The sequence below is a fragment of the Lycium ferocissimum genome, chromosome 5, assembly GCF_029784015.1.
Source record: "Lycium ferocissimum isolate CSIRO_LF1 chromosome 5, AGI_CSIRO_Lferr_CH_V1, whole genome shotgun sequence".
NCBI lineage: Eukaryota > Viridiplantae > Streptophyta > Magnoliopsida > Solanales > Solanaceae > Lycium > Lycium ferocissimum.
This window is the reverse complement of record NC_081346.1, coordinates 73,487,940-73,560,028: the sequence shown is the minus strand read 5'-3', so window position 1 is coordinate 73,560,028 and position 72,089 is coordinate 73,487,940. Positions and strand designations below refer to the sequence as shown.

The 72,089-nt window shown below is 33.7% G+C and overlaps 5 protein-coding genes and 1 pseudogene across 5 annotated transcripts; 3 read left to right on the top strand and 3 right to left on the bottom strand.

Annotated features, from left to right (window-relative positions):
* The first annotated feature begins 239 nt into the window (after positions 1 to 239).
* Positions 240 to 1,026, top strand: LOC132057401 (heterodimeric geranylgeranyl pyrophosphate synthase small subunit, chloroplastic). Its single transcript, XM_059449994.1, has one exon. It carries the CDS (start codon positions 310 to 312, stop codon positions 928 to 930), a length of 621 nt encoding a protein of 206 aa, XP_059305977.1. The 5' UTR covers positions 240 to 309; the 3' UTR covers positions 931 to 1,026.
* Positions 1,027 to 1,385: 359 nt separating this feature from the next.
* LOC132058019 (cytochrome P450 76A2-like) lies at positions 1,386 to 2,528 on the bottom strand (annotated as a pseudogene).
* Positions 2,529 to 6,616: 4,088 nt separating this feature from the next.
* On the bottom strand, positions 6,617 to 8,765 carry LOC132057400 (cytochrome P450 76A2-like). The gene is made up of 2 exons (XM_059449993.1): positions 7,827 to 8,765; positions 6,617 to 7,370 (listed from the first exon to the last, which is right to left on the bottom strand). Exons 1-2 carry the CDS (start codon positions 8,733 to 8,735, stop codon positions 6,759 to 6,761), a joined length of 1,521 nt encoding a protein of 506 aa, XP_059305976.1. The 5' UTR covers positions 8,736 to 8,765; the 3' UTR covers positions 6,617 to 6,758.
* A 14,472-nt stretch (positions 8,766 to 23,237) lies between these two features.
* LOC132057398 (cytochrome P450 76A1-like) lies at positions 23,238 to 25,959 on the top strand. Its single transcript, XM_059449991.1, has 2 exons — positions 23,238 to 24,225; positions 25,203 to 25,959. Exons 1-2 carry the CDS (start codon positions 23,296 to 23,298, stop codon positions 25,806 to 25,808), a joined length of 1,536 nt encoding a protein of 511 aa, XP_059305974.1. The 5' UTR covers positions 23,238 to 23,295; the 3' UTR covers positions 25,809 to 25,959.
* A 4,650-nt stretch (positions 25,960 to 30,609) lies between these two features.
* LOC132057396 (cytochrome P450 76A1) lies at positions 30,610 to 33,423 on the top strand. Its single transcript, XM_059449990.1, has 2 exons — positions 30,610 to 31,635; positions 32,635 to 33,423. The coding sequence occupies exons 1-2, from the start codon at positions 30,700 to 30,702 to the stop codon at positions 33,238 to 33,240; spliced, it is 1,542 nt and encodes a 513-aa protein (XP_059305973.1). The 5' UTR covers positions 30,610 to 30,699; the 3' UTR covers positions 33,241 to 33,423.
* Positions 33,424 to 41,095: 7,672 nt separating this feature from the next.
* LOC132057399 (iridoid oxidase) lies at positions 41,096 to 47,437 on the bottom strand. Its single transcript, XM_059449992.1, has 5 exons — positions 47,268 to 47,437; positions 45,710 to 46,039; positions 44,581 to 44,913; positions 43,672 to 43,943; positions 41,096 to 41,905 (listed from the first exon to the last, which is right to left on the bottom strand). Exons 2-5 carry the CDS (start codon positions 46,008 to 46,010, stop codon positions 41,291 to 41,293), a joined length of 1,521 nt encoding a protein of 506 aa, XP_059305975.1. The 5' UTR covers positions 46,011 to 46,039; positions 47,268 to 47,437; the 3' UTR covers positions 41,096 to 41,290.
* Positions 47,438 to 72,089: the final 24,652 nt, after the last annotated feature.

The following is a 72,089-nucleotide window of genomic DNA, read 5'->3' as shown; positions in this document are numbered from 1 at the left end:
TGACCCAAATTCTCAAGCAACGGTAAAATGCAACAGTAAGTAGGTCAAGCTAACTGAATACATCATGTTTTGCAAGACTCTGAAGTTTGGTTTTGTGTAAGATGCCATCTAAATGAATTTCAATTGTATATGATATTATGACAATTTCTAACTGTAATAGTTTTTTGGGTTGATCCTCTGATTGAGTTGAGATTTGCTGGTCTATCGATGCTTACATTTGACACACTATATATCTTAATCCCATATTTGACCTGGATCTGTTTCTATTAGGTTCATGCTGCTTCGTTGATTCATGATGATTTGCCCTGCATGGATGACGACCCAACTCGACGAGGCCTTCCTGCAAACCACACAGTTTTTGGTGTAGATATGGCAATTTTAGCCGGGGATGCCTTGTTCCCTCTTGGTTTTCAGCATATTGTGTCTCACACTCCAACCAATCTCGTTCCCGAGGATCGAGTCCTCAAGATCATTACAGAGATTGCTCGAGCTGTGGGATCCACTGGTATGGCTGCTGGTCAGTTCCTTGACCTTGAAGGTGGACCAAATGCTGTTGATTTCGTTCAAGAAAAAAAATACGGTGAAATGGGCGCGTGCTCTGCCGTTTGTGGAGGTCTCTTGGCTGGTGCTTCGGATGAGGAAATCCAACATCTGAGAAGATATGGTCAAGCTGTTGGTATCTTATATCGGGTTGTTGACGATGTATTGGAAGCAAAGGAGAAGGAAACAACCGAGGGGAAGAAAAAGAAAGGCAAAAGTTATGTCAGCGTTTATGGCGTTGAGAAGGCTATGAAAGTTGCTGAGGATCTTAGGGCGCAGGCTAAGAGAGAGTTAGATGGTCTGGAGAAGTACGGCGATAAAGTCATGCCGCTTTATAGTTTTGTAGATTATGCTGCAGATAGAGGTTTTAGTATTGACGACCAAGTCTAGATCATTTTAGCATTGTCTTATGTTTTCATCATGATAACTGACCAGAACTTATGTTGTATGGAGTAATATTATTAATGAAGCTGTAATTGCTAATAATCTCAGCTAAATAGAAGTCAAGCTTACATTGTCTTAGTACACTCATACATTTTCCTTTTTTTTTCCGCATATGTATACATCATTTGACCAAAACCAACGAGTTCAGTTGAACCCACAGAACCCCCCTTAGATCCGCCTCTGCGTATGCAAAGATGGCAACAATGCTGTGGTCACTAATAGGGGATGCAATGTCATCAACTAATACCGCTTATAACATCTTATATAAAAGAGCAGACAAAAACAGTCATGTTTGTTATGCATTATTTCTAATGCCTCCTAATACTATCAATATTCAATTTATCACCTCTTTGATAGTTCGACCACTATAACAAAACTATTCGACTGTATGGTTAGTGTTATTAGTGTATCTTTGTCCTTTCTTTTGTTTTTTGTTCGGTGTTTGGTATCAGTTTTGGAACCCGAATAATTCCTTCTGCCGCACCAAATGGTAAAAACTCAAAACATTGTCCCTTGAAATCAGTCTTCGAGTTAAGGAACCTCTTGGGCTTGAAATCCAAAGGGTCGTCCCAATATTCAGGATCTCTTCCAATTGCCCAAACGTTAACGAAATAACGAGTACTTGCGTGTCTTCTGGTATGTCATACCCCATGAACTTAGTGTCGTGCATCGCTCTTCTTGGCACTAAGAAAGGAAGAGGAGGATGTAATCTTAGTGCTTCTTTAACCACAGCTTGCATATAAGGCACATTGTCAATGTCACTTTCTTCTAACTTCTTGTTTTGTCCTACAATTTGAAAGATCTCTGCTTTTACTCTTGACATTGTTTCAGGGTGGCATAGGAGCTCTGTCAACGTCTATTCCTCGCTGCTGCTAGTCGTCTCTGATCCGGCTAAAAACATATCCTGCATTTCATTTCTAGTCAAGACTCATCTCAAGTAAAAATTAAGTACCATGTACACTAACATTCTTGATTTCAATATGAACAGTAGGAGGAGTTGCAACAAGCTTTGTAAGACTTACCAATATGAATATGTTGATCTGATTTTCTGATAACTTAGCTGGTTCATCTTTTCCAGTACCCTCAAATTCAAGCAACACATTCAAAAAATCCTCCTTTTTTTCTCCACCATCCTCGTGCTTCTTCATCCGTTCCTTGACAAACGTAGAGGCGATCTCCAGAGCTTTTCCCATGTCGCGATGCATCTTCTTCTTTAAGCCATGTAAATCAAACCTCCTAAAACACAGAAAAATGTCTGGGATATTAGGATAGCCAGACCACTCCATGATCCTCATCATGGCATTGAAGAACTCGGAGGCCTCTTTCGATCCTGGATGAACTAAATCACGCGACAACATCAAGTTCCCTAGCATATTAAACGTTCGAGAGGAACACGAAACGTGTTACCTCAATCCAAAGATTGGCAAACCAGGTGGTCCTGGAGGTAACTTGTAAGAACAAGATTTTCTTTTGGAGAATACTATGATTAGAGTTGGTACTATGACGATTGTAGATCAAATAACATAGTTCCACTCCCACTCCATTTCCTCAGTTTTTTTGGTGTGTTGCTTCTCAGTTTCTGTTATTTTGCAGAATATCATTATAAGATACCATTATTTATATATGTTGGAAATAAGAGTTCCGTGCAGTGGCGGAGCCAGGGTTTTTATTAAGGGGGTTAAGAAATATAAAGAAGTAAACACACGAAGAAGTCAAGGGGATTCAACGTCTACTCTCTCTCTCTCTCTCTATATATATATAAAGTTAATTTTAACCTTGTATATACAGTGTAATTTTTCACTGAAGGGGGTTCAGATGAACTCCCTAGGCCCTTAGCGGCTCCGCCCCTGGTTCCGTCCACTCATAAGGGCTGCTCTAAAAGCCTACGAGGATAAAAAACAAGTATTTTTGTAATTACTGTTTATGTTGCTCGGACTCTTAAGAAATGTTGTTGTCCCCGTGTCAAATCCTCCAAAAACGCACTACTTTTAAAGGATCCGATAGGCACCTATCGACATATTTAAAGACTTCGAGCAACATAGACTTCTCTTAACCCTATTTTCTCTTATATAAGTACATGTATAATGTATGATTAGGATGTACGAGAGATGGAACTCTCATTCCACGCTCTCTCTCGAATAGACTGTGATATAGGTGGTTGCTCTGATATAATGTAATAACCGCCACCAACTAGTGACTTCGATCGTGAATTGTCCCAGTATTCCGCTACAAGAATACTTGTAAGTTCTCCATTTAATTTTCATGCGATGGATTTGATTTATACTTCATCCATTTCAGTTTATGAGACAATATTTACTTATCAGTCAGTTCCAAAAAGAATTTCAGATTTTGTATTTGGAGAATTTAATTTTACTTCCCTTTTTACTCGTAATGAGAAGCTTTGTAACTACACAAATATTATGATATATTTAAGACCATAAGTTTTAAACGTCTTTGTTTCTTTTTTTAACAATTAAATCGACCAGCGTCACATAAATTAGAATGAATGTAATTACAATGTATTGAACTTGTTGCCATTTATCAACTTCGAGATATTAGTTGATTATAATAATATTATTTTTGAGGATTAGCAGCGTAGTTAAACAGAAAACAAAGGTGTATAATATTGTAATCTCCTGAATTTTGTGCAACTTTGAATTTCTTCAATAGTTTTTCAACTGTAATAGCAGCAATGTTTAAGATATTTAAAAATAAAACTTGATCTGGCCACGTTAGTCCGAGAATATTGGCTCACATTACTAAGTCATTATCAGTTAATTAATGGTTTCTCTTTTCTCAGATAATTAGCATGACACTTTTCCTGATTTTGGCTTATAAAATAGGTGCAAATAATAGAGAAAATAATAAAAATGCTCCTTATATTTGCATTTTTTTGCACGGAGATCTTTAAATTTTGCCCTTCATATTTGTGGTCTTTAAATTTTGCCCTTTGCTTTGAGCGAATACATGAAATTAAAAGTTGAGCATAAAATAAAAAAATAATTTAATGCATATAATCTTTAAGAAAAATTATGCTGCCCTCAATTTTTAAACTTTGCCTTTATAAGGCAAACTTTTTTTTTTTGGTTGAAATATTTTATTCCATCCAAAAAACTTTACGGACAAAGCAGTAAAATTCCTACTCACTAACTTGTATAAGTCAAACTAGTTAAAAAAACAGAAAATCAACTACAAGCTAGGGATATTAATATTGTAATCTCCAGATGTGAATATGTTGTGCAATCTCTGCAACTTTGAATTTTTCAATAGTTCCTTTTCTCAATGCCACTTTAGTAATGGAGCGGTGGCAATTTGTTTGTGTGAGATATTTAAAAAATAAAATCCTTTTGTGATGATCGAAGATAACACGCCAAAGTGTGAATTTGTTAGTCCATAATACTTTTCCATGTGAAGTATATATGCTTGAAAAAATACATATATATGCTTCACATTATTAAGGCATAAGTATCAGTTAATTAATGTTTTTCTTCTTTAATGGGCAAACTTTTTTTTCATAAACTTATGAAGGAATTATCAAAGTTAGCATGACACATAAGTATTTAAGCATAACTTTGCTAATTTCTCGATGGGGGCATGAAATTTAAACTTTGCCTTGCGAATTTTTTTTATAAAATGTGGGGGTTCGCAAAACCTGTGGGATTTAGAGGGCAAAATTTAAAGATAATATGAAAAAATTTAAAAGCTCAAAAGAAGGGCAATTCTTATATTTAACGGTAGCTATAAATTAGTCCATTAAATTTATTACCGAGCTGTTTTAGCCCATTAGACTTGCCTTGGTAATCGTCAAATATTTAACAAATTTTAATTTTTACATTTAGAGGGAATTGTGAAAAAAATGATTTAACATTAATGCATCTTTTATTACAAAATGATAATTGCACAAAACGAACCCTCTATCCCATGCTAAAACGGAAAATTAAAAATTAAAATATAAAAAATATATCCAAAACCCAATCAAAAGCAATTTGAGGAAGACATCAAATATGGAAATTAGGTCCTGTCAGCCCACTTAATAAGAGAAATAAGCTCTACTTAATCCTTCTTTTATAAGGATTACAAGTCCTACTTTCCCCATGATTAGGATTTTTAATGAAACCTATAGATACCGCTCTCCAACAAAGTTTCACAAAGTCCTTTTTCTACTCTTTTTTTCTCTAAAAGTTAAAAGATTATTTCATCCATGGCAGTATTTTCTTTCTACAAAAGGGTTAAGGAGATGTTGCTTAATAAGAATAAGAAGAAAAGGGTGTTTATAAGTGCCAAGAAGTTACAAAAAGAATGCACGAATGCATTTTTTATTGTGTACGTGAGCGAAAAGAGGTTGAAATTCAAGGTTCCAAAAGAATATTTGTCTTCTTCTTTTTTCGAGGAATTCGTCGATGTATTTCAAGAAGACATCATAATTCTAGACGTGACGAATTTGGAATTCGTTGTGAGGAGTTGCACTGTCGATGATTTTAAACTTGTCCTTCATTTCAGCAAGATTCAACTCTACCCTTAGAGTTTCACTAGTGTATTTTAGAAAAGAAATATGACATGAGGATACTTGTGACAGATTGAGATTGTATTGTTAAAATTTTATTCTTCAAATATTGGGCTATTGTCCAATTACTTGTCGTCAATAACATTCTAGCCTTAATTCCAACAATTCAATGTGAAGATGTGTTGTTTGTCGCTAATTTACAGCTTGTTTGGATGATTCTTACGTATTATTTCATAATGTATTATATTGCCGTATTATTTTGATAAATATAACGTTTGGATCAACTGTATCATTTCCCGTCGTCTCATAATACTGTACATCAGGAATCTAAAGAATAAGCTTACAATATTACAAAGAAAAAATAGTACAGTCAAACCTCTCTATAATGGCAGCGTTGTTATGCATGTATACTGGCATTCGGTGTTTGGATCTCATTTAGCTGTTATAAATAAAAGTACGCCAAAAAGTTATTTCTCTGTACATTTTATGTTATAAACGAAAACAAAATACTTGTTAATTTTAAAATCTCAAACGATTTTCATATTTCATTAATTAAAAATTGAAGTGGCTAATAAATCCATAACTAGTTATACCGTACCGATAAAAAATTAAAATCTAATGAACATATGCATTTAAAATTCATTGAAAATTTAAATATTTCAAGTTTGACGTAAGAATTCTACAATTGTAGGCTATTTCATAAAATCCAGTCTCTTATTGATAATATAATGCTTGAATTGACGAAGATTCTTGTCTAAACTTTCATCAAAAAGGAATTCAATAGCTTTTTCCCTTGATGATTACCATAAATATTTTAAAATTTATTTTTATAGATAATATATTTCTTACAAAATATTATTATACAATATATTTGAGTATGGCGGTTATAGAGAGGTAATTTTACAAAGAGTGTACCGCATAATGAATGCCAATGCTGTTATAGGTAAAATGTTGTTATAGAGAAGTAAAATATAAATAAAAAATCGGTTCCGGAGAAAATCAAGCCGTTATAGTGAAATACTGTTATAACGAATGATAATTATAGAGAGGTTTGACTGTACGAGGTTGAGAGGTAAAGGGCAAATAAAACTATTAAATAATCAGTAAGGGCAAAATGAGATTCTGAGCTTAAAGCAATCAATATTCAAACTTTAAGCTTAAGAACAAATATCTCAGCTTTTTATTACAAGAAAATTCACAAGAAACTCAAATCTTATGTTCTGTGTGGCTTCATGTCACAGTATCAAGGACAACCTTAACGCTATTCGATTTAACTTGATGTTTTTCTAGGTACTGCAGTCAAAGGATTGAATTTCCTCACTGTCATTCCCATCCTCTCCTTCATGTCCATTGATTTAGGAGTGACATTATTAGGAAGTTCCCAATCAAATTCATGAAGCAACGAGCCTAAAACAAAGTGTAACATTCGATTACCTAAAGGAAGTCCTACGCACATCCTTCTGCCGGCACCAAATGGTAAAAACTCAAAACATTGTCCCTTGAAATCAGTCTTCGAGTTAAGGAACCTCTCGGGCTTGAAATTCAAAGGGTCATCCCAATATTCAGGATCTCTTCCAATTGCCCATACATTTACGAACACTTGAGTGTCTTCTGGTATGTCATATCCCATGAACTTAGTGTCGTGCATCGCTCTTCTTGGCACTAAGAAAGGAAGGGGAGGATGTAATCTTAGTACTTCTTTAACTACAGCTTGCAGGTAAGGCAGATTGTCAATGTCATTTTCTTCTAACTTCTTCTTCTGTCCTACAACTTCAAAGATCTCTGCTTTTACTCTTGCCATTGCTTCAGGGTGACGTAGGAGCTCTGTCAACGTCCATTCCACACTGTTGCTAGTCGTCTCTGATCCCGCTAAAAACATTTCCTGCATTTCATTTCTAATCAAGATTTACCTCAAGTAACAAAAAAGTACTATGTTCATTAGCGTTCTTGATTTCAATTCGAAGAATAGATGATATCAATGCAGACTTAGCTTGTTTGAGACTGAAGCATAGTTGTTGTAACAAAGAAGTAATATGTATATTAGCATTCTTGATTTCTATATGATTAGTAGGTGATATCAATGACTTGGCTTGTTGTAACAAAAAAGTACTATGCACATTAGCATTCTTGATTTCAATATGAACAATAGGTGATATCAATGCAAACTTAACTTGTTTGAGACTGAGGCATAATTGTTATAGCTATATGAACAATAGGTGATACCAATGCAGACTTAGCTAGTTTGGGACTGAGGATTAGTTGTTTTGTTGTTTACATTAGCACTCTTTGATTTCAATATGAACAATAGGAAGAATTTAACAAGCTTTTTAAGACTTACCAATATGAATATGTTGATTTGATGTTCTGATAACTTAGCTGGTTCATCTTTTCCACTACCCTCAAATTCAAGCAACACATTCAAAAAATCTTCCTTTTTTTCTCCACCATCCTCGCGCTCCTTCATCCGTTCCTTGACAAACGTAGAGGCGATCTCCAGAGTTTTTCCCATTTCTCTATGCACCTTCTTCCTTAAGCCTTGTAAATCGAACCTCCTAAGACATGGGAAAATGTCCGAGATATTAGGATTGCTTGACAACTCCATGATCCTCATCATAGCATTGAAGAACTCAGATGCCTTCCGCGATCCTGGATGAACTAAATCACGCGATAGCATCAAATTCCCTAGCATATTAAAGGTCGAAAGGAACACGAAACGTGTTATCTCAATCCCACTTCCCTTGATTTCCTTAGCATCCACTTCTTTCTCAATCCAATGAATCATATCATCCACACATTTTCGCCTTATGTGCACCGTTTCATTGATCCGTTTGTGGACGAACATTTCAACGGTGCATATCCGCCTTAGCACGCGCCAATACGTGCCATACTGGGCTAAAGCTAAGGAGCCCAGGTTGTAGTCATGCACCAACATGGTGTCGATGATTTTGCGTTCCGCGAAGGCAAAATCATGATTCTTGAAGAACTCAGCAGCTGTCTTGGCGGATAAAATTGACATGGTCTTGATAGAGCCAATTTTGAACCATACAATAGGACCATATTTGTGTTTAAACCCTGCAATTGTTTCATATGGCAATGTTCCAAGATCAAAAATGTTGCCAAAAATTGGCAAACCAGGTGGTCCTGGAGGCAACTTGTAAGAACAAGAACTTCTTTTGGAGAATACTATGATTAGAGTTGGTACTATGATGATTGTAGACCAAACGACATAGTTCCACTCCCACTCCATTTCCTCAGATGTTCAAGTTTTTGTGTGTGTTGCTTCTCTGTTTCTGTTATTTATAGATGTTGGAAATAAGAGTCCGTTCACTCATAAGGGGTGTTCTAAAAAGCCTACAAGGGTAAAACAGTACTTTTAATACTTACTATCTATGTTGCTCGGACTTTTTAAAAATATTGTCATACCCGTGTCGGATCCTCAAAAACATACTACTTTTGGAGGATCCGACATACACCTTTCGACATATTTGAAGAGTTCGAGCAACATAGACTTCTCTTGACCCTAATTTCTCTTATATATAGAAGTACATGTTTAATGTATGATTAGGATATACGAGAGACATTATATAAGTACATGTGTAATGTATGATTAAGATATACGAGAGACAAAACTCTCATTCCACGCTCTCTCTCGACCACAAAACACTAGAGTTTAGACAGTGATATAGGTGGTTGCTCCGATATAATGCACTAACCACCACCGACTAGTGACTCCGATTGTGAATCGTCCTAGTGTTCCGCTACAAGAATAACTTAATGAGAAGCTTTTATAGCCACACAAATATTATGACATGTTTAAAATCATAAGTTTTAGAAGTCTTTATTTCCTTTTTAATCTTTATATTAAGTCAATCAATGTCACATAAATTAGAACGGAGGAAGTAAAATGTCTTGAACTTGTTGCCATTTACCAACTTCGAGATATTCGTTGATTATAATAATATAATTTTTGAGGATTAGTAGCGTAGTGAAACAGAAAACAAAGGTGTAAAATATTGTCATCTCCAGAATTTATGCAGATTTGAATTTCTTTAATAGTTTTTCAACTACAATAGCTGAATGTTTAAGTATTTAAAAATAGAACTTGATCTGGCCATGTTAGTCTGAGAATATTGGCTCACATTACTAAGTCATTATCAGTTAATGCTAATGGTTTCTCTTTTTCTCAAATAATTAGCATGACACTTTTCCTGATTTTGGCTAGTAAAATAGGTGCAAATAATAGAGAAAATGATAAAATTGGCTCCTTATATTAGAGGGTAGCTTTAAATTGGTCCATTAAATTTATTACCGAGCAGTTTTAGTCCATTACACTTGCCAAAAGTGAAGTCAAATATTTAACGAACTTCATTAAATTTAACGAGAACTATGAAAAAAAGGTTTAACACGAATTCACATTTTAAGGTGTCATTTCTATTTTATTTTTTGAGTTGATGAAGCTTTTTGGTGTTTCGATTTCTGGAATTTGATGGGACTTTTATGATATTCTGATTAACTTTCACATATTCACTCAAAGACGGACCTATTTTGTTTTGTTAGACCAACCACGTGAAAGTATTAATCAAGCTTAAGATTTGCATGTTCTAATATCACATTGAATTCATCTAACATTTCATTATAAAAATTAGATTATTAGGATAATCATTTTAGTTTATTTATTTTTGTCTGTAAAAGCATACATAGATTATCTCTATCGCGATTTGCTGACTTTTCCACGGGCAAAGGATCCTTACGGAAGCTAGTGCAAAAATATAATGTTCATTAAATCATAATCCTCTGTAAAACTTAGCTTGTTTTGGGATTACCATATATGATCTACTACCAATCTAAAAAAACAGCTTTCAACCAAGGAAAACGAGAAATAATAATTGTGCGACAACTAATACTACTTCATAAGAGAATGATAAGTTTTTAATGATTAAACGGATAACAAATTATTCGACAGAAAGTGATTCGCATGATATACTAAGAACATGAAGGAGGTACCAAAAGATAAGTTGCTTCTATTTTTATTTTTTTATTTTTTATTTTTTATAATCGAGAAATTCCTCAGACCCAATGACATACATGATTCGAAACTCGGTGGATAATGAACTTGCCTCTCAATTCTTCTCTACTAGCTAATTAGATGCTACTAGTCTTTTGCCTGCAACAAGTTCGTGTGACGTGTACCTAGTTCACATATCACGTGTTGCACTCTTACCACTAGATAGACCAAAGTCCTAAGATCCTTGCATCAAGCTCTTTTAGGAATCACTTACAAAGTTTTTTTTTTTTTTTTTTTTTTTCAATTGCTGTTATTCCCTTAACATCCACTAATTTCGAGCCAAGGAACCTCTTGGGTTTGAACTCAAAAGGATCGTCTTAAATTTTCAGGATCTCTTCCAATTGCCCAGACATTTAAGACATGAAAATACGTCAGAAATATTTGGAACACATGTCCATTCTAGGAGTTCTGCAATGGCATTGGAAAACTCCCAACCCTGTTTAGATTCTGAATCCGCCGTTAAGTCCTCAGACATAATCAAAATGCCTAACATATTAAACGACGCGAGGATAGCATAACGTGTTACCTCAATCCCACTTCGATTATTATTAAAATTTTCCAAATTCGGTTGTTTTTTTGATCCATATTGAACCTAATGCAAACCGTTTTTGTTTGTTTGTTTGTTTGTTTTGTTTTTTTTTTTTTTTTTTTTTTTTTTTTTAATGTGAACAAGCATTTCCACAGTGCTTATCCTCCTCTGCATGCGCCAATAGTCGCAATATGGGGCTAAACCTATTGACCTTTTATGGAAATTATGTACCAGATTGACATCCCTATCTGCAACACAATGGTCCTTGAGGCCTTGGGCTGTCTGAACAACTATTCTGTTCATTGAGGACCCCACACATAGGGGCATACCCATTTTTCTAAATGGGTTAAATAATGGGTCATAATCTATCCGCCCAAAGGTTACTTAAATGAGTTGGATCAAAATAGTCTAAATAATGGCTCATAATTCAATCTGCCCAGGAATTACTTGAATTGAAATGATTTGGTCAAAATGGGCTAAATAATGGTTTATAACCCAATTCGCCCAAATCTTATTAATTTTTAGTTTATTTGTTTGTTTTCTTATACTTGTTTAAGTATCAAATACAAATTATTTTTCTTTATTACGATTGTATATAACATATCAAACAAATAAATGTCTTTTTAAGAATATTTTGATAAGGTTTCTCATGAGTCAATTTGGGGTAGATACCATCCCAACTATTAGATGGATTGAATTAAACGGATTAAAATGAAATGAGTTAATAAATGGGTAGGGTATAAATCTGCCCAAATTTAAAGGCATTGGACAGATCATCTTTTCATGGACTAATTTCATTAGCCCTCTTTTCTACTGTCGCATTCATCTAATGTTTTCTTCTGTCAAAAAATGCAGACTAATATTAATGAAATACTATTCTGGAGTTGCATAGTCTTAGCTACTATGTTTGCTGGCCTAACTACTCCTTTGGAGTCAAAAAGCTCATGCTACTTTAATTTCTTTTCTAATTTTCTTGAAGTGTTGTCTATTTTTACATGGACAGTTACCACACATTTTGTGGATAACAAAGAAATTATGATACCCAATTTTACAATTTCTTCTCTTTGTTGTCCACCACAGAAAATCAAAAAAGAGTTTTAACTTTATAGATTTACACTGCAATTGTTTTTTTATACATTGAGGTTACCTTAAAATTAGCGCTCATAATAAAAAGAAACCAGTTACCTGAAAATAAGGTATATAACCTGGTATAATAGATTAAGCAGGATAGTGTTAAGCTTTTTACATATCAATGTGCATAAACTTAAATCGATATATTAATTGGCCATAGCTAGGTCCAGCCAATTCTTTAGACAACACGTCTATAGTAGACTCTTTAATACATTACTAGATGGCCTTTTGATTCATCCACATCAATTATTAGAGGAGTCTTTTTCCCCAAACAAAAAGTAGAAAACCTATATAAATGCATGATCTCTATGAATGAACTAATATCAGCTTGACGCAACGGACCAACCATTAATTCCTTGAAAAAGTTTGTAGAAGAAAAAACCCAGCAGATCGTTCAACTTAACGAAAAACTACAGTAAAATTTTACCGATATGGCAAGTCAGATCACAATTTACAACCCAACACTTCAAGCAAAGTCTGTTAATAAATCTCCTGCCAAGACATGATAATCTATACAAAATGAAATTTCATGGCGAGTCAGACCTGGTTACGGATCTAATAGCTTTTGTTTTATATCCGGCGTATATATAAAGAATTCTACTAAATATCTATAAATATTTACCGAATTCAATTATTATTATTATTATTATAATATTAACTTAAGGTCATCATAGGAACAAACTTAGAAGAGTTTGAGATGACTTGAAGGAGGGATTAATTGAATTAGGCAATACCATAAGTAGTCCAAATGTCTTAAAACAAGGAAGAGAGGGTTACAAAGAGTAAAATCAAAGACGCATACCTTCTCATTGTCCAGCCAAATATCATACTATAACACAGAAAAGAAACATGCCATTCACAGCTTATTTTTGCAACTCTGTAAGTCTATTTTTGCAGATTATGTTGTTCAGATTTTTCAAAAGTATTACTGGATATGTGTTGGATCCTTAAAAAATAATGTATTTTTGAAGAATCTAACACGTGTACAACAATATTTTTAGAGAGCATGAGCAACATAGATATAGAAGAAAGATTCAATTTTTTTTCCCACTTTGTTCCAAGCTATTGTACCTTTAGAATCTATTTTGAATAAATACACCACATAGTATAGTCTAACAGCGTAGTATTAGCTAATGGCTAAGGCTAAGGAAAAATGAGTACTATTACCTAAGGGCTAAGGCTAAGGACACCTGGTTTTAATCATTTTTTTTAATTACTTTACAATTAATATTATTTAAAAAGAAATAATGAAAAAAGTTAAGGCGAAGAAGGACAGAAAATAATGTTTCGCGGCTGATTTCTCTTTTGAATATTGATAAAAATAATATTTTATATAAAAACTAATACTTTAAAGATTTTCAAAAGTGTTTTTTTCTCCCTTTTTCTAAATAAAATTTTAAATAAATGCTTTTGACTTCCGAAAATTTGGCCACGTTAGACTAGTTTGGTTGTGTTAAAATAAAAGATTACTACTTCTATTTAAAGGTGTCAACCGGTTCAACGGAGTTATGGAACCGGTTTTTGCAGGATTCGATTAAAAACGGAACCGCTTAACCGGTTGTTATTTAAACTCCAAAGGAACCGGTCCGGTTTGGAGTGTTTAAAATATATTTTTTTGTTTTTTGTATTATATATATATATTATAGTATTTATTTGTATATTGTAGGTATATTTACATATGTTATACAACTTTATAATTAAAGTTTGTTAGTGTTTTTCGTATACATATATATGTATAACTTACATATACTTATATATATGTATAACTTAATATATATAGTATATATACTTATATACTATATATATATATATATATGTATAACTTAATATATATACTATATATATATATAACTTAATATATATATAAATATATGTATAACTTATATATATATACATATATATATATATACTATATATATATATATATATATACTAAATATGTGTATAACTTAATATATATACTATATATATATATATATATATGTACTATATACTATATATACTTATATATAGGTATAACTTAATATATATACTATATATACATATATACTATATATACTATATATACTAAATATATGTATAACTTAATATATATACTATATATATATATATTAAGTTATACATATATATATATAACTTACATATACTTATATATATGTATAACTTAATATATATATACTTATATACTATATATACTTATATATATGTATAACTTAATATATATACTATATATATGTATAACTTAATATATATACTATATATATGTATAACTTAATATATATACTAAATATATGTATAACTTAATATATATACATATATACTATATATACTATATATACTTAATATATATACTAAATATGTGTTTTACTATATATACTTAATATATATACTAAATATATGTATAACTTAATATATATACTATATATATATTAAGTTATACATATTAAGTTATACATATATATGTATAACTTACATATACTTATATATATATGTATAACTTAATATATATATATATATATATATATAACTTAATATATATACTAAATATATGTATAACTTAATATATATACATATATACTATATATACTATATATACTAAATATGTGTATAACTTAATATATATACTATATATATGTACTATATACTATATATACTTATATATAGGTATAACTTGATATATATACTATATATACATATATACTATATATACTATATATACTTAATATATATACTAAATATATGTATAACTTAATATATATACTATATATACTTACTTATATACCATATATACTTATATATAGTATATACTATATATACTTATATATGTTTAAGTATACTATATAACTTAATATACTTATAAGTATATATTCTTAGTATATTTTAGGTATATTCCTAACTTAATAAAAGTAAAAATATGAACACAAGTAAATAGAAGTACGCTCAATGAGCCATATTTTTATTCATTCTTGGATAACATTTATTTGCAAGTTGTATTTTTTTTTAACTTGCAAATAATACATGAGTTGTACAAAAAATAGTAGAATAATAAAATCACCAATTTTGAACCATTTCGTTAATTTCCCCCACATCATATTCGGTCATGGAAATATCTTCAAAGTCTTATTTGTCCGATCCACTAGCTATCAAATCTTCAATTTCTTCCTCTTCGCCTTCCTCAACGAGTTTTGGTTGCGTCGCTCGATCTAATCCAATCTCGAATGCACACTAGTACTTGCAAGCTAAAGCGGATAATGAATGTCTATGGTCTCCAATTGTCGTCTTCCTTGGCTAAATGCGCTCTCCGAAGCCACGGTTGATACTTGAGCCGTAAGGATATCTCGAGCCATTCTTGATAGCTTGCCTTGTACTTCTTCCACCATGCTAAGACGTCCACCTCATCAGTTGGTTGATATCTACATTTGGGTGCATCAAATAAAAGTTATATTCATCAAAGTTTGCAGTAGAAGAAGAAGTTGTTGTGAATGTAAAACTTTTAAACCCACAAGCCCTTTTTGCTACTTTGAGAAGTAGTAGGGCGTGGAGCAACGGGTGTTGCACGTTTTCCAAACTAGAATAATGAGTAAAACTTTTCTAAACTCATCATCAATAGCGAGGTCGGCTTATTAAAGATGGTTGATAAATTTCTAAAAATGTATAAATTTGACTAACCAAATTTTTAGTATAAAATTTTAAACAAGGATTTAAAAGGGAACCCAATATAAATAAAGTTGGGATGGGAAAAAAATACTTCTTAAATTTGATTATCATTTCAAAAATCTTGAAAAGGGTTTATGTTTATACTCTTGTAAAACTCTAGCTATTTCCGCTAAGTAGGCTAAAATTCCGGTTTGGGATAAAATTGTCTAGAAAAAGCAAGAGTTGCATTATAAAAATTTTCTAAGAGTTCAATACATTCTTTAACATCTTCCCAATGCATAAAATTTAACCAATCCGACTATCGGTATTATATTTGTTGTGAACTTGTTGTATGGGAATCCTATACTCATATGCTTGTTGTAGCATAACGTAAGTGTAGTTCCACCTAGTCTCAATTTCTATTTGAAAGGTCTAAAGGTTATTTTCCACACAAGCATTCTTAAAATCTCTAATTCTTCCCCTATTAGCATTACAAAAGAAACGCAATAGCATTTCTAACTTTTTGAACGAGAATCATCAAAATGCTCAAGACCATCTTTAACAATTAAATTTAAAATGTGACAACTACATCTTACATGAAAAATATTTTTTAGAGGAGGGTTTATTTCTTTTTTAAAAGACCAAGCGCCTTTGTATTATTAGAAGCATTATCTAAAGCAATACAAAGTGTTTTTCTATAAATGTTAAAAAATCTCATAATAGTAGACATTGAATCGGCTAAAAATTTTCCATCGTGACGACCTTTTTCCTTCGTCATATAAAAAAGCTATAATTCTTTTTTGCATAAATTGTCATCAACCCAATGACATGTAATAGGAAAAAAAATCTAAATGGTTAATACTAAGACCAAATCGGTAAGACAAACATTACAATTTAAAGAATTAAATACGTGGCGCAAATAAAATCTATATTTTTTAAACAAATCTATAACATCGGCTCTACAAGTACTTCTAGGAATACCCTCAAATAACGGATTATAACAACGTTGAATGTAAGTAACAAACCCCCCGAGGGAAAGGAAAATGGTAAACAATCATAAGCTACCATTTTAGCTATTTCTACGCGTTCTTTTTCTTGTCATACTTAAAATTTCTCCGGTTCGTGGGTCTATCGTCATTTGAATCCCCCCACATTTGAACCCGTTTGCTTCCCCAAGCATCCATATGTTTGGTTCTCGTATGAGAATTTACCGTTCCACCATCCTTCTTGCTTAAAACTAAATACTTGTATGTTACGTAGGCGATTGGCTTTCCTATTCTTAGTCATAAATTTCCAAATTTTAGTTGAGCTTACGAGTTCTAGGCGGTTTGTCTTGTGTATGTGATTGTGTGTATCTCACATGGGATTTTCGGGGGTTGTGTTTCATCATCATCATTTAAGTCTTCATTTTGTCGGTAAAATGTTGTTGCATTGCCTAAGACCTAAAAGATTATTTCCACCAACATCAATACCTACATTAGGTGTTTCTTCCACAAATGTTTCCTCATTAAGCGCACCCTAACGTACTATACATCTTAATCTCTTTGACATTATTAAATAGAATTAATTTAAATCACAATCAAATAAATCACAAGAAAATAAATTACAACAAATTAAATTGCGTAAATTAAATTGCTAGAATTAAATTGCGAAAAATAAAGATAGAGTTGGAACGAAGGTACCAAATTCGGATTAATTTCCAACAAAGTGATTTGCAAATCCACCAAAGCTATTTCGGATTGTTGCAAAATCACCAATCCACCAACAATATTATAATTGCAAAATTAATAATTGAAAGTTGAAACTATAATAAGACTTTGTGGCTAGTTATTGCAAAATAATTATAATTGAGAGATTGAGATTTGAGAGAAAGATGAAGAAGAGTGAATTGGTGTGAATTAAAATGAAAATGAAGAAGGGTTTATATAGGGGTGGGGGATGGGTTAAAGTGTTAAAAAAAAAAAAAAAATTTGGGGGCCAAAAATTAACAAAATGGCCGTTTGGCAACGCCATTTTTGCAAATGGACCGTTGCCAACGGTCCATTAACTTGGTGCCCAACGGCTCTTTCCTTTTTTTTTTTTTTTTTTTTTTTAATTTTCACCGGTTATAAAATATTGGGCAGGACATTATACAATTATACGGTTAGCAGGAAGCAGGTTAATCGGATTCTACGGTTCGGTTTTAATCGATTCATGGGTTAAAACCGGTTAGCCCGAACCGGTTGACACCTTTACTTCTATTGCATAAAAAGTAAACACTTTGCCTGTCTATGTCGCACATAATGACGTGACACGGTGTATAAAGACATTGACGTACATTTATTTAAAAAAAAATTGTGATTCAATAATAGATGTGTTAAAATAAAAGATTACTACTTCTATTGCATAAAAGTAAACACTTTGCCTGTCTATGTCACACATAATGACGTGACACAGTGTATAAAGACAATGACGTACATTAATTTTAAAAAAAATTGTGATTCAATAATAGAGGTAAAATTGTATATCATTGATAGGTTCACTGACAGTGATGTATGAATATGATAATTAACTCAATTGATTCCACGTTTTAGCATCTTCCTTTAATGTAATCTATTCTTACACTCGGTCAAATGTAGCTAATTTCGTTTTGACTTTTTGTTAAGAGACTTTACGAAAAGACGTAATACATACTCTCAAACAATTCAAAACACATTAATTGCAGCTTGTAATAATGTCCTGTTTGGACATGATTTGAAATAATGATATGTGATTGAAATAATCAGATTGATTTGAAGTTGAATTTTGTTTGAGCATGCAATTTGAATTTCTTAAATTGTATTTTTTCTCATAAACCTGAGAAGCCACAAGTTTTGAAAACTACCAAAACTTCTTCAACTCTTATACAATCTTACTAAATGAGCAAACAATAGTTCATAACAACGTTAATACGCTACCAAAAGGCTTTTCTAAAAAATATAACATCTATTGGTCGAACTTTAGTTCAATAAAAATAAGCGAAACGAGTTGTAGTGTACTATCTTTATTATAATTTTACGTAGTACGGACAAACGTCGAATGCATTTAATTTCCGATCAGATCACTGATATGACGAACCAACATTGTTACTTTGAGTCAAGTTTTACATTTAAAAAATATATCTACCAACTTATGAATCTTTTCTTACAAAATATAAACTTATGGATCAAGTTTTTTATTTAAAAAAAAAAAAGTTGAAATAATGATTTGGTATCCCCAATCCTACTTTTTAGAAAATTTGGAATTTGAATCATGATATGAAGTTGAAGTTGAATTTTTTTGCAAATTTCATAAATAAATGCTGATTTGAAATCAAAATATGAAATTATAATTTCAAATCGCATGACCAAAATGCCTACTAAAAGTCTGTATGAATGCAATCTATAATTTTCGTTCACAAGAAAATTACTTTTTCTGTAATATATTGAAGGAAATATGCACGGGATATGATGATTTTAGGGCATTCTTTATACGTCTCGTTTAAGGAATTTGTGCAAAAAGCCTTAATTTTCAAGTTCTAACAGAAGCGCCATAAAACTTCATCACATATTTTGACGGATGGTCGAAAGTTCAAAAGTTTAATTTGCTGGACCGGACATTTGCTTTTAAGTTTTAAATAAAGTAAATTGGAGATTCATTGGAAAGAACTTGAGCGTCGGCCTCCTGACTTCGATGTCTTTATTGAAGTAACACTAAAAAAAAAATTGATAATTTGTGGAGGTTGAATGTTGCAATTTACGGAGGTTTTAGTCCCCGCTAGTTGCTAGAAGAAGCTAAAAGCTCCGCAAATTGTAACTCTCAACCTCTACAAATTACCCTTTTTCTGTAGTGTAAAGAGCTTTGTAGATAAGATTTTCTCATTGGATTATTTAATTAGGTTTTCAATGACAACAAATTGACTTAAGGCAATAATCAGTTCAGACCCAAAATGCATGAGTATATAATGGTTTAATGCCAATGCCGACGACCGAAGCTCGGGATAGAGCATATGAAGCGAAAGTTTCACATATGGTTTTCTGAGTAGAAAGCGACTACTTGCTGGTACTTCAACCAAGCACCATCAATTCGGTAAAACTTGTGAATAATTAAACTTTTGGCAGTCCATAAGAACTTGTAACAAGATTATTCAGAACTTTTGGGGCGTTAAAATTTTAAAATTAGGACAATTTTTGCACAAATCATTAAACGATGACAAAAAATTAAATGCCGTCTATAAAATGACTTTTGAGTTGTGGAGACGTGCTCAAAAAATTAAAAGGACTTTTGACTTTGCACAAATCCAATGGAATTTTCTGCGTATCTAAAGGACTTTTGACTTTTGGAGATGTGCTCAGAAACTCGAAGAAGAAAACAAAGGATTGTTCTAAAGAAACAGAAATATCAATATCATATCATCAACCTGAAAAAAGCGGGGATGATATCTAATTTTTTAGTATAAATTTGAAGATTTATTTTTGATACTGTTGAAATAAGATAATATAGCTTGACTCATCAAAGAAGTTTAAGAAAGAAAGATTGTTTTTCCGAAATTTGTGCTCTTTATATATGTTACCTATAAAGGTAGTTGAGTTGGTTCAACGAGTGATTTTTCGTATGGCAAATCTGAGATCGATTCCCTCACTAACAACCTTCTCAGTCTGAGCTCTTCAAACAAGTTTTGCTTAGTGGAGTTAACACTTGCACTCAAAGGGTAGCAGATCTGGACTTCCTAGTTTACAATTTTTTTATTAATATTTGTGTGACTATTTAACTGTCCTTCTCATCAAAAATAGATAAAAGTTTAATATTAAATTATCTTTAAATATAAAAAATGATATTCGCTTTGTAATAGACCAACAAAGAAACGATGTTGTATATATACAAATTGGAACTGAGAAAGCTTTTATATATATATATATATATATATATATATATATATATATATATATAAGAGCAAATGTGAGGACTTTTGTAGTCCTCACAATAATTTTCCAATTTTTTAAAAACTTTTTAATTAATTACTTTTATGTCCTAATCTTATTTATTTAAGTCAATTTTTTTGTTTTTAAAGTCTACTTTTAAATCGAACGCAGGGACTTTTGTAGTCCTCACAATAATTTTCAAATTTTTTGTTTTTGTTTTTAAAGTCTACTTTTCATCGAACCTCCTACCTCATTTTTCACGTTTTTTGATTTTCGATTGGTATATATATTAATCCGATAATTGGATCGCGCCTATTCGGGGAGCGCTTCCTCCAAAGATTTTTTTTCCATATATGTTCGAACCCCTAATATAAAATAAAAGTTTAAATTATGTATTTGTCTTAAAGTTCATTAACTATGTATAGATTATTTATAGAACTAAATAACCCGAAAATTAGGATACATAAGTTATAATGTCAAATTCGGTTCCAAATTTAATTTGAATTAAATAATTTCATCAAAATGGAAGTTAAACAAGTGGAATGAAAATTTTGCTTTCATATAACTATACAAATTCTGATGGGTATATGGTGGTTGTTGTTGTTGTTGTTGTACACTTGTACTAACACAAATTATATTCTTTAGTTAAAATATCTACTTTTATCTATATATATAGTATATATATATATATATAATACTTAAAGGTGATATAAAGCATCATGGTTATACTTGAAGAATATTGTTTTAAAGGTAATAGAAAAGTTAGTACTCAAAGAAAACTTGTTTGAATTTCTACACGGCAATAATGCCATAAAATAAGATAAAAGAAGTACATTGAAGTGTGAAGACGGACCCGTTAAAAATAAAAAAAAAAAAAAAAAACTAAAATGTGAATGTGTAGAGAAGGTAATACTGCAAGTTCAATTCATTAATAAACAAAATATTATAGAAAACTTACTTGTCATTTACAGCAAATTAATGGATATAAGACATGAGCATTTTATATATGTAGTTATTTTTCAATCATGATTAAGTGATGTATAATTCTTACTTGAATTCTTAACTCTTAAGATTAAATCACTTAATTTGGTACAAACATACCATACGAATAAATATGTATTTTAGTAGTTGTATTTCATTTTCCAATGAATAAATACAATAGTGCAGTTTGCAACCTATTGCTTAATCTAAGAAGTAAATAAACAAAAAAGTATTAATTGGTATAGGGGACCAAAAGGAGGACAGTACAAAGGGATAATTTAATTGCCTCTTGTAGACGGTGGTCGGTGGGTGGCTATATATATTTTAGTGGTGTAATATTATTTTTGTTCCAAGTACCTAGCAATGACCAATTATTTGTTCACACTTTAGCTAACAAAATAAAAAATCTGTTCATATATAATATATATATATACTTCCAAGTGACAGCTGTTTTAATAATTTTTAGATATACCAACTATATTCTTCCACCTTTGTCCATATCACATGGCACGGTATTTTATATTGGGAAAATAAATTTCTAACCATGTATTGAAGAACAGGACTGTACTTTCTCAAATTGAAAAAGTAAAAAATGGATATGACTTAGAGCTCGTTTGAATAAGCTTATGACTTTTGATTTATTTTTGTCATTTTAGCTTAAAACCGCCTAAAATAAGTCAATCCAAAGAGGCTCTTATAGTACATCCTGTGACCTAAGAAAATAATTTAGGATGAATGTAAGTTATACATTGGCCGTGCAAATTTTTTTTTTTATTTTTTATTTTTACTATCATTTATATTTGCATATTATAGCCAATATTTTGCCTTACTTTTAAAATTACAAATCAACTTTTATGGAGGCTTACCGGAAAATAGCTTTTAAGTTAGAATATATTTTATCCAAACAGTATATATATATTAAAAATTTAAGTTATATATATGAATAATGGAAAATCTATTTTTGCAATATCATTTTGTTTAACATGTTACTATTATTTACCATATATACTTGATTATCAATTTGTAGTGTTTATCAAAAAATTTATCTGTAAGTCACTTAATAGGTAAGGTGACTGTAAATATATTTTCCACCGTCAGTCAGTGACAAACTCAAGATTTTCACTGAAAAAATTCAAATTATAAAAAAATAAGCACACAAAGAAGTCAAGGATATTCAACCTCAGTTATATGTACGTAAAAATAATTTTAACTTTATATACTAATAGCTCAATTTATTGATTACCTAAACTTTTACCTTGTTGGTGAGGATTCGAATCCCCACATTGTAATTCCCTCTCTCATTTCGGTACCCCTATGTAATAGTTTTTTTTTTTTAAAAAAAAAACAATATAATTTTAATTTCCCCTAACTCCGTGTTGCGGGTCAGAGGACACAAACTTAAAACTCAATATTTTATGAATGAAATGGTAGCTGGCATGTTCTCATTTAACGCATGCTTATTTAAGGGACCCGCTACATACCTTGTTAAATGCAAGAATCAATCATCAATTAGATATCTTCTTCTTCTCCAAAATCTTGGGAAAAAATGGATTGGGCATTGAACTTTTACATGCTTTGTTCTACTATAATTTTCTTATTAGCTTCAACCCTCTTAATTTCCCAAAAAATATTATCTTCTTCTAAGTACAAGTTACCTCCAGGACCAAATGGATTGCCAATTTTTGGCAACATGTTTGATCTTGCTGGATCAGAGCCATACAAGAAAATTGCTAGTTTAAAAGACAAGTATGGTCCTGTTTTGTGGCTAAAAATTGGTTCCTCAATGACCACAATAGTTGTTCAAACAGCAAAATCAGCATGTGAGTTATTCAAGAACCATGATGTTTCATTTTCAGACAGGAACATAGTTGATGTCAATTTGGTACATAATTTCTATCAAGGGTCAATGGCTTTAGCCCCATATGGAAATTATTGGCGATTTTTGAGGCGGATTTGCACCGTGGAAATGTTTATACACAAAAGGATCAACGAGACGACAAGCGTTAGGCGAAAATCCAGGGATGAAATGCTTGGATGGATCGAAAAAAAGGCGAGCAGGGGAGGAGGAGTAGAGGGGATCGAGGTAACACGTTATGTGTTCCTCGCATCGTTTAATATGTTAGGTAACTTGATTCTGTCTAAGGACTTAGTGGCAAATCCAGAATCTGAACAGGGCTCGGAGTTTTTTAACGCGATGAAAGGGATCATGGAATGGGCCGGGGTTCCGAATATTTCAGACATATTTCCATGTCTTAAAATGTTTGATGTACAAGGTTTAAGGAAGAAAATGGAACGTGACATGGGAAAGGCTAAGGAAATTACTTGTGGATTTGTTAAAGAACGTATTGAAGAAAGGGAGAAGGGTGAAGAAAAGAGATCAATGAAAGATTTGTTGGATGTGTTGCTTGATTTTGAGGGCACTGGAAAAGATGAACCAGCTAAATTATCAGAACATGAGATCACAATGACTATAATGGTAAGTTTTACCATACATAAACTTCGATTAACTTTTATTTCTAATCTTTGCTTTTAAAAAGATTTTGGAAGAAGAATTTTGGAGAAAGGCATTTTCGTCGTTTGATCGTTTTATCTTTGGAATAGCTAATCCCTGGATTTTTATCCCACACTAGTAGCCTATTCAACCAAATTTCCGAAATGTGTTTATTTTGAAAGACTCTTTTTATCAAAAGTGTTTTTCAAAAAAATATTTTGGGAGAATAACAATTTGTGTTTGATTAATCAATACGAAAAAGACTTCTGCCAATATTAGTTAGAGCAGCAATATGTGTTTGGCCATGATTCCAAAAGTGTTTGTGGGGAAAAACTACTTTTCTTTTAACTTCTGTTACTACTCAGAAATACTTCATTTTATCCTAAGAATTTGGCCAAACATCTGAATTCTCTAAAGTAAACACTGAAAACATAAATACTTTGACTTCTCATAAACTTAACTAAACAAGTTATAAATAAATATCATATGAAAATAGTACCAAAAAAATGTTAGTAACTAATCCCAGGATTACTAATTACTCACGAACCATAACGGAAACCCTCTATATTATGTTGTCGAGCAAATTACCTAGGGAACTAAATGCTTAGACTTATTCCAGGAAAGAGTTTGATTTATATACACTGATAATGTAAAGATCTTTACGCTATCATGTTATGTTTATCTATTGTAGCATGTAATATGTTTTATTTTTTAAGATTATAAATCTCATTTTTATAGAGATTAGAGAGTTACCTATACACTATGTTGCTTGGAATCTTAGAAAATGTCATCGGCTGCGTGTCAGATCCTCCAAACATAGTGCATTTTTGGAGAATCGGACACCATTATTGGAGAATTCGAACAATATAGTCCATATATATTTATTAGGTGACCTAATAGTATAGTTTTGTTTTTGATATATTTAAGCTTATCTTAAATTTGCTCTAAATATGAAATTTTAGGAAATGTTTCTAGCTGGAACCGAGACAACTAGCAGCAGCATAGAGTGGGCATTGACTGAACTCTTGCGCCATCCACAAGCAATGGCTAAAGTCAAATCAGAAATTTCACAAGTAATTGGTCCTAATAAAAAGTTTGAAGAGTGTGACATAGATAGGTTACCCTATATGCAAGCCGTGCTAAAAGAATCACTACGCTTACATCCTCCACTCCCTTTCTTGATTCCAAGGAAAGCAATTCAAGACACAAAATTCATGGGGCACGACATACCAAAAGGGACTCAAGTACTCGTGAATGTCTGGGCAATTGGAAGAGATCCTGAATGTTGGGACGACCCTTTTGAGTTCAAGCCCGAGAGATTTCTTGACTCAAAAGTAGACGTTAAGGGGCAGCATTATGAGTTAATTCCATTTGGCGCGGGCAGAAGGATGTGTGTTGGCCTTCCTTTAGGTCATCGCATGATGCATTTCGTGTTTGGATCGTTGCTTCATGAATTTGATTGGGAACTTCCTCATAATGTTTCTCCTAAAGCCATTAACATGGAAGAGAGTATGGGAATTACTGCAAGGAAAAAACAACCTTTGAAAGTGATACCAAAAAGAGCTTGAAATTAGTTAAGTGTATTTATAATATTTCTCATGATGTGATATCATATTGGTTTGGTTAAAAGTCTTTGATATTGGTAGTAGATATGGATTTACCCAAACATGTGTAGAAATTCTTGGGAAGATTTTAATTTGCTGTGAGCTTTTATTGAAATGTTACATACTCCGTATTAGTGTTTGGCCAAAAAGAAAATGTGCTCTTGTACGCCAAAAAAAAAGTGTTCCTCAACAACTAACAGACGCAGTTTCACCATAAATTATACTCTCTTCAAATCAAAAAGAGTCTTCACTTAATCTTTATTTTTCTTGGGTCAAAAAGAGTGTTCACTTATCAAATCAAGAAATAATTAACCTATATTTTCATATTTGCCCCTATTAAATGTTATGTCGTCAAATTTCAATACCTATTTAATTAGAGGCAATTTAGTCAAATTACCTATTTTTTTTTTTTTAGGAGTTAGTATTTTCTTAAGGAGGTGTGCAAATGACTAAATGAACACTCTTTTTAATCCGGATGGAGTAGCATAAATTGTAGCATCTTCCCAAAAGCAAAAAATTAATTATACTTTATAGAATTTATAAGATGGAAAAAAACAAAGTCTTAATAAATGAGCATGCAGTTTAATTTATACAAAATAATTCCTCTAACTGTTTTTAAAGGAGAAATTTAGCCAGTGAGCTAATAGAGATAAAATTTGAAAAATGTCTTGCAAAAGCGCCATATTGTGCAAATGATCCAATTCTATGACTGTTGCTCAGTGCTTATTGTTCTTGTAGTAAGTGTTTTTTGGCAAAGTACTTTTGGACAGTAATTGTTCGTGTTTGACTAATCAATTTTAAAAATACTTTTATCAGCATTAGAGTAGTAATATGTGCTTGATCAATATTCTAAAAGTGCTTCTAAGAAAATTTATCTTCTTAGTTTATGAAAAACAACTTTTGCTACTATTCAAAAGCACTTAATGGAGTTTGAAATTAGCGAGTTGCCATGTTGTACTGGTTTTATTGTGTTTTAATAATCCTTAGATATACCAACTATATATTCTTCCACCTTTGTCCATATCACATGGGACTGTATTTTATATTGGGAAAATAAATTTCTAACCATGTATTGAAGAACAGGACTGTGCTTTCTCAAATTGAAAAAGTAAAAGTGGAGAAGATTTAGAGCCCGTTTGGATGGGCTTATGGAATCTATAAGTTAAGAATTTTAGCTTATAATTCTTAATTTTTTTTATCATTTTGACTTAAAAATAGATGCACTTTTCTATTTTACCAAATACTATAAAAATACTTAAAAGTTATTTTAGTTTAAAAACACCTAAAATAAGCCAATCCAAACAGGCTCTTATAGTACCCAGTGACCTAAGAAAATAATCTAGGATGAATGTAAGTTATATATTGGCCGTGCAAATTGTTTTTTTTTTTTAATCACAATTTATATTTACATAAACATATTATAGCAAGTATTTTGCCTTACTTTTAATATTACAAATTAATTTTTATGGAGGCTTACCTAGAAATATCTTTTAAGTTGTCTAGTAGTGTAGAGTATATTTTATCTAGACAGTGTATATTTTAAGCTGCTTTTTTTAAGCCCATTCAAACAGGCTCTTAGTCTTGAATCTAATCAAAATGGGTCTTCAGTTATAATCAATTACAATTAGTTGATTCGGTTCGAACGGTTCGATGTGAATTCTGTTTGATTTTACATGAACGAGAAAGAAGGACGAGGAGAGGAGAATGAGAATGATATGGAGGAAAATTGAGAAATTAAATGTTGGATTTCAATATCGACAATAAATCTTAAGAATCCAAATCACTCACAATAAATTTAAACGATAGCAGATTTAATTTATGCGGACCATCAAAATTAAGAAGAAGAGATGGATAGAAATCAAACCATAAAACAAATCAGATGCCTCAAGCTTCGCAGAGAACCAAATGTAAGAGAAAGGGGGAAACAGGAATTGACTTTAGTTTTTGGTAGAAAGACACATATATCCCTCTCATTTATGCATTGGTAATATGTTGTTAGGGGCATTTAAGAAAATTAAAAGATGGATACAATACTAACCTATTACCTTTGTGTAGTAGGTTAACAAAACCCTATATATATATATATAGAAAAATTTAAGTTATATATATGAATAATGGAAAATCTATTTTTGCAATATCATTTTGTTACTATTATTTACCATACATACTTGATTATCAAGTAGTAGTGTTTAGGCTTAATGTCTATGCAGCCCATTAAATTTGTCTTTTTTTTTTTTTTTTCATTTTGACACCTCAATTAAGTGTTGTTCTTATTGAACCCCTGAATTTGACCTCAAGTGTGTCTATCAAATACAAACCAACTTACATAACATATATGGTGAGTTTCATTTTCTTTAGCGTGAACGTCAATTACGTGAAAAATTCAACCAATTAAAACTCCTCACGCATTTTAATTATACACATCATTAAAATATGTGTATAATGACCTTTTTTTCAAGAACCAAGCGATTCAGCCAACTAGGAATTGAAAACCAGCCTTTTGAGATTGATTTTAATGCTTTTTTTGGGATTCTGGAACAACATAATAGGATCTGGTGTTGCTTAAAAAGGCTTCTTATTTTTCAGTTTTGGTTTCTTATTTTTCAGTTTTCAGTTTTAGTTTCCAATTTTGATTTCTTATTTTCCAGTTTTGTTATTGATTGGTTTAAGTGGTGCTTCTTCACTTGTATAACACAGTTTAGGGGGTTGCATATGCATTAAGCCTAATGTTTATCAAAAAAATTACCCGTAATCACTTAATAGGTGACTGTAAATATTTTTTCCACCCATCAGTCAGTGACAAGCTCAGAATTTTCACTAAAAAAATTCAAACTATAAATAATAAAGCATACGAAGAAGTCAAAGGCATCCAACATCAGTTATATGTACTGTTGCACCCTATTTTTACCAAGGCTAAACAAAATACAACTTATGGGGCTCTTAAAGGATTGATTATGTACAGAGTCACCACTTATTAATTTAAGGTATACTAGGGTACCTATAAATTATTAATATAGATGACTTAAAAATGATCTGCAAAAAACAAGTGAGATTCTAAGTAAGGGTTCAAATTATTCCGAATGGAAGGTATTAAGCATCCTTCAGAATCCACAAAATGTGGTTCCCGACAGGACCAATTTTAACTATACGAGGGATGTGTCAAAAAGGCTTGATTATTAATTACAAAAATACTAATAGAATTAGACTAAAAGAATAACTACCATGAATGTTTATGTAGTAAAAGGTATAAGTATTTGCATATGTATAAAAATATGTATTATAAGACTAATAAATAAATATGTAAAAAGATTTTGGATGAAGAAATGTTTAATGAATATATATTGAAAATTAAAATTTAAAGAATAAAAAAGAATGAATTTATTATTTAAATATAATATATAAAGAAGCTTCAGAGGATGGAACAAAAATTTTAATGAATAAATAGCTAACAAATTTTGACTTAAGAGTAAATGTAGTATGAAAAGAATTATTTACCAGTAAATATAATATATGACTAGAGGGTCTGAAATTTTAGCTTTAAAGGAATATAGCATGAATGTATTTGTTTTACACTGAATGAAAAGAAGATTAAAATATATGTAACATAAAATTATATACAAATTAATTAATTTGAGTATACAAAAGGGTATAATGAATACATATAAAATTATTCTAAGTTCAGTTACGTTAAACTTAAAGTGAACTAATTAATTTAATTAGTTGATCAGTAAATGACAATTCACTGAAATTGCATCGTTGTGAGATCGTCAATATTGTACCGAGGGCGTCTTGAGAGTATATCGAATAAGTATAGACCATATATACTAATTACTTTGGGACATGCCGAAAAGAGGGAGCAAATCAAACCCCAGCAAATCGAACAAACCGTAAGAAAGCACTTTCAGTGCAACTCTATCGTTATGTTAAGCATGTACACCTAATTAATTGATTATAAGAGCACATTCTAAAATTTTATATATAGAGATAAGCACCCTAATGATTTAGTAAAGTATGCGGAACAATTAAAGTAAAACTCTAGCTCAACGTGATAGCTATAAATAATATTAGCTACGATAAATAATAAGCAAGCAAGTAAATAAATAATTCCCGTCCAATACCCTAAAAAGTAAGCAAGTAAATAAATAATCCCCGTCTGGTACTCTAAAAGTAAGTTTTTCACTATACGTCATGCTTAGTCGTAAAAATAAATACAAACAAAGAATATGAGATAATAACAAAAGAGTCCCAGATGGGGGGCCTTTTTGGAGATGAACGTGAGAGAAAAAGATACACCAAAATGTCAAAAGAAATGTAGTAAATTCTAGGGAAATAAGCAGAAAAAGTCAAACACGAGGAGGAGGAGGGCCTGGAGAAGAAAAAGAGGGAAAAGAAAGAAAGGGATAGGTAATAATTTGACTGTATACTTAGCAATAGCTGGATAGTTTGAATAATTTGACTGTACACCTAGCAATGGCTGGATAGTTTGCACTTTGCACACGGTAAATTTTGAAATATCTGTTAAATCAATTTTGAACCATACGTGTGCGTTCCATTCGCCTAGTTTGATGACGTGGCGTCACGAGATTGACTACTCAGAGTCATTTTTTTACCTTTTGACATAGCTTAATCTGTGAGTTCCATTAGCCTAGATAGCACGCTGTCCTAATATCCTAAGATGACACTTATTATGAGATAAATTTTTTTGCTAAGATGACAAGGAAGAAATAGTAGCTAGCATGTTCTCATTTCACACATGCTTATTTAAGGGAACCACTACATACCTTGTTAAATGCAAGAATCAATCATCAATTAGATATCTTCTTCTTCTTCTTGTTCTTCTCAAAAATCTTTAAAAATGGAGTGGGAATTGAACTTTTACATGCTTTGTTCTACTATAGTTTTCTTATTAGCTTCGACCCTCTTAATTTCCCAAAAGATATTATCTTCTTCTAAGTACGAGTTACCTCCAGGACCAAATGGATTGCCAATTTTTGGCAACATGTTTGATCTTGCTGGATCAGAGCCATACAAGAAAATTGCTAGTTTAAAAGACAAGTATGGTCCTGTTTTGTGGCTAAAAATTGGTTCCTCAATGAACACAATAGTTGTTCAAACAGCAAAATCAGCATGTGAGTTATTCAAGAACCATGATGTTTCATTTTCAGACAGGAACATAGTTGATGTCAATTTGGTACATAATGTCTATCAAGGGTCAATGTCTTTAGCCCCATATGGAAATTATTGGCGATTTTTGAGGCGGATTTGCACTATGGAAATGTTTGTACACAAAAGGATCAACGAGACAACAACCGTTAGGCGAAAATCCATGGATAAAATGCTCGGATGGATCGAAAAAAAGGCGAGTTCGGGTGGAGGAGGAGGAGTAGAGGGGATTGAGGTAACACGTTATGCGTTCCTCGCATCGTTTAATATGTTAGGTAACTTGATTCTGTCTAAGGACTTAGTGACGGATCCAGAATCTGAACAAGGGTCAGAGTTTTTTAACGCGATGAAAGGGATCATGGAGTGGGCCGGGGTTCCGAATATTTCGGACATATTTCCATGTCTTAAAATGTTTGATCTACAAGGTTTAAGGAAGAAAATGGAACGTGACATGGGAAAGGCTAAGGAAATTACTTGTGGATTTGTTAAAGAACGTATTGAAGAAAGGGAGAAGCGTGAAGAAAAGAGATCAATGAAAGATTTGTTGGATGTGTTGCTCGATTTTGAAGGTAGTGGAAAAGATGAACCAGCAAAATTATCAGAAGATCAGATCACAATGACTATAATGGTAAGTTTTACCATACATAAACTTCGATTAACTTTTATTTCTAAATCTTTGCTTTTAAAAAGAATTTTGGAGAAAGCATTTTCGTCGTTCGATATTTTCGTCGTTCGATCGTTTTATGCTGGAATAGCTAATCCGTGTATGTTTTGTCCCGCACTAGTAGCCTATGTTTTGTCCCGCACTAGTAGCCTATTCAACCAAATTTCCGAAATGTGTTTATTTTGAAAAACTCTTTTTATCAAAAGTATTTTTCAAAAAAATATTTTGGGAGGATAACAATTTGTGTTTGATTAATCAATTTGAAAAAGACTTTTGCCAATATTAGAGCAAAAGTATGTGTTTCGCCATGATTCCAAAAGTATTTGTAGGGAAAAACTACTTTTCTTTTAACTTCTGTTACTACTCAAAAATACTTCTTTTTATCCTAAGAATTTGGCCAAACATCTGAACTACCTAAAATAAACACTTTGAAAACATAAATACCTCTGACTTCTCATAAACTTAACTAAACAAGTTATAAATATCATATAAAAATAGTACCAAAAAAATGTTAGTAACTAATCCCAAGATTGCTAATTAATCCCGAACCATAGCGGAAACCCTCTATATTATGTAGTTGAGCAAATTGCCTAGGGTCCTAAATGCTAGGACTTATTCCCGGAAAGAGTTTGATTTATATACACCGATAATGTAAAGATCTTTACACTATCATGTTACGTTTATTTATTTTAGTAGGTAATATGTCTTATTTTTAAGATTATAAATCTCATTTTTATATAGATTAGAGAGTTACCTATACACTAAGTTGCCCGGAATTTTAGAAAATGTCACCGGCTACGTGTCAGATCCTCCAAACATAGTGCATTTTTGGAGAATCGGACACTATTTTTGGAGAACTCGAACAATATGGTCTATACATATTTATTAGGTGACCTAATAGTATAGTTTTGTTTTTGATATATTTAAGCTTATCTTAAATTTGCTCTACATATGAAATTTTAGGAAATGTTTCTAGCTGGAACCGAGACAACTAGCACCAGCATAGAGTGGGCATTGACTGAACTCTTGCGCCATCCACAAGCTATGGCTAAAGTCAAATCAGAAATTTCACAAGTAATTGGTCCTAATAAAAAGTTTGAAGAGTGTAACATAGATAGTTTACTCTATATGCAAGCCGTGCTAAAAGAATCACTACGCTTACATCCTCCACTCCCTTTCTTGATTCCAAGGAAAGCAATTCAAGACACAAAATTCATGGGGCACGACGTACCAAAAGGGACTCAAGTACTTGTGAATGTCTGGGCAATTGGAAGAGATCCTGAATGTTGGGACGACCCTTTTGAGTTCAAGCCCGAGAGATTTCTTGAATCAAAAGTAGATGTTAAGGGGCAGAATTATGAGTTAATTCCATTTGGCGCGGGCAGAAGGATGTGCGTTGGCCTTCCTTTAGGTCATCGCATGATGCATTTCGTGTTTGGCTCGTTGCTTCATGAATTTGATTGGGAACTTCCTCATAATGTTTCTCCTAACACCATTAACATGGAAGAGAGTATGGGACTTACAGCAAGGAAAAAACAACCTCTGGAAGTGATACCAAAAAGAGTTTGAAATTAGTCAAGTGTATTTATAGTATTTCTCATGATGTGGTATCATATTGGTTTGGTTAAAAGTCTTTGAGATTGGTAGTAGATATGGATTTACCCAAACATGTCTTGAAATTCTTGGGAAGATTTTGATTTGCTGTGAGCGTTTATTGAAATATTACATAGTAGTGTTTGACCAAAAAGAAAATGTGTTCTTGTACCCAAAAAAAGTGTTCTTGAACAACGACAGACGCAGTTTCGCCGTAAATTATACTCCCTCCGAATAAAAAGAATGTCCACTTAGTCTTTTTTTGTTGTTGGGTTAAAAAGATTGTCTACTTATCAAATCAAGAAATAATTAATCCTATATTTTCATATTTGCCCCTATTAAGTGTTATGTGATCAAATCTTAATACTTATTTAATTAGGGGCAGTTTAGTCAAATTATCTATTTTTTTCGGAGTTAATATTTTCTTAAGGAATGTGTAAATGGCTAAGTGGACACTCTTTTTGATCCGGAGGGAGTACCATAAATTGTAGCATCTTCCCAAAAGCAAAAATTAATTATACTTTATAGAATTTATAAGATGGAAAAATCAAAGTCTTAATAAATGAACACGTCGTTTAGTTTATACAAAAAAATTCCTCTAACTGTTTTTAAAGGAGAATTTGGCCAGTGAGCTAATGGGGATAAAATTTGAAAAATGTCTTACAAAAGCGCCATATTGTGCAAATGATCCAATTCTAAGACTTTTGGTCAGTGCTTATTGTTCTTGTAAAATAAGTGTATTTTGGCAAAGTATTTTTGGACAATAGTTGTTTGTGTTTGACTAATTAATTTCAAAAATATTTTTATCAATATTAGAGTAGTAGTATGTGCTTGGTCAATATTCTGAAAGTGCTTTTGAAGAAAATCTATCTTCCGAAGAAAATCTATCTTTTTAGTTTATAAAAAACAACTTTTGTTACTATTCGATGAAAAACAACTTTTGCTAAAGTTTGAAATTAGCGAGTTGCAATGTGCTAAGTGGCTTTAGTGAAGATTTCGTAAGTTGAGGTTTCCTTACTATACTTGACAAGTGGAATTATGACTTCCACTTGCTTATTTTATTTAAAATATAGAACCAAATAAAAAAGGCAATTTTAAAGTTCTCTTTTTTTTTTAAGGACCGCATAGCAGCAAAACAGTGAAAAGGTGGTTAAATCAACAATGAAGCCTCCTATTTTTAAGTTGCAACATGGCAATTAATGTCATTTTTTTAAAATCTGATTGTATCACATAAATTGGGATAGAGGGCGTAAGCTTTATTAGTGCATCATCTTGAATTGAGCTTTCCTCCAACAGCTGACTACTTGTCAATTCTAGAAAAGATTGTTTGAGAAAAAGAAAGACATAATTAAGAGGGGAATTCAGAATCAATGAAAATCTGATAGACTACAACTCAAAGTTTCTCAAATAGTTAAAAGTGATGTACATTTTGTGAAATTTAGCCAATGGGAGTATATATAGAGAATATGTACCACAAACTTTTTTCCTAGCTGAGGAAGAGAATGCAATCCCAGTAATCAAACCGAGTCTTCTGGTCAACAATGACGGACTCAGAATATCACTATCCAAAAAAAACTGAAAATAAATTGTTCGTAGCTAACAAAATTTTCTAATAGTCCATCGTTAATTCGTCACTAAATAGGATTAGCGATAGATTTTTCTATTTAGCTACAGATTTACCCGCGATAATCCCTGTTTTTCTAGTAGTGGTTTTTTAAGTCATGAGTGCTCAACTGCCGTAAATTTACTATTGCTACTTACTTAAATTGGGTGTGCAGTCTATATATTTGTATGTTATTACTAGCTAGTTTTCTATAAAGAAATATTGTGTTTGTGTCCTGGGGCGAATTCAGGATTTAAATTTAGTGAATTCAACTTTTAAGATTCTCAATATTAAATTCATTGTAATGTCAAATTATTTCTATATAATTTGAGATAAGTGCGGAGGAGATGCGCAGATGTCCGAGTGAGGAGGTGTGAGAGGTTGATCGTGGTGGGCTTGAGGAAAGGGAGAGGTAGGCCTAAGAAGTATTGAGGAGAGGTGATTAGGCAAGACATGACACTTCAGCTTATCGAGGACATGACCCTTGATAGGAGGGTGTGGAGGTCGAGAACCAGGGTAGAGAGTTAGTAGGTTGTCGAGTGTATTTCTTTTCCATGCTAGGAGTATTAGTATTATTTTTACGTTTGTTTATTCTTAGATCTCTAGTACTACCTGATCGTTTCTTACACATTGTTTATCTTATTATCTTGCTGCTATTACTGTATGTTATTACTGCTTCCTTTTCATCTCTCCTTGAGCCGATGGTCTATCAAAATCCTCACAAGATTTGTGTGCACACTACCCTCTGCAGACCACCTATAAAATTATACCGGGTATGTTATTGTTGTTCTTGTTGTTGTATAATTTGAGATAAGTGGAGGCCTAACATTTCTTAACACGTCTTCCTAACTAGCATATTTTAAACGGAAAAGGGCCAAAATTACCCCTGAACTTTGGGAAATAGTTCATCCATATCCTTCGTTATACTATAGGGCCAATTATACCCTTACCGTTATACTATGGTCCAAATATACCCTTATGTTAAACGGCCTGCCACGTGGCATCATCCTAGACGCCCAGCCCATATCCCCCCCAAATAATTTTTTATCCACCAACTTAACCCAACCCGACCCGGATATAATTTTTTCACCCAACCCATTTTCTTTTCTCTTTTTTACTCTCTTCTTCTTCCTCCATGCCCAACTCCTCCATGTCCACCATCTCCATATCCTGTCAGTCATATGTTTGTGGGGTCAAGTTGCTTAAATTTACAGATTATATGTATTTCTCACGTAGAGCCAACAAGCTTAAAATTGTAAAAGTCAATGTTAATACAAGTCAAGTTTGTCATTGTACTATCTGAAATTAAGTAGTTTTGTTATAAATTAAACTTTTGGTCCAATCTTGCCCCGTCCTTAGGGAAAAGGCGCATATATAGCCTTCCACTAATGTTGCTGCAGCTGGGACGAGACTAAAATAAGCTTATAGAATTTGCTTTTTGCTGACTGGGGCTGCTTATTTGAATATGTTGGAATTGTATCCAGTAGACGATTTTACAAATGCTATTTAAGTCATATCTATTTTTTTCCGAGTACTTAATTTATAGTCAATATTGACAAACTTTAGACAAAAGTGTTGACTATATATTTGGCGATTCTGCGTTTGCAACACATTACTTTCATTATCTCCCTTACTCTTCCCCACATGGAATAGAACTTCACTTTCCTATCAGTAATTCTCACTATCTCCCCAACTCTTATACCAACTGGAATATTACTTTCCTTTCTTATCTCTACCTTTCAGGGAATAACTTTATTAATTCTTCGTTGCCTAAATGGTTGTCTAATGACATGGAGGAGCTGGGGTGAGGGATCGGAGATGGTGGACATGGAGGAGTTGGGCATGGAGGAAGAAGAAGAGAGTAAGAAAGAGAAAAGAAAATGGGTTGGGTGAAAAAATTATATCCGGGTCGGGGCGGATTAAGTTGGTGGGTAAATAATTATTTGGGGGGAAAAATGGGTCAAGGCGTGTAGGATGATGCCACTTGGTACAGCCGTTTAACATAAGGCAGATATTCGAACCATAAGATAACGGTAAGGATATAATTCGTACTTATAAGATAACGAAGGCATTTATGGAACTATTTCTCAAAGTTCAGGAGTAATTTTGACCCTTTTCCGTATTTTAAATTTCTACAAATATGATTTGAATACGGACGCAGGTTCCGGGGGGCGAGGGGATGTGTGTCAAACTTCACTTTCTGAAAGATAATTCATATTCTTGTATGAAGCCAAATTATTTATCCTAATTATTACTTTACGCTTTGATTTTTAACAGTACTCTGGCTTTTATTTTTGGGTATGATTCTGCAGTTTTTTAAATTTTTTATGTTGTGCATATATGAGGTCACTCAATTATGGTTTTTCCTCTTCAATTTTTTATAATTATTTATAGGAATGATACGAGAGGTTAACCGAACAACAAAATTTCGTCATTTTTTATAAGAATTACAATTTTGCAAAAGAGATTCGAGGAGGAAATCTGGGAATTTAACTTGTTTGGAGAGAAAAGTAAGTGTTCAAATAATATGCTTTCTCCCCTTATTTTCAGAGAATTATTTAAATCTAAAAACGGAATTCTTATTTATATTTTACCTCAATGTTTTTGCTTTAAATTTCCTTTATTTGAATTAGGTAATACTTTAAAAAAATCCAACAATCCCCTCATAATTCCATAGGCCGCATTAACTTCCCCATAATTAGCATTGTTAAAGATGGTACACACCTTCACAAAATTCCCAAAAAAAGCACCCAACTCATTGCAACTCTTCAATTAAAGAGATAACGTACCGATTCAAAAATCTCTTTAGATCCATATAATTTTGTTATTCTACCTTACTTCATCATTAATTACTTCTATTTTATCTCACTTTCTTAATTTTTTGTGAATAAAAAATATATAATTGTGAGCAATAGAAAAGTGATGTGGCGCCCTTAAGACATTTGAAGCAAGCTTATGTTTAATAACCTTGAATTATAGTTCAAAAAGAAAGGTTGGAATCTCCACACATATATGTATTTCTTAGTATTTTTTTTTTCATTCAATTGATTCGAAATTTGCTACTTAAGTTTCTTTTTTTGAATTTTATTTTCTTAAGCTCATGGGCAAGGAGTTTTAGAAGATGAAAGCGAATGAGAAAAATCATTGAATGCACATTTTTAGGGGTGTATGAAGAAAGCCGACAAATCGCACCAAACCGATAACCCGAGTCAAATCGAGAAAAAAACCTAACTAGTGGTTTGGTTTGGTATTGGAAAAGAAAAATCGACCATAATTGGTTTGGTTTGGATTTAACTAAAAAATGTCAAACCGAACCAAACCAACCCGACATTACATGTATATAAATTTTAAAATATTATATACTTAAAAACATTTATTTATAATGTAATTTATAAACATTTCTTAACTTTTTTCATAGTTTTTGTCTTTTAACATATTATTTCAAGCTTGGACTTAGAATTTTGAATGGTCCAATAAGTTTTGTAACCTATAGATGTTAGTAACTCAAATAAAGCTCAAATCAAAACCAATAAATATTAAACTAACAAAAGAAATTCAATTCTAACACTAGAAATAACAATAATGTTGGATATCGATTCTTAGTTTTGCATTGGTTTAGATAGTGAATACATAACTTAATTTAGTTTTTCTTTAATATTTAGTCATGTGATTAGTACTTATTCGTTGTACTTATTTTAACATGACTTGCTACTTTTAGATTATGATCATTTTCATTGGCTTAGCGATTTCATTATCTCTTTTGTTGAATATTTTAGTACAATATCATTACTCATCTCACATTTTGTGTTATTTTTGTAAGAAACACCTTAACTAGATAATATAATAGGACTAAAGAAATATGAAGTGCAAGCTATATATTTTGTATGAAGACTTTACCGGTAAAAACCCCCCAAAAAAAAAAAAAAAAAAAGAATAAAACGAAAAACCCGAAAAAATTCGAGGTTGAAAAACCCGACTTTTGCTGGTTTGGTTTGGTTTATAGATTTAAAAACCACAATTGATTTGGTTTGGTAGTTGAAAAACCTGAACCAATCCGGTCCATATACACCCCTATACATTTTGTTGAAGGATGGTACAAATAAGATGATCAATAGAAGATTTAAGGAGAATATTGAAGGAAAGATATATATATATCGAAGGTTGTTGTAGTATTACAACTTATTTAAAGATAGATTTTATTTTCATTGTTATATGTTCATCTCAATTGAATTATTATGTGTTTATCAAACAAAAGTTTAGATAATTTTTTATTTTTGTTTTGTTGCTCCTTTTCTTTGTATTTCTTTTCTTTCAGTTAATCTAAGGCTTATAGCATATTAGTTCAATTTTTTATGCATATTATTATTGTAATGTATCATTTTCTTTATCGAAACAAATCATCTAAGCTAAACATAGGGATTAATTTCATAAATTTAATAAGATTTTAATAACCGCACGGAGCGCGGGCCAATTTACTAGTTACCTATAAATATACATCAGGTGATTTAATAGTGTAAGACTTTCTTTGCTTAGACGATGTATATAAGTTAAATGCATCTTAAGTTTTGCTTTCCATGTGAAAATCTAGGAAATGTTTTTAGCTGGAACAGAGACAACTAGCAGCAGCATAGAGTGGGGGATTGACTGAACTCTTGCGCCATCCACAAGCAATGACCAAAGTGAAATCAGAAATTTCACAAGCAATTGGTCCTAATAAAAAGTTCGAAGAATGTGACATAGACAGACCCTATATGCAAGCCGTGCTGAAATATTCGCTACGTGACGTGAAGGATCGTTGCTTCATGAATTCAATTGGGAGCTTCCTCATAGTGTTTCTCCTAAATCCATTAGCATGGAGGAGAGTATCGGAATTACAGCAAGGAAAAAAAAAAACCTTTGAAAGTCATGCCAAAAAGAACCTTAAATTAATTAAGTGTATTTATAATACCTTAAATTAACTAAGTGTATTTATAATCATTCAAACCCAACACAACTAAATAATAACCCACAAGAGTCTTATTCCCCCAATTCCCTCAAACTTCAAACCTACGTAATAATAAGAGGATCTTTATGGGTAATTATTTAGTTCCCCGATCGGTTTAAATGAACGGGTTTAAAACCTAAGTGTGGATGAGAGGGGTATTTTTGACCCAAAATAAGTCGGAGGATATTTTTAGCCCTTTTTCCAAAGTAGAGGGGTATTTTTGACCCTTTTTCCCCTTAAATTAACTAAGTGTATTTATAATTTTTCTCCCGTAACTTGTACTATTGGTTTGGTTGAAAGTCTCTGAGATTGGTAGTAGATATGTTTGTTTACACTAAATCATGTAAATTTTGAAATAGTTAAATAATCTTAGTGATATGAGAATGCATGTTAATTAACCATGAATAAGTATTAAAAGTCTATGTACAAAACCATGATTAAGTGTTAAATGTCTATGTACAAACAGATGCTATGCATTTATTGACTTGGTATAAACACCAAATGAGAGTAAGTATTTACCATTTACATATTCCAATATTCATTCACACATATGTACCTTTTGGCCTATATGATACTTCCCCTGGAGGGAACTTTTGACAGAACATAAATAATCAAAGAAGATGGTTAGAACTTAAAATACGTTTTCATTTTTGAGTTTGAGCGAATTCCAAATTCTATCATAATTTGGGCGAATTCCAAGTTCTATCATAACCTATTTGCATTTACACCTCATTAAATCACTTAACTATTGCAAATTTATATGATTTGGTGTAAACACCCAGTCCGGATAAGTATTTTCCAGTTCTACATCCGCCCCTGACGTTTGATGAAGTCATAGCTTCTTTAAATCCATGAAAGCAATCTGTAAAAGTCCTGCCTGTGAGTTTTCTAACCATTAATTACTACCAAAATTTACATTTTTATGACTCGTATTTAGGGAGTTTCCATATCAGGCTAACAGGGACAAAAGTTAAAAGAGTAAGCCTAAAATGAGTTATATTGTGCAAATAATCCAGTTCCTTAACTATTGCTCCCATTGGGATTGAAATTTTTTATTTTTACCTAAATGAAAGTTTGTTCTAATGGGCTTTTATGAGAGGGACTATCCAAATGGACCAAAAGATGTCTTTAATGGGCCAATGTTTATCAAATATTTGAAACATCTGCATAACACTCCTTATATGACCACATAAGTATCTAATATGTCTAGCAAGTATACAAATGTATATAACGACATCTCAAAGTAAGCCAAAAATAACATATTGCATCTTGCTCAACATGATACATTACAATTTAATTACATTGTAAATTATCTTTATTCTCTTTTTGTCCTTTTTCTTTTTGTGTTTTTACACAGCTTTTTTCCTCATCACAATCTAGTATCTTAGAATTAGCCCTTTGTACATATCAATGTACATTATTATTAGTGATTGTCCTTGTTACCCTTTGTATGCAATAGGTATAGCCTTCAATGGAATTGCTTTCTTTAAAGTAATTCCCATTCTTTCATACATGTCCAAATCCACTGGCTTCACCCCATCAGCTAAAACCCAATCAAACTTGTGCAATACTGACCCTAAAGCCAAAGGCAACACACGTGAAGCAAGAGGAACTGCAGGACACATCCTTCTACCAGAACCAAACGGAATAAACTCAAAATGATGACCTTTATAATCCACCATCTTAAGTTCCAAGAATCTCTCAGGCATAAATTCTAGTGGGTTTTTCCAAGTCTTTGGATCCCTTCCTATCGCCCAAACGTTAACAAGAACTTGAGTTTCTTTTGGGATGTGATAACCTAACATTGTGCAAGAATCCATGGCCATGTGTGGGACTAAGAATGGAAGCGGAGGGTGAAGCCTTAGGGTTTCTTTGATCACCGCATTTAAGTATGGAAGCTTGTCTAAGTCCTCTTCTTCTACCTTATTCGAGGGGTTAATAACTCTTCTTAGCTCAGCTTGGACTTTTTGGAGGCTGGTAGGGTTGTGGAGGAGCTCTGCCATTGCCCATTCTAATGTGCTTGTAGTAGTATCTGTTCCTGCTGTGAACATCTCCTGACAAAAGGACAAGTCAATCTCTTTAATCTTAACTTCTATATACTGATAGAATATAAGATAGATATAGAGAAAACACAATTTTTATATACATAATTATATCTTCAATAACAAGCATATGTAATATTTAAAGAGAAAAACTGTATACCACCAATTAAGAGATATTGAAGTCTTTTAACACTAGCAGTTAGAAATTAAAGATACAATAATAAAAAGTGTCTTATTTTGTGGTAGGTTCAAATTAAAGTAGTCTCTTAAATATATAGTGAGCAGTTTTGAATTTTTAAGTTTGTCAAAAGTAAGAACTTACGATCTCCGTCAAATATAAAACAAACCATGTCTGTCAGATTTGATGGGAACTCTTAAACAAGGGAATACACATTTGGAGATGTAGTTTTTGCAATTTCTGCTATATTTAGTCTATTTTCTAGAGTTTGGTACAACTTCCGTTTATTTTGGTCTAGTTTTGGTGTTTAGTGCAGTTTTCTGTGTTGTGATTTCTAGCATTTGATGGAATATTCCTGATCTTTCTGGTTAAATTTATTTCATAGTTTTCCTCAAACCTAACTGACAGAGTTTGTTTAAATACTTGATGGAAACTAGATATGCCACTTTTAAAAAACTTAAAGGACCAAAACTATTCAGGATTATATTTAAGAAATTACTTTGAATCTAACCCAAAGATAAAGGAATGCCTTTTCAATTAAGTTTACTTGATGGAATTTTAATCACTAAACCAAGATTTCATTCCCGTAACTCGAGAGTGTTTTCCTTACTTGGTGTAAGCGTTTAAATTCAATATTTTTTGTCTGTAAATTTCATTAGTTCCCATTTAGTCAAATGGTTGACTGGAGGTTTTTTTTTAAATCCTATTAAATAGAACCACCACTCGAAGTATAGCTCAACAAAATAATTATTACGATTCGATGGTTGGCACAAACAATATTCTATAAGATCGAGGAAATATTTTAAATTTGAAATCGTTGGGTAATAACCATTATTATTGGAGTCATTTAACCACCAAATAAATATATAGGACAAAGAGGCGTGTCACTAAATCATGGAAAATTGTCAACTGTACTTCAAATCGTAAAAGAAACTCCATTTTTAATGAGCAAACTTTCATATGGCCGATTAGGTTACACTACTGGGAAATGTTTTTCCCACCAACATTCGGTGGGAAATTTATGCCATAAAACACGATTTTTTCACCTCATTTTCATCGAACTAAATTCACCTGAAAAAACGCATTACTTTTAAAACAGTTCCACTAAAACACTAGGAAACTTCATACTTTTTCCGTGTGAAAACACTATTATTTAAGTTTTTCCCACCGACATTCAAGCAATAAAAATAACACCAACATTTTTCATTGGAAATCAAGTGGAAAAATAGAGATTTTTTAGTACTGTTTCTTTTATTATTCAAAGAAAGAAAAGAAGAGAAAACTCATTAGAATTATGGGTAAAACTTCAGTATTCTAATAAGATCACCTAAAACATAACTAGATAGAGTTGTTCATAAAAATTATAAAAAATAAAAAAATAAAAAGGATTAGTAACTTGAAAATAAGACGTGTTATTTGTTATATAATATGTTAAAATATATTTATCGTCAAAATTCTTTTATAAAATCAGTATAAGTCAAACTTAAAAATATTTTATTATAACGTAAAGAGATTAATTTATCATCACAGTGAATATGCATTAGAGTTTTGCTTTTAGCACATTGATCTCAAAAAATTTGAGCATATAGAGAGTACTTACAAAAAGAATGACATTAATCGTTCGAGATGAAAATCTAGAAGGACCCTCCACGCCATCACCACGATATTGAAGAAGCACGTCTAAGTAATCCTTCTTCCTCTCTCCACCATTTTCCATATCTTCCAATCTTTCTTTAAGAAATCCGCCTGCGATATCAAATGCTCTTTTCACATGAAATTGTGTCTTTCTCCTAATACCTTGTGGATCAAGCCATCTCAACATAGGAAAAAAGTCTGCCATATTAGGTTTTCCTGCAAACTCGGTAACTTTTCCTGCATGTAGGGATGACAAAATTAGCCCATAAAAATATGATCTGTCTAGCCCATCCAAGTTTAGACAGGTTAATGATCGTTATTAACCCCATCATGTATTGACTCGTCCAATTCAGTCCATCTAAAATTGACCCATAAGGAACCTTGCCAAAATATTTTTTTAAAAAAAGGACTAGTAATTAAAGAAATTATAAGAAAACGAACAAAAAGAAATTAAAATATGATAAGAGTTGGGCGGGTTGGCTCATGACCTGTTTATCCCATCTTGACCCCATCTCATCTAAGCCCAAGTAACCTTTAGGCAGGTCAAATAAGTAAAGAAATTTAAAAGGAAAATTACAGTTTAATACCTTTGGGTGATCTAGCTAGCAAATGTATAGGGTTTGTATATTTATACTTAAATATACATATACTATACTTATAATATACATATCAGTGTATAGATTTTATATATTTGGGCTACTGCCGGTAATTAATTTTGACCAACGGTACATTTTCGTAAGAATTGGGCTGGTTGGATTATGACCCATTATTTTGATGGTCCCTCTTTAGATCATCTTGACCCAGCTCATCTCAGCTTAAGTAACATTTTAATCAATTCAAATTCAGCTTGACCCTCCTATTTGACACCCCTTACCTGCATGGTAAAAGAACTTTCCACCTCTATCCGATTTTGGATCCAATAAATCCTTTGAGAACATAAGGTTTCCAATTACGTTAAAAGCCATTAAGAAAAAGAATCTCCCAACATCAATGGAAGTTGTGCCATTGTTCCCTCCATCTTCCATGAATTTAACCATTTGATCAATGCATTTTGTACGTACACCTCTCATGGCATCGAGGCGACTCGTAACGAAGAACTCCATCGTGGATAATCTCCTTAACATACGCCAATGTGGACCATATTGATTAGTGATGAGTGAACCCTCATTTCCAAAATCTCCTTTCATGGCTTCGTAAATCTTTCTACCTGCGACACCCAAGAGTGTGGCCTAGCGGTTAAATTTTACTAAGATAGTTTTATTAACTAATGAAACATATGAAAATAATGGAAGAGGAGGGTTCAAGTTTCAACATATTCTAATCAAAAACACAAAAAGCCGAGGTAAACACAAGCTGATATCACCATTATAAAAGAACTTTTGGTCCTTCAGTTATTGGCAAATACTTACTTTAGTCCTTCTAATATCTGATTAAGTACATTTAACTTGAATTAATTAAAACGTGAACTTTTGATCCTTTTCTAGTTTCTAGTGAATATTCACAAAATTACCATAAAGTTTAACAGTTCCACTAATTAATTACTCACATTTGTTATGATAAGTTTGTGTTATTATTTCATACGTAAGATACGGTAATATAGTTCTAAAAATAGTCCAAATATAACATACTTCCTATATAGAGGGACAAAAAACATATTTTTCAGTTAATCAAAGGTTAAATAATTTTAGTAAAATATCACAAGGACCAAAACTAAAATTTCTCAATAATTGAGGGACTAATTGTGTTATTATTCCCAAAAAATTCCTATCTGCAAAGTGTGTGAGTGCTGCCTAAAGAATTGATGAAAATAGTGAAAATCAAGAGAGATCAAGTTGCAAATTCCACTAAATACAAAAAAGGACGTGCACATATAGTCGTGCATATAGTTGGTGAAAATCATGAGAGATCAAGATGCAAATTCAACTATATACAGAAAAAAATCCATATATAGTCTAGGTACATATAAGCTGAAATCGTCGTTACTTGAAGAATGAAAGTCATACCTGCAAGCACCATGTCATGATTCTTGAACATTTCACGTGCCACTTCATTTGAAGAAATAACCACAGTGCTCATTGAACCTAACCAAAGAGTCATTATAGGACCATGTATATTGGCCAGTTTTGCAAATGATACATGGGGTGCAAAACCTGACTGAAAAATGTTGGTCACTAGTTGCCACCACCGTGGTCCTGGCGGCAGCCGCCCGTATTCTTCCAGCCGCCGTTGTTGCCGCTCGGTCACCATAGCCCATGCTACCCATGCAATTAAAATTAGGACCAAACCTAAAATTTCATACTCCATTATCACCTTTTTCTTTCTTCAACAACAACCTGCATGTCAAAGGAAAAAAAAAAAATTAGGGTTGTGATTCTTCATGTCTGCTTTTAATTAATTAAAAAAACTTTTGTTCTTTTCTTGCTATTTTCTTTTTCATCATATTTGACCTATAAATGGAGGCAAGAATCCATAACATCCAGTACTGCATTGACAGGTGGTTAAGTAAAGATTTGAGAATCAAGTTGATTAAGAAAGGTAGGTTTTTAATTAATCATTAGGTTCTTTGATAAATAATTACAGGAATTTGACACATAAGTTTTTTAATGGTTTAAAGAAGGTATTAAATAACTTGCACAAGCAAGTCATGTAATATTAGTAATTAAAACCAAATGATAATTAAAAGTGTAAAACTTTCATTGAGAATTCGAAATTTGATGAACAATCTTTGAAGTGTTAACAGTATCCATTGAGATTAATTCGAAAAGGGTAACTCGGTGCACTTAACTTACAATATGCACGGGGCCTGAGAAAAAGCTGAAGCATATTGATGTTTTATGTACGCAGTCTTACCTTATTAGTTATTATGTAACTAAATATATTATTCTCTTCGGACAAATAAAAGCCCTCCACGACAGCAAAACAAGAATTATTGGATATATATAAAGGGTACCATTAATTTAGTATCATTATTGACAACCAATGTAACCATGTTTTCTTAAAAAGGTCCACTAATGTATTATCACAATATCTAAGAAATTAACTGCCACTAATTTTGTTTCCAATGGAAAAGAAGAAATGAAAATTGTCAATTTCTTCTCAAATGCATAGATGAAGTGAAACAAACACATTTTTTTGAATTCAAATGGAATGATAGAGCTAATTTAAGAAGGCGTGGTGCAACTATACCAAAAATCAAACATTAGGAAGATATATATTATTGTGATTTTACCCTTTCAATATGATAAGCAGTGATAAAGCCAGAATTTTTATTAATGACATTCAACTTTGATAGAAATAGACTAGATCACGCTTATATGTCAAGTCAAAGGGATTCAACCATATGTATGCATTATTATTAAACTTGTACTGTGTGCGTGTGTGTGTGAATAAGTAATTTTTATGAGAAAACGGTATCATTTGAACCCCCTAATTACTTCCAGGTGGCTCAGCCCCTAAAGAGAAACTGAAGAAATCTGGTAATTTGCCAGAAATAAAAATTAAAAGTTTCTAAAACAAAAGATGATTAAAAAAAAAAAATAAGAACATAAAATACTTTAATACCTTTTCTTGAATGACCACCTTGAGTTTTTTCCTCCAAAAGCTGACCAACCTGTTAAATTCCAGAATGAATATGAGCTCCCTAAAACATATTTGTTTGATAAGAAAAAGAGAATTAAGAATGAAAATCTAAAATATTATTGATAAGACAACTCAAAGTTTCTCAAATGTATAGTTAAATGTGGTGTTCTGAGATACTAATTAAGCAGCAAAAAGATTGAGGAATCAACCTGAGTGATCTACAAATTCTGTGTTTAGCCAATGAGAGTTTTTATAGAGAATACTAATTAACTGGGGAAGATGCAATCCCAGTAATCACCAATTAATTAACTATATAAAATTTGTCACTTTTGATGAAAACAAAGCAATATCGCATCTTCTATTCTTTGGTTAAAAATCTAATTTTTAAATTTTTAAATTTGTGGATTTGTTTTAAACCCCAACAACAACAACATACCAGTGTAATTTCACGAATAGGATCTAGAGAGGGTAGGATGTATATGCTGACCTTATGGACCTTTGTAGGGTAGAGAGGCTTTTTTCGATAGACCATCGGCTCAAAAGAAAAATTTACGAAGTAAGATTGCAGGAAAAATATGACACCAAGATAGCAATTGGTATAAAGCAAAAGAAGCAACAGATAGTTATACACATTGAAGAATACAAAATACTACGCGATTACTAAATAATACAATTACTAATATAGAGAAGGGGCGGAGAGGCTAGCCCCCTACCTCTCTCATATAAAGTGCAACAATACTCAGCTACCTACTAACCATCTACGTACCCTAATCCTCGACCTCCATAACTTCTTATCTGGGGTCATGTGATCAATAAGCTGAAGTTGTGCCATATCCTCTCTAATCAGCTCCCCCCGATGATCTTCAAACACACACAGAGGAACAATTTAAATCAAGCTAATAGATGAGAGGAATGTTGTGTAATAATTAATTAAGTAAATAAAATTAAATATTACTTAGTAACAATTTAAACTTATAAATGAGATAAACATACAATTAATTGTTTTTAGCTCAAGAAACTTCAGAGAGTATCCAAGAGTTGATAATTGCAAGATATAGTTCTTGTCCCAAGCTTTTATCTTATTCTTTTAAGTAGCTTTGTATATATAGATTCCCCCAAGCAACAGACATAGTCAAAAGGAGGGCGAGAGGAAAATACAGAAGAAACTTGTCCTATCTAAATTAATATTGTCCAAGTATCAAAGTTAGTTGAAAAAAATAAAAAATCACCAGGTGAAAAAAGAATAGCTGCAATCTCAGTCAAATGCATTTTGATTTCTACAAATCTCATTGGGGCAAAAAGGGCAAAAAAATAAAGAAAAATGACTTTGAATAATGGTCAATGGTTAATTTATCAGTGTTGCCCCAAATTTTCTAATTTCTTTCCTTGAGAGAATTGAGAGTATTTTGCATAGTACATGCACATAATTTTGTTATCTTGAGATGTTTTTTTCTTTTCAAAAATATACCGTATCAATGGAATAAGAATGCTGTATAAGAGATAATATAGAATATAATATCTTGCTTATAAATGTTGATGAAAAAGCATATCTATTTTAATCTTAATAAAAATGATATATTGCAAGTTAATGATGTCCAAGTTATCTAGGTATAATTATTTTACTAATTGCAAAACTGTTAGTCACTTTTAACAATTTATGCTTGGCATCCAAAGTTTTGAGCAGTTTATGCAGAACTAAGAAAGTCATTACTGCATGTGATCGGAGGTCATGAGCTTGGAGCGTGGAAACAACCTTTTGGAGAAATGCGGCAGTGAAGCGCCGCATAATAGATAGGGGTCTTGTGGATTTCGGCCCCCGAGCCCCGCGCATATCGAGCTTAACAGCACCGTGCTATTTATCCAAAGCGTTCGCATGTGTCTTTTATTTGATAAACTTTTACCATAAATCACCTCAAACATCTTTCTTTAATTAAGAAACAATTTATAATTAACTCATCAAAAAGTTTGATCCGTATTATTATACATTTGGTAAAATATAATCCGATATTGATGTTTTCTGTTTTAAGTACCGGGTGAAGGAAATGAGGACATATAAGCCTGGACCACAATATCATTGTCTTTCTAAGATATACTCCCTAATTATAACCAAATCATCCCTCAATCAATCTTCTTGAAAGAAATATTAGTTTGGTCCGTATTTATACTTGATAAAGTATAATAAAAAACAACGTTGATGTTTTCTTTCAAAGTAACCTGATGAAGCAGATGATGACAAATTAGCTTGGACCACAATATCATTGTCTTCCTAAGTTATACTCCCTAATTACAATAAAATGATTCCGTAGCCAATAATGTTCTCAAAAGCAATTAAAAGAAAGGGAATATATAGTTTTTAGAATTAATATTATGTACAATGGAACAAATTTGTATTTGGATTGACATATGATAGAATCATACAACAGATATGATATTATCATAGATTGTGATGGCAGACCGGATTGACCCGGTTCTCTAAATATAAAATTGTTCATGGTCTTGTTCTTTTTGTCCACTTTTTTTTTTTTTTTAATTTACCCTTTTGTATGTTTCTTCCTTTCTTCTACTACTATTTAAATTTTTTTAATCTTTTAAATTTTAAAAATATAAGAATATAAAAAAATCTCCACTAAGTGGGGGAAGGCAAGAAAAATGTAGGGGACATTGAGCAATTTGATGTGTACCTTTGTTGATTAAGGTGTCGTCAACTGGTTGCAGGAAAGGAAAAAAACTATAAATTTTATGTTTTTATATCCATTACATTTTCCCAAATGTTTTTTTTAAGGAAAAAGGGGATTTCAAACTATTAATATTAATGAAAATTGTCAGAGTTGTCTTTTGGGGAATGTCTATCAAGTTAATATTTGTTTCAATTGAAAAGAGGATCTTAGAACATTATTTATTTGAACAAATTGGTATAGAACACTATTTACTTGAAATATGTTCATCTTACCATACAAAAACTAAGAAATAGTTAACCAGAAAACAGATTTATTTGTTCAAGAGTCGTATTCAGTCCCTATCATTAAATTTGTCTTTCATATAATATTCTATTAAAAACTCTCAAATTCACATCTGTCAATACCCCCGTCATAACTCAACTCCTAATTATTAGTATTTGGCCTTTGATTTGTCATTGGTGCCCTTTCATTGGTTCTAAATTCAAGCATTAAATTGAGGACCACTTTTTTCATAAAATATATTCCATCTTTAATGAAGAAAAACAAAATATAAACCGCCAATTTATACTCATTATATACAGCCCAAACCCGACCCATCAAAAGTAGCCCGTTTTCATTACCCGTGTGCCTATCCTTTTTCCTGTATCCAACTTTTCAATTTATTTTTCAGTGTAATGTTGAGAATGACAAAAATGGTCCCTTATATTAGAGTGTTGGTTGAAAATCGCATTTAATTAATAGTTTTAGTTCTTAAAGTTTGTCAAAAGTTATCACTTTTAATTTATGTCAAATAAATATGAAGTTTGTATGTTAAATTTGATGGGAACTATGAAAAAAAAAAAATTAGCGGAACTCACATTTAGTGGTACAACTTTTTAAATTTTTGCTATTTTAATTTATCTTTAGCGGTGCAGTTTTTTGAGGTGCAACTTTTGTAATTTTTTATGTACTATATATTTTTAATCTAGTTTTTTTTTTTTTTAGGATTTGATTGGACTTTCTTGGTGTTTATAATAAAATATTATTTTTCACTGTTTCCGTTAAATCTAACCGGTAGAGTTTGATAAATATTATACGGAGACTAAAAGTGTTACCTTTTAGCAAACTTAAAAGGATCAAAACTGTGAAATGCATACTTAAGGGGCTATTTTGAACTTACCCTCAAAATTCTAACAGTAATGTTCGCGATTCACCTCCATCTACGGCGGTGGAAGTTCTTTGAGGTGGCGCAAGCTTTATGAATTAATTGAATTTGCTCATCTGATATGTGTAGAAACTAACTGTATGTTTTAATTGAATTTGCAATTTTTGGTCTGAGATTTTGATGTTATAATACATTAGATGATACTCCACATGTTTCAAAATAAGTGTCATTTTAGAAATTTAAGATCAAGGTTTGCAAGTGTTTTTAACTATACTCTTAAAAAGGTAGCCGTAAGAAATATTAATCATCAGAGATATTTGACTACTTTTACCATTATTTATGTCTAAGTTATAATATTTCTACATTAAATGTTTATTTAATTTATGTGTCATTTTTATTAATGATAAATTTCTACTTAGGACAAAATGAGAAAGAAATAATTAATTGTGCCTTGAATTTCTAAAATGACAGATAATTTGAGGCAACTATTTTTAGTAACCATGATGGAGGGAGTATTGCTGAATTTTCAAAAGTATCTCCTCCGTCCGTCCCAATTTAAGTGTCTTAATATGACTGGGCACAAAATTTAAAAAATAAAGGAAGATGTGTGTAGTCCTTTAAATTTTATGGTCTTAAACTTGTCAAGTAGAATGTTAGAATTGGAAAACTTACTAAATATAGAAAAACATTTTTTTGTGATGACAAAAAAAAAAAAGTAAGACACTTAAATTGAGAAGGAGTAATAAATAGGAGTAACTTAGTAAATTATACCTTGTATTTATTATTTTTCTTGCTTGAAAAAGAGCTAAAGTAACACTTATTTTGGGGTGGAGGGAGTATTGTTAGTGAAATTTACAATTTTTGTACTACGAGAGTTTGGAAGAGGTGGCAGAATAGCTGCAATTCCTGTGATCAAAAGCTCCGTACAAGGTCCCTGATGGCGTCAGGAGTGTTAAGTCTCAATGTGAACTCAAAATTTACAATGTGTTGATCGTTTTAGTTTTGTGGTTTTCTCATTTATTTAGGTGATATTAGCCTATTGAAAATTCTGCACTAATAAATTATTGGTACTATGGATCTTCTAACCTGACAATTGTATTTCCATAATTTATCTGTATTATTGTGGTTTAGCTTATTATTTTATTATAATAAAATAAAACGGGGGAAGTGTTTGGTGGAAGTTAAAAAAACTGAAAAAGAAAATGGCAGATATAAAACAGGTGGTCCTTGCTAAAGGTGGACCTATAGCTTTAGGGATGAGTCCAATTGGACTCACCATCTTTGGCTTAGGCCATATATTAATATGTGTGTTTTTCGGTGAAATTGGGTTTAACTAGAGATTTGTATTTTTAGGGTTTGAAGACAAGTAGGTCGAATCCAATGCCGAGAACTCTTTGTGAGAGCCCGGTCCAGAGTAGTTTAGATCGTGGTATAGCACAAATAACAAAGATAATATAATAAGATTCGAGCAGCTAAAATGATAAGAAAGTGATGGTTCCGTAAGTCTTCCTTAGATAAAAATAATAATAATGGAGTTACAAATGGTGATAGGCGGGAGCTCTACCTTTGCTTCCATCCTAAGCTTCCTTATATAAGCGAAAGAGAGACTTTTCTAACCCTAAAGTTCGGGGATGTGACATGACTGTAGCCCCACGTGCATCTTTGTTGTGACACACTGATCGAGGTTGATGGACATGACCCGAATAGGTCAGAGTGGAAGCCAGTTGTGTATATACCCCAGATTCTCTGAGTTTCCGGTCATGAGGACTAGCTCGGACATACTTTTTGCCCGATACAGATAGTCCCCCACTTTTTGGCTTCTCCATAACCATGAGACCGGGAAATGGAAGAGTCTGTCTTTTTCAAATTTCGAGCGGGAAAACTAGCCGAACGTCGCCACGCCCACCATGATTAGACGTGTTGTCAACAACGGTTTTAATGCACCTATTCATTCGTTCGAAAAGACCGTTACGCAGGTTACGATTGACGATTCGAAGCGAGGCCGTCGCTCGTAAATCAAGACTAATGATCACCTTTCCCTCTATTTATGTTGTCTTTACACCCATCAGGATTTTTCCTATCATCCCAAAAATACTTCCATTTTCAAAAAGTTCTCCATATCCGTCTAACTTCTTTTCCTTATTCTTTCTTACTTTCCTCAGCATTAACCAAAAGAAAACCATGTCTTCATCTTCGTATACTTCCCAAAATCAAGCTCTTGTTCCTTTAGAGGAGCCACTGGATAGGGCTTTTGACGCCTTTTCTGACTGTGGCACTGACTCCTCCTTCTCCGTCGATACCAGGAGATCGATTTAGGATCAACTACTGCAAACATTGTTCCTTCCATTCTTAACTTCTCGAACGACTTTTGTTCAAGCCAACAATTAAGATCGGTCTTGGGGATACGCTCCCTGATATCTGAGACTTCTCTTCGTCAGGTCCGCCTTGATTGCCAATGAGGCCCTGAGGTGGAAATTGCTCTGGCTCCGAAGAATGCCAGTGTTGCTCGTCATGCCCCAGGCATGTCGATGGTTTATACATACCTTTTTACCATAGGCTTTACTTTGTCAGTCCACGAAGTGATCGAGATATTCTGTCACCGTTATCAAGTATGAGTTGCTCAGGTGGCCCCCCAAATCTGGAGGATAGTGTGGTGTATCCAATTCCTGGCAGACCAGGCTGGGCTTCCCTTTACCCTGAACCACCTGATTCATCTTTACTCCCCTCGCCTGTTCCGAAGGGGGATAATAAACTTGGCCTCTCGAGGTTCTTGGGGCCTTATTATCGGCGCCGAGGATGACCACGATCGGGGTTGGCACGATCGATTTGTCATGGTACGTACAGATCTTCTGCATCGCGCATCATCTGATCCTTTTCCTGAACTGTGGAAATCTCGCTCGTATGTATCCCTTCTTTGGATGATTATGTCTTCTCTTTATCCTGTATGAATAAGTATCGTCTCTAACCCCTATCTCTCTTTTCTCAGCGGTCCCGATTGAACAAGAGTATATGCCCAACCTCTTCGGCTGGGTGATAGCCATCCTGTGCGCATCCCCTGAGGTTGAGAGAACTTGGAGGAGTATTTTTGCGAACCGCTGGAGATGTAAGAACTATGGTAAGTCAGGAAGAAGTTCCTTGATTCTCTTTCTCCCCCTTTTACCCTTCTTACCTCTCAACGAGACTTCTCTGCAGGCCTTCCCGTTCATGGATCATTGTCTCGGAGAGTCCATTCTCGAGAGAAAGCTCGGACTAATATCGTGCTGGCTGCGGCCGCTACTTCTGGTTCCTGCAAATGGAGATCCTCGGGTGATGCCGACGCTTCTACCTCAGAGGGTATAGGTTCCTGGGTTAGGACTCGCCGTAGGCTTGTCTAATATTGGAAAGAAGCCATGCAGGGGGTAGTCAACTTGGATGGAGATAAAGAACGGGCAGCGGCTAGTGAAGGTGCTGAGAGCCCACCTGCTGTTGCTGAGGGGAGTTACCCCGAGGATGCCAGGGATGCACCCGTTGATGATGGCTTCGGCCCTTCAGTCCGGCCGCCATCTCCTAATGGGCCTCGCCTTGACTTGAAAGTATCTCTTTCTCACCTGGCTGAACTATTTCTTCAAGTACGTAGTTTACCCCTTCTATGTAAGATTCTTTACTGCTTCCTTATGAAGGCTCGTGCATGAATTTTTCTTTCACTCATTACTTGCGTAGGGCCATGCTAGAATGGTTTCCGTCATAGATATGGTCAGGAGTATGCCTCCCTTCCCATCAGAAGAGTTGGAGAGATTGAAGTCTGAGAATTCGTGACTCCGTGTAGATTTTTTAGGAGTTGCTTTTCGCCATATTACCGCTGCGGAGAGGTGGGCAAGAGGCCAAGAGAGCGTTATCCGATCGAGAAAGGGCCTTTCAGCAACTGATTGCCGCCCATCAGAAGCTTCAGGAGAGGGCAGCTCGATCTGCGAAGGGGCTGTTGCCCGAGGCCAGGTGCAACGTTCGAAGCTTCCTGGGCGCAGCTTCGGGCTGGCCTCAATCGGTTACGACTTCGTGGGGTTGCTGACAAGAATGCAGCTAATATCACCAAAGACTTTGCTTTTTTGAAGACCCAGGCAGATACACTCCTGGAGGTTCTCGTAGGCCGTATTACAGATATTTCTTCAGCCCTGACACACGTCGAGGTGGACGTAGCTGCCCCCGAGATAGCTCTGGAGGACCTCCGTGACGAGACCCCCTCTGCCTCTGATGCCTCTTATGATTCTTCGAGCGGTGAAGGTGCCCCTCCCCCTGCTTAATGTGTGATGATGTTTATGCGGGCCTGTGTGCCCTTTCAGGATGCTACGGCCTGCGTGTCGCTTTTGTATTTTATTTGTCGGATATTCGGGCTGATGTGCCCTTTGAATGCTTGGTGCCTAAGCCATCGGGCTCCTTTTTTCTTTTTGCTTCCATGTGGCATGATGTTCCTATGTTTACTATCATTTATGTGTTCATCTTTACGCTTTGACATGCGCTTTGCTTGCAACAATCGTGATTACTAGTAATCTGGTTGGCTTTTATTTTTCACACTTAACCGTCAGGGCGTGGCCGCTATGCCCGTCTACCGGAACTATGTTCATATCTGGGTGTTGGTGTTTAAGTTAAAAACTAATGCCCCGTGCACGCATCTTTAATTCTAGCGTTTTGTGTTTGAGGTCATCATTCTTAACTCAATCCGGGCATGTCACTTTCGGAAACACTTTTTACGATCAGATTAATCATTCGATTCGTAATAAAAAAAGGGCCTCTCGATTTCGGTGCTGATGAGGAAGACATCTCAACCTCATTTAATGGCACAAAGGTTCGTAGAACCTGCACGCTCAGAAACTCTACGGTCGTGTCGTGTGTTCGAAGCATTTTTAAGGGGCCGTGTGGCCTCCGAGTTTTGTTATGCCCCGAACGTTTTAAACTTATGGAGTATCTTGTCAAGGGCAGTTGAGAAATAAGTGTAGATTCTTATTCCGTTCTTGAGGTTGGGATGAGCTGTCATCTATAAATATACATGAGCTTTTTATAGAATCTTAATAAGATCATAAAAAGGACGAGGTGTTTTCTGTCGCTCGCTATCAGTCCCAGTCCTTCCGTCTTTCGGGAAAGTTTGTGTTTTTGCGGCCTTGTCGATTTGCAGGCATTCTGTGACTATCTGAAGACTTTGGCGCCGACCAAATTGTGACATTACTTTGAGCGGTTGCCTAATTAAAAACCTTGCCGGTAAAACTCTAATTGGGACAAAACCGCGGTCAAGAAAAAGAGTGCAACGCGGGGTCCAGGACCGGGTGTAGCAGATGGATTTCTGAGTCTAACAGATGGCTTTCTGAGTCTGACCCTACTTCAACTGCCTCAGTTGAAGAACCTAAGTTTGCCAGGGCGTTTGTCCCTGCATTCGCCTCTCACAAGGTTTGGGTGGTCCTCCGCCGTTGGACACGAGACAGCAGCATCTTGACCCTGCTCAAGTACTCCCGCTTTCGCTTGTTCTTGTGGAGAATCTATATGATGACCGACTGAGAATCACTTTTTAGTTCTATGCTTTCAGCGCCTTGTCCTCGGGCCAGCTCTATCCCTACATTTGTGGCCTGGTACCGGGCCTCGTAGGTAGTCAAAGATAAATATTTAGCAACTTACCTGATCATGGCCCTGGACGAGGTAATCAAAATGATCCCGACCTTATTCCTTTTGTGCTAGCGGCCCCGCCTGTGCACGGGACTCATTCTCCGGAAGCGATCTTGGACTCCCGGATCACTTCCATTTGAGCGCCTGTCATTATACCCGCAGGTTTCAGTTAATGAGCTTGCTATTCTACCAGAGATTTCAGGATAGTGCAAGACGTTCCGTAATGGGAACGTCAACACCACACAGAGCGGATGACATTGGAAGTATGGTCTTATCTTTTTGGGTCGCGACTATCAAAGCCGAGGCTAATTTTTCGAGGTGCGTTCAACACACTTTGACCTTAGATAAGGCCGTACCATTATAATAGACAAGTGATTGTGTACATTTCTCCTTTCGCCTTAACATAGCACTTACCGCGACCTCTAAAGCTGCCGAATAGATTAGCAGGGGTTTGCATGCCCCCGACCTGGTGAGCAACGACGGATTTGAGAGGCACTCATTTGGGTCCCTTACGGCCTGGTTACCGTTCAGACGACCTCGACATAAATCTCCCCAGGGATGTTACTCTCCCTGCCGATTGTTGCAACCTCCTGGCGCCATCAGGGATATTCGGTAACTCTTGAATGGCCCGGATATAATCCGGGTTAGTGTCGATTCCCCTATTGGATACAATGATCCCCAAGAATTTGTTGGAGCCTACTCCGAAAATTCTCTTAACGAGGCCAATGTGTATAGATTTTTCTGCTCGTACTCTGTCAAATTATAGTAAAGTTTAAGATATCACCCCACAGAGATTGAAACCACCTATGCTACAGATTTGTATTATCTTTGTTACTATTTGAGAGAATAAAACTGATGAAAGGTGAGTTTGGAATTATAAATTACTTAATTAAAACATACCACTTCCGGAAGATTTATATATATAAAAAAAAGTGTTGGGAATCGTTGAATTCACTTGATAAATTTATTATAATAAAATCTCAGTTTTCACATGTATTTCTCTAAAGAATAATTTCTTATTGCTAATTCAATTATATTTTTCTCATTAAGAAATAAAGAACCAATTAACACTCCGTGAGGTTATGTTAATTAATTGATTTATTAATAGTGACGATTAAACCAAAATACTTTTCTCACTTGAATTGTGCTACAGGGGTAAAGACCTCGCGCGATTAGCCTTTGAATCAATAAAGTTATCCCTCCGTGAGAATTAGGACTGAAAGAAATAAAATAAAGACCATTTAAATCAATAAACTTATTTGAGCCAATCCCTCCGTGAGAATTAGGACCGAAATAAATAAGATAAAGATTTGAAATAATAATACTAAAAATTACTCTCACTCTTCTATTTTACTCATTGGTTATTATATATTAATTTTGCTCCGCGAGAATTACAAAACTAATATAAGAATAACTTAGAGATAAAATATGTAGATGTGATGATAATTAATTGAAATTATCATTCCAACACAGTTTGAAATATAAATTGAAAATTTTAAATCAAGAATGTATTAAAAGTGAGATAGTATTATAATATACTAATCTTCATGAACTATCCCAATAGAAAAAGATTACTCATTATGGTGTAAGAAAAAATAAATAGAAATTTAAAAGATTAAGAAAATACTTTTACTACAAGAAAGGGCCAAGAGAGACACCAAGACTAGTTCTTGTGTCCTCTTCCATAAGATACAAAGTGGGATGATTTGCCTTACAAACAAGTCCCAATTTATAGAAAATTTCATACGGAAATCTTGGTAACAAGTTCCAAGGCGGTTTTCAACTTGTTCCAAAACGGTTTTCAACTTGTTCCAAGATGGTTTTCAATTTATCATGACGAATTCAATATATCACGAGGCTTTGGAGAGAATTTGAAAAGGCAAATTTATCATTTAAGATTGGAGAGAAATTCTAAGGCCTTGGTGATAAATTCCATGACTTTTTGTTTCTTGCCCCTGTGTAGAGAAATTCTAGAGCTTGTTTGTTTTTAAAAGGAGGTCGGGTGTGGAGTACACCATTGTATTATAGCTTCGGGAGCTCGTCGCTCCTTGATTGCTTGATAATTTGGTTGATATAGCTGTAGTATGTTGTTTAGGAGCTGTGTTAGCATTCAGGTTGTTCTTTATTGTATTGTGTTGTTCAGAGGCTGGTTGGTATGTTGAGGTCTTTTGGATGTGTAGATTGTTGGTGTTTGTGCATTTTTGGTGTTGTTATGAATTTGAGGAAGTAAAGGGGGCAAGGGAGATGCTGTCCGATTCATTATAGAATGAGCTTGCCGCTCGATATACGCGATATACTAGCGTTATCTAAGTTCGTATGTGCATTCCTTTGTTATAGGATTGGCATGCTGGTTACGACGAGTTCGTTGTTGGATCGTATTGGTAACTCGAGGTATGTTAAGGCTAACTTTTCCTTCATTCTTTTGGCATGGTCTATATGGAAACAAAATGTAACCACACGTTCCTCATAATGACTATTCCTAGAAGTGTTAAGAGCTTATGTCTTTGTTTCCCATATGATGATATTGATCATGTATTGAGTTCCTAAGTCCCGAAGGGACATATATATAAGGTTTCATACTTTGTGTACATTTTCATAAGGATTCTAAATCCCGAAGAGGGCGTATGATAATAAGAAGATGTTCTTAACAAGGTAGGAAGGTAACGACTATAAAGTCACTCCGAAGGGAGTTCCGAGTTTCATGAGTCTTGTCATGCATCATCTATACATACATATTTATATACTTATGCATCATGATATTATGAGGTATGGAAAGGGCTATGGCGTTATATACGCAAATCACCTGATCAGCTGGTATATGATGATTATGATGCCCGAAGGGGCCGATATGATATGATGCTCGACGGAGCGAATGGGTAAAGGCATATATATATATACATACATATATGATATTCATGCATTGCATTTGCATCGCGTTCATTGTATTCAAAAAGGTTGTATGCCCTATGGACGGACTATGATACACATAGATGCACAGTCATTCAGATGTGGTTATGCATACGAGAGTCGTAGAGGGACATATACGCTAGATTCTCATCAGCACAGTAATGTTATAGATATATAAAGATGCATACGATCATGCGTAAGACGTTATAGTACCACACAGGTTTCAGTCCTCAGTGGTAAGTCAAAGGTTCACAGGTTGATTCTTATCCCTCTTATTCTACAGTATGATATTGTTATGGTTATGTTTCACTTCGCCTTACATACTTGGTATATTATTTCGTACTGACGTACAGGCCTGGGGACGCTGCGTTCATGTCCGCAGGTTCAGACAGGTTGACAGGAGGATTGCACCGATGAGGTTTGCCGAGTATCAGCTTGGATTAGTTAGCTCAACTTCTTTTTGGAGCATTTCCGAGCTAGTATGTCGTATATGTATTTCAGGTTATGGGTACGTCGGGGCCCTGTCCCAACTTTTGTATACATATATATATATATGTATATGTATATATTACATATGTATTCTTAGAGGCTTTGCAGACAGAGTTATGCACACAGTGAGTCATATCATGTCAGTCATAATGTTGGCCTCGTAGGCCGCACTTATACATATGTATGCCTTTGGGTCATTGGTTATAAACGTATGTTGGCCTAGATGGCCCGATGTTTGTTATATATGATACCATCGTGTTCACGGAGTTGGCACTTGTTTATCTTTCGGGACATAGATGATACGAGCCATAAGTTTGGTTCGCTCGGCCCTAAGTAGGTGTCGGGTGCTAATCACCCCTCATTAAGGTTGGGGTTTGACAGTGTGATCCCCCGACTCTTCTTCCACTTACTCTGCTGAACACTACGTAATTTTTCGAATAATCCCTTCCACCTTTTGGAGGGGGAGGTGTTCCGCCTGGTGGCCCTTGGGACGACACCCCAACAATTCTCCCCTCGAAAATCATACTAGTCGTCGGTTGTCAATGCGAAGTCCCAGTTTTTCTCCCCCGGGTATGCCCAGACCATTCGTTCAAGAACTCTTTTAAATGTCCCCTCCGCATCAGGTCTGCCACCTTGTAACGCAGGTGCGTACAATCTTTGGTCAAGTGTGCAGGAATGGCATGACACTCGCACTATAGCTCCATATCGCGCCTATTGAGGTTAGACCGTGCTACCACCGGGAACCTTGCTTCTTTCATTTTTCTCATTGTCCTGACCAGCTCATCGACTTCCATGTTAAATTTGTACGATGCCACGCTCGGTGGGCCCGGGTCGTTTAACTCCTTGGCGATGCCATTCTGGCTTTCCCGGGCTGGCTTCGGTTATACCGCGGCCCATGCATTCCTATATCACCCCTTGGAGGAAGGCGGGTCGTATACGGTTCATACCAACCTCTCGGGCTCCGTTACCTGTCGTGAGGAGCATTCCTAGGTTTCTTCCGCAGCTTGCTCCTTATTTCTATTCGGGTGTTAGTTCTGAGGTTATCCTCTGCCCTCATTTTGGCTGCGTATTTTTTGTTTACCTCGCTCCAAGACTAGGCTGGGAACTCATTCAGGTTCCCCTTCAATTTTGTCTATACGTCTGAACCGCTAGTGTTCAAACCGTCTGCGAATGTCGTTACGAAGGTGGTTGCATGTTCTTCGTATCCGTGGTTCCGTCATATTTGATTATGTCCGAAATTTTGGTCCTTCTTTGAATAGATGCGGGAATCGTGTTGAATTCGCATGGGATCATTCCGTATTTTCTTGCCCCTGCCCCTTTCAGAACGAGAGGGACCCCGGGTACCTGATTCATTTGGTCGCAAGGTTTTTTTTCTAACTCAATGATTCTTGTTAGGTCCGCGCTTCGCCCAACTGACTCTGATTCCACCTGACCCGCATTGGCTCCGGGAATCCCGAATACTATGATAACCTCTGGGTCACTCGGAAGGCGACCGACCGGCACTTTCCGAATCATGTAATCTAAAAGCCTTCCCATACATTTCATCATTGCGCCGTTTAGTGCTAGGACCACAGCCAATGTTATTTTTTATGGAGGGTCCTCCGCTTTGTACATTCCTTTTACCATAAGGTGGGGGCGTCTTTTCCTCTTCCCAAAGTAATGTTCTCTGGAGAGCACTTCCACACTTTTCGCTTGTCGGTTAGGATGGTGTTCTCTGGTCGGGATCTCGTCGCAAACTTCCACTGAGGCGATGACCGCCTTTCTTTCCCTTGGTTATCCGTCCGAGCTATTTTTTGCGTGAAGGTTTCGTCGGTCTCTCGGCCTAATTTAAAGCATCGCGAGTTTCTCATTCGGCGGAAGTCTTGGACGCGGCGGTAAAGCGATTCAAGCATGTTCGGATAAGGCTCTCGCCATAACAACCTCAAAATGTGAACGGACTTGAGAGTTTACTCTGCTATAAATCGGGCGACACTACAATTGTATCCCCGTAAGACAGCGCAGCCTTTCGGTGTAATCGAGTTTACCCAAAAAATCAGTTAAAGACCTGTATTTCTAGGGTTTGAAGACAAGTAGGTCGAATCGAATCCTGAGAACTCTTTGTGAGAGCTCGGTCCGGGGTAGTTTAGATCGTAGTATAGCTTGACTATTAACAAAGATAATATGATAAGATTCAAGTAGCTAAAATGATAAGAAAGTGATGGTTCCGTAAGTATTCCTTAGAGAAAAAATACTAATAATGGAGTTACAAATGGTGATAGGTAGGAGCTCTGCCTTTGGTTCCATCCTAAGCTTCCTTATATAACCCAAAGAGAGACTTTTCTAACCCTAAAGTTCGGGGATGTGACATGACTGTAGCCCCACGTGTGTCTCTGCTGTGACACACAGATCGATGTTGATGGACATGACCCGAGTAGGTGAGAGTGGAAGCCAGCTGTGTAGACACCTCGGATTCTCTGAGTTTCCGATCGTGAGGACTAGCCCGGATGCACTTTTTGCCCGATATCCAATGTGAATGATTCTTGAAAAGTAGTATACATACATGATACATACCTCTCTATAATCACCACTAAAAAATCTCTGTTTTCCCTCTGAAAAATGTGTGGCTATTTCCCACTGAATGTCGGTGGGGAAAACCTAAATAGTAGTGTTTTCACACGAAAAAATTAGGATGTTTTCCAATGTTTCAATGGGAACTTGTTTCCCACCATGCGTTTTCCCAGTGAGTTGGTTCTATGGGAATGAGGCGGAAAGATCATGTTTTATTACACAAATTTCCCACTGAATGTCAGTGGAAAAACCTTTTGTTTCTAGTAGTGAATGGTGTCATTTAGGCTTCGCTTTTCGAATATTTTTTGGCTGATATGGCAAATGACTACTATACACCTATGATAGCATTTGACGTTTAGATCTTATTTGGTTGTTATAGACAAAAAATTACGCAAAACATGATTTCTGCCACACGTTTTATGTTATAAAAGAAAACAAGTTATTTAAATTACGAAACTCAAAAGATATGTGTATTTCATTAGTTAAAATTTTGAACTCTGGAAAGCACATAGGTATTTTAAAACCAATTGGAAACTATAAAATTTCATGTTTAACGGAAGAAAGCTATAATTGTTTCATATATTCCAGACTTCAAGTCTCTTCATGGCAATATAACATTTGAATTGGCGAAGATTTCCGTCCAAATTTGTAGCAAAAGGGTACTCCATAGCCTTCCCTTCCGTCAATTAGAATTAGCATCATTATAGTGAAAGGAAAAATCAATCAATATTTGAGTAGGAGCCTGTTTGGATGGGCTTAAAAAAAACAGCTTATAAGCTAGTAAGCTAAAGCCAAACGGGCCCAATTAATTTTTTGGGCTTATTTTAAGCACAAAATGGCTTTAAGCTGGCCAGATAAACACTCAAAAAAGCTGAAAATAACTTATAAGCAACTTATAGGGGAAAGGACACTGTGTGTCCACTCAGCCAAACTAATCTCACATTTAATCACAGTTTGGGCTTAATTCCATTAGGTGTCCGTTCGGCCCAAAATAATGCCAATAAATGGCCGGTCGGCCCAAAATAATCATAAAAATTTGGGCCCAACATTTGCGCGCTTTAAAAAAATAAAAAGACTTTTTGTGTAAGTCACCACAAAAAGTCGCCACTAAAAGTACACTGCTACAGCATATATACATATGTTGGAATTATATATACACTTTATATACAAGAATTATACATTTTATATACATATGCTGGAATTAATCATACATTTATTATAAATAAATTATACGTTAATTATACATTTATTATACACATATTATACAATAATGATATGATATTTATTTTTAACATATACAATAGTGATACATATTATATACCACAATGATACGGTTTCTATGATACATTTTTTATACATATAACACACTTTCTATACAAGATCGATATAGTTTATATACACGTCGGGAATTATATATACACTTTCTATATAAAAATGATACATATTATATACAAAAATGATACAATTTTCTATTTTATAATACATATTATATACACAAATGATACATATTATATACAAAAATGATACATACCTTAGTGATTCATATTTTATACAGTTTCTATACATTACAGCTAGGTACTGATACATATTTTATACACAAACGATACATATTATATACAAAAATTGCCTCAGAGTTTGTTGGGATATTTCTTACTAAATATACACATATTATACATGTTTTGGGATATTTAATCTTTAATGGCAACTTTTTTAATTTTTAGGTTTGGGAATAGATGGGCCAGCACATGGGATTATTTATGGCCCAACGGCCATTTGTGTCCTTTCCCCCAACTTATAAGCCAATCCAAACGGGCTCTAGGTCTGTTATACAAAAATAATCTTACAAAGAGTGTACTGGTAAAATGACGGTCGTTGTTGTCATCTGTAAAGTGTTGCTATTGAGAGGTAAAATATAACATGAAAAATCGGTTTAAAAAAAAAAACTTGATTGTTATAGTGAAATGTTGAGGATGACTATTATAGAGATGCCTGATCGTATTTAAGTTTTGAAACCATATTTTCCAGAGTTGAGAATTTTGATCCCATTAAGTTTAAATACTAGATTCACCTTACTTGGGTAGGTTATAACGGATTTGTTCTTGGATCGATCAAGCTGTACTCACTATGACCAACTTCTGAAATGAATAATATATGTGTCATAGAATCCCAGGGAATATCAACAAAAGAAAACATTAAAAAGAAATTGGATGGATAGGCAAAGGTTATGACTTCACCAATACGAGAAAGTTTTGACTGGATAAAAGCTTCCAGTAATCTGCTTAAAATGCCGGCTTCACTAATTTTTCTTTATTTGTCTCTTTATGTGTTTAAACGTATTTTGTTCTTGTGGTGCACATGTCATGGATGATTTCGATTGTGTACTATTAATAGTTATATCATTATCTATCATATAAATTCAAAGATTATGTATTATTGTGATGGCTTGTATATAAATTCTTTTGAAGACATGGTCCTGCTCTGGGGAGGACAAGATTGATTTCTTTCTTGATGTTGATTGCAAAGATGCTTCCGTATGAACTGCAATCCAAGAATAAAAAAAGGCAACCCGATGAACTAAAGCTCCGCTACGCGCGGGATAGAGTGCCTACCGCATTTACGCAAAGAGGTTGTTTTCATTTCTTTAAACCCTACTCCCTCGAATTCGAAAGAAACTTTACCCGTTACGCTAAGGCCCCCTTTCTGCAATCTAAGAATAAGCGGGGAGAAATGTATGATGGAAGAGTATGCTACTTTTCAATATTACTCCTGCTTTGTTTTTTTCTGCACTGGTGTTTTGGATGTAAACTAAAAGGATCTTACTTTTGAAGTGAATTTTTTTTTAACTTTGTGGTCCTGGCTCCTTGGATGGGGATGTTCATCTTTAAGACTTTTGCGGGACGTTTCGTATCTTGAAAATGATGTCTATTCTGATAGAGTTGGGAAAACATTTTGAGCTTGAACAATTGGAAAAATAAAGATTCATTATCCATGGGAAACAACCGTAAATCTTAACCACGGAATGGAAACACCATTAGATAATGTATAGAGCCAAGAAGGCAGGGATATCCTAGTGGAAAAAGGCCTTCAAGTTACTAAGGGAGCAAATTCAAGAAAATGTATTTTAGAGTTGTAGTACTGCACTTGTATTTTTTTTTTCCCCCTTCAATTTCTGTTATTATCACCTGCTTCTTATACTTTGATTTTAGTATTATTTTGTCGTAGCTACTGTTCACTTTTTTTAGAATTCTCTGCATCCTTCCTATAGTATTTTGCATGGTTTTCTCAGTGCTTTTACTTCTTTATCGAACTGCTTTAATTTGCTTTTACTTTAGCCGAGGGTCTATAGGAAACAACCTCTCTACCTCCTAAAATAGGGGTAAGGTCTGCATACACTCTACCCTTCCGAGACTCCACTTGTGGGATTACATTGGGTATGTTGTTGTTGTTGTATTTTAGAGCCAAGTGAATATCAATCACTAGCAAGTTGTAACTCAGTACAAATAAAGCTCTGGTGCTTCAAATCACATTTTCTTGATATACTGTTAAAAAAAATCATATTTTCTTAATATACTTATTTTAGCATTGGCCTCTTGCCAAATGTTACTTTTCTTGATTATTCAGATTACTCCAAGAGTAGAACTAGTGGCAGTACTCCTCTACTTGGATTAGGAATTTTCCAATCAATATTGTGTACTTAAACTATAGCTCAGGCAATTCACTTATCTTTGCTTTTCATGACAACCTCCTGTGCTTTTGCCTTCAGAAGAGCTGTTTCAATAGAAAGTAACTGCATGATGATATATCACTGATGCTGTAAATCTAGTTAATATTATCTTTTGGGATGTACTAAATGGCATATATAATAGAGGACTAGAGGTGGTCCTGATATTTGGGGAAGTTTAGAGAGGATGTGTTCTTGGACTGATACAAGTTGTACACATTATTAAGATTTAAAATTTTATGGTTAGATATGCAAAGGTTTTGACTTGCTGGAAAATACAAGAAGGCTTTGTTTAGATAAAGTCTCCAGTAATGATCTTGAAAGTTTGGCTTCCCTCTGCTTTATATTTGTTTTATGCATTTGATTGAGGAGAATCGTTGTTTTTATGTGGTTCACATTACATATGATGATTGTCCGATTGAATTTTATCATAGGTCATATGATCACCTATTCCATGTATTATTATGATGGCTTGTATATAAATACTTTTGATGATGTGGTCCTGACTGTGGGGGACAAGAGAAATTTTTGTTTTGAGGTTGACTGAATGTTTCCGTACGAACTGCAAGCTAGAATTAAGGGGGAAGCAAAAAAATAGCACTCCTGAAACTGATTTGTTTTTTTTTGCACTTAATTTTTGGTTTTAAACAAAATGAATCTTACTGTTGAAGTGAAATTTTTTAAATGCCGTGGTCCTGCCTCCTTGGACAAGCTGAGATGTTCATAATTCAAACTATTCTGGGGCGACATGTTTCTTGAAAATGATATATGTACTGATAGAGTTAAAATAAACGTCTATCGCGGTTAGAATCAGCAAAATGTAGATTCTTCATCTAAGGGTAGCAACTACCAACTATAATTCTCGTCCACATTGAAATGTTATGGATTAATTTGTTAGTTATTGGCAATAATAGGGTAGAAATTTAGTATTATTAAATTGGTCAACTTAATTTGAAACCTAAAAACTAAGTTTTTTTTGTTTAGATAAAAAGTTTCCAGTAATGATAATGAAAGGTTGGCTTCATTTTGTTTTATATGCATTTGATTGTGGGGTATCGTTGTTTTTATGTGGTGCACATTACATGCGATGATTGTCCGATTGAATTTTATCATAGGTCATATGATCTCCTATTCTGAAGGGCGCAAGTAAGCGGTAAAGTTGTTGTCGGAGATCGCGTATTCAATGCGAACTTGATCCTATTGCAAGAAATGCATGTAGCAAAAAGCCGTATAATAGCCGTATTAGGTCCTACTTCATGGGAACACTTAAAGGAAATTTGGCATTTTATATGATTTTCTATTCTGTGTATTATTATGATGGCTTGTATATAAATACTTTTGAAGATGTGGTCCTGATGTGGGGGACAAGAGAAATTTTTGTTTTGAGGTTGACTGAATGTTACCATTCGAACTGCAAGCTAGAATAAAGGGGGAAGCAAAAAATAGTACTCCTAGAAATGATTTGTTTTTTCTGCACCTAATTATTTGTTTAAACTAAATGAATCTTAGTGTTGAAGTGAAATTTTTCGAACGCAGTGGTCCTGAAAGTGATATGGAGCGACGTTTTTCTTGAAAATGATGTATGTGCTGATAGAGTTAAGATGAACAGCTATCGTAGTATAAGAATCAGCAAAATGTAGATTCGTTATACTAGCAACTGTAATTCTTGTCCGCATTGAAATGTTATGGATGAATTTTTTAGTTATTGGCAACAATAGGTTAGAAAATTTGTATAATTAAATAGGTCAACTTCATTTGAAACCTAAAATCTGAGTTTGATTCTGAATAATACACTTAAAATGGTCTTTAACTTAATTGATGTAGTTTTTACTCCATGTACTTCACTTCATTTGCAGTTATTTTAATTCCTTGTCCATATGAATGTTGTCTGTGGTTATAATTACTGTCATTCTTTTATCTTTTCTCTTAAGAGATCATAGAATCCCTGTAGTAGGTGGTAGAAGATAGGCATGTTGCTGGTTTTCTTGTAAGTTGTAATTATACAGATTGCTTTAGCACAGTCTTTGTGCTACACATACATATTATTGTTACCATTCTCAAAAAAAAAAATTACTGGCATTCTTCTTAGATTACGTCTGTATTTTTCAATGTTTTTCTTCTTAAAGAGTGTATTTAAATTGCATTTGTGCTTTGAGCTATTTTATGCTTTTCACCTTTTTCAACGCTTCTTTTGCCCTAACAGACTTGTCTGGGAGAAGCTAATGACATTAAACATGGCATCCGGTGAGAAACTAGTTTAATATATCATTTTGGGAAGTGATAACTGTTTTTCTCACCAGCTTTCAAAAAGTGAAATCTAGTTATAATGTTATATATGAATAGGCCTTAATCAGGATAAGAAACCTTCATTCGTGTTTTCCTTTGTTCTTAGCATTTTTAAGACGGTATTTCCCATATCCAACTAATTCAATTAAAATTAAATACTTATGCCTGATAGTGGTTATGTTGTTAATAATTTCACAAAGTTCTTGACATATGTTTGACGTGCCTTCTTGTGCCGAGTACAAACAGAAGCCATAACAATTTTGTTGGACATTACCTGGTGAGAATCAACTTACTCAAGATGAGTAACGATATACATCTCTTGGATTAATTAGTGCAAACACTTAAATGTCTTTATAGTAAACATATTATGTTATCTGGTTAACTAACAGGGATTTCCCCCTTTCCTTGTCCAATAACTTTGTTTACATGATTCAACCGTAAGCTTGTGAGGAAATTTTACAGTGACGTATGTTATACCCCTATTTAAACGGGTTAAACTAGGTACAACATATTAGAGATTCCTATTTTTGCGTTATTTTAAGGAGTCGCCACCTAATTGATTTTAAGGTGAATTAGGACACCTAATTATTAACTAAGGTAAAGCTAGACTAAACCTCCGTTAATAGTCTGCTTAATCAGTGTGATTCTAGGTAAGGGTTCTAATTATCCTAAAGGGAAGGGGTTAGGCATCCTCTAGGATCCGTTAACTACGGTTTACCGGCCAAACTTAGGTTAATTAATTAAGGGCTAAAGACGCAAATATAATATTTGAAATTTCAGAAAATAGTTCGTTAGTACTAATAAAGTTTTAAAAGAAAATGTAATAATGCCGTTTAAAATAATACTTGTAAATATATTAAGGCTTTAAATGAAAATGCTATTTAGAATAAAACTCATAGAAAATATGATAATGTACATAGAAGGGGACCTTAATTGCCCAAAAACTTATAAATATTGCTAAAGCTTTAAATATAACGCTATTTAGGATGGGATTATGATTGGCATGAAAGAAATTTTAGAATGCTATTTGAAATAAAGTTTATAAGTATTGCTAATAGTTTAAACAGAAGTAAAATAATATTATTCAAAATAAGACTTTTGCGAAATATGATAATTTACATATAAGTAGAAAAAAAAACACAGGCTTGCGCAATGTTTTGATAAAGATTTGAAGCAAAGTAAACGATGAAGTATTAATTGATTTAGCATTTTTTTTTAAAAAGGGTGCAAAATGAAATACAAAATAGCTTACGAATTTTCTTTATCCTTTTATTATTTTATATTAACCATACTTAGCTAAGAGTGGCGTGATTGATTCAAACTGTTTACCAAAATATACTTGAGTTTATACTTGAAATTAAGATGATAAGAATACAACTCCTTTAATTTTAAAACATGGATTATGCTATTGAAGATTAATCATTCTAAAATAAATATTATAGATACTATAAATAACTTTAATAACAAAGAGGAGGTGAAAGTTTATGAGGTTAATTACTAGTTTTCCCTTGAACTAACTACCCATTACTAAACTAAACCTACTAATCTTACTAAGATTCATTTAAGCTAAGGAAGAAAGAAAACAAAACAAGAAAAAGGTTAGTTGCAAGGTTAAGTACACAAAAAAAAAATGGATGAGGAGAGATAATATAAATGGCCCAGCCCATTTTCAAGTAAGGCTGCTGCGATGGGCCCTTTGTTGAAACGGGTTCAGCCCATTCTTGGGACTGCTGCCAGATGGGCTTCGGCCCAGCAGAAATTCAACAAATTGTTACGGATAGGTTGGACTCGGACAGAGTTGATTCGAGCGAGATTATGTTGGGCTTTCAGCCCAACACCAAGTGCGGAGGAAGAACAAGCCCCTCGGACTCGTATACGATGGTCATGCAAAATAAAAAGATAAGGATTAGTAGCCACTCAATGAACAACATTAGACATGTAAAATATAAATTCAAATCAAATCTGCAAATCGTATATGCTCTATGTTTATTTGAAATATACCTCATGTATACACACTCATAAGGATTCTACAGCTCAAGAAAGGATAGCAAATAAGGGTATTCAAGCTAGTTTATTTAATATTTAAACACTCAAAAGAAACAAACAGAGTTGTTCATTTCTATACATTGCTGAGATCTTTAAAACATGATTACCTCATGATTTGAGGTGCAGAGAAGGTCAATTCAACGAATGGACAGCGCCCAAAGTCCAAACCAATATTTGCTTAAATGTATAAAAAAGGGGAAACGGAAGCTAATGACATTCTCACAACTATGATAACTAAAATAAAGAAGAAGAAGTTCTGCTAGAAAACAATACTCTCTTTAGAGGGATGTATGGCAATAATCGAGGTCACCGTTTAAACAACTAACGCGCGTAAGAGAAAATTGACAATTTAGGAGCAAACTAGACCGAATTCCACAGCTAGGCAGGCTGAAATATATCCTCCTTCTTGACACAGATATCCAACCAGTTATTTTCTTTTACATTGATTTATATGGGACCAAATTGGTAAAATTGGATTCATTAACCTTCAAACAGAAGCTAAACTCAAAGAAAAGTATTTCAAACAATTAAGTATTGATTGACGTGTCAATGATTCAACGACCAAACCATCAACAAACTCCTTCATACGTTCGGACAATATTCAATGCAGTAAATATTAGTCAAAGCAATAGGTGTTCTCCCCTATATTCGGCAAGCTCAAAGAATATCACCGCAACAACTTATCAATACAGGATTTGCTTCTTTAAAACTCAATAACACCAACTGACCGCAGAGAAGTATTCTGACAAGGACAAACCTTATGGACTATAGCTGATTCCGATTACGACCAAATAAGTATAGGTATGCCTCAAGTAATCAAACTAGTTTCATCTTAAACATATATTAGTTCAAACAGACAGGGGGTTAAATCTACTGATTATGATATCGAGCCGGGAAGCAATTAACCTGTTTCTAGCAAAAAAAAAGAACTTAGTCTTTAGGATCAGTATCTTTCAATTTACTTCCTAATACATTAACAGGAGAAATAAAATACCAACCAAGCGATCTCTTTGAATCCATTTTTAGGTATTAAAACACTTAGTCGAACCGAGTTTCATGTTTTGACATTCTTTAATGATAAGAGCACCCTACTTAAGTTTTGAAGAAAACAGGATGGCATCCCTATTCCTTAGTTCCTCTAAAACATGTTGACTGCTTCTAGAACCAATATAAAATATCACGTGAAACTACCAAACAAATTATGCTAGAATCATTTGAGACATAACATAGTGAATTGATTTTAGTGCTTAGCAAAGTTCATCAACTGATTCCTTGTTCTTACACCAAGAGAAAGGTCCCAAATAGTTAATTCAAAATTATGTGAGACTCAAGGCCTTACCTTTAACACACTTGGTCTT

What these genes read in the sequence shown, in the direction of transcription:
- LOC132057401 (XM_059449994.1), top strand. Translation starts at nt 310, where the DNA reads ATGGATGACGACCCAACTCGACGAGGCCTTCCTGCAAACCACACAGTT.
- LOC132057400 (XM_059449993.1), bottom strand. Translation starts at nt 8,735, where the DNA reads ATGGAGTGGGAGTGGAACTATGTCGTTTGGTCTACAATCATCATAGTA. An exon ending in AAATCAACATATTCATATTG is followed by an intron (nt 7,371 to 7,826) that starts GTAAGTCTTAAA and finishes AATGAAATGCAG; the next exon opens with GAAATGTTTTTAGCGGGATC.
- LOC132057398 (XM_059449991.1), top strand. Translation starts at nt 23,296, where the DNA reads ATGGATTGGGCATTGAACTTTTACATGCTTTGTTCTACTATAATTTTC. An exon ending in AGATCACAATGACTATAATG is followed by an intron (nt 24,226 to 25,202) that starts GTAAGTTTTACC and finishes ATGAAATTTTAG; the next exon opens with GAAATGTTTCTAGCTGGAAC.
- LOC132057396 (XM_059449990.1), top strand. Translation starts at nt 30,700, where the DNA reads ATGGAGTGGGAATTGAACTTTTACATGCTTTGTTCTACTATAGTTTTC. An exon ending in AGATCACAATGACTATAATG is followed by an intron (nt 31,636 to 32,634) that starts GTAAGTTTTACC and finishes ATGAAATTTTAG; the next exon opens with GAAATGTTTCTAGCTGGAAC.
- LOC132057399 (XM_059449992.1), bottom strand. Translation starts at nt 46,010, where the DNA reads ATGGAGTATGAAATTTTAGGTTTGGTCCTAATTTTAATTGCATGGGTA. An exon ending in TCATGACATGGTGCTTGCAG is followed by an intron (nt 44,914 to 45,709) that starts GTATGACTTTCA and finishes TGGGTGTCGCAG; the next exon opens with GTAGAAAGATTTACGAAGCC. An exon ending in CGATTAATGTCATTCTTTTT is followed by an intron (nt 41,906 to 43,671) that starts GTAAGTACTCTC and finishes TCCTTTTGTCAG; the next exon opens with GAGATGTTCACAGCAGGAAC.